Source organism: Lycium barbarum, chromosome 2 (assembly GCF_019175385.1).
Source record: "Lycium barbarum isolate Lr01 chromosome 2, ASM1917538v2, whole genome shotgun sequence".
In the NCBI taxonomy this organism is placed as follows: domain Eukaryota; kingdom Viridiplantae; phylum Streptophyta; class Magnoliopsida; order Solanales; family Solanaceae; genus Lycium; species Lycium barbarum.
Window position 1 is genome coordinate 149,531,510 of NC_083338.1, and position 60,948 is coordinate 149,592,457.

The 60,948-nt window shown below is 34.3% G+C and overlaps 5 protein-coding genes and 1 long non-coding RNA gene across 10 annotated transcripts in view; 3 read left to right on the forward strand and 3 right to left on the reverse strand.

Moving 5' to 3' along the window:
• The window catches only part of LOC132623686 (uncharacterized), a 1,285-nt gene extending 876 nt beyond the window's left edge, over nucleotides 1–409 (forward strand). The window contains exon 2 of the long non-coding RNA XR_009576332.1: nucleotides 52–409. This is a non-coding gene — a long non-coding RNA (uncharacterized LOC132623686). The remainder of the gene's footprint in view (nucleotides 1–51) is intronic.
• A 5,530-nt stretch (nucleotides 410–5,939) lies between these two features.
• Nucleotides 5,940–8,409, forward strand: LOC132628059 (uncharacterized). Of its 2 annotated transcripts, XR_009578027.1 has the most exons (3): nucleotides 5,940–6,114; nucleotides 6,649–6,796; nucleotides 7,858–8,409. XR_009578027.1 is itself a non-coding variant. In XM_060343759.1 (2 exons), exons 1-2 carry the CDS (start codon nucleotides 6,698–6,700, stop codon nucleotides 8,125–8,127), a joined length of 369 nt encoding a protein of 122 aa, XP_060199742.1. In that variant the 5' UTR covers nucleotides 6,123–6,697; the 3' UTR covers nucleotides 8,128–8,409. The 2 variants fall into 2 exon arrangements, 1 of the variants encoding a protein (XP_060199742.1); XM_060343759.1 differs by lacking the exon at nucleotides 5,940–6,114 and having other exon boundaries at nucleotides 6,123–6,796.
• A 23,394-nt stretch (nucleotides 8,410–31,803) lies between these two features.
• On the forward strand, nucleotides 31,804–34,678 carry LOC132623692 (peroxidase 9). Its single transcript, XM_060338484.1, has 4 exons — nucleotides 31,804–32,113; nucleotides 32,724–32,915; nucleotides 33,259–33,424; nucleotides 34,115–34,678. The coding sequence occupies exons 1-4, from the start codon at nucleotides 31,889–31,891 to the stop codon at nucleotides 34,525–34,527; spliced, it is 996 nt and encodes a 331-aa protein (XP_060194467.1). The 5' UTR covers nucleotides 31,804–31,888; the 3' UTR covers nucleotides 34,528–34,678.
• A 5,128-nt stretch (nucleotides 34,679–39,806) lies between these two features.
• LOC132628060 (uncharacterized) lies at nucleotides 39,807–45,852 on the reverse strand. Its single transcript, XM_060343760.1, has 13 exons — nucleotides 45,485–45,852; nucleotides 44,586–44,728; nucleotides 44,344–44,460; nucleotides 43,707–43,821; nucleotides 43,495–43,632; nucleotides 42,586–42,681; nucleotides 42,396–42,509; nucleotides 42,124–42,192; nucleotides 41,919–41,989; nucleotides 41,741–41,834; nucleotides 41,106–41,234; nucleotides 40,905–40,994; nucleotides 39,807–40,381 (listed from the first exon to the last, which is right to left on the reverse strand). Exons 1-13 carry the CDS (start codon nucleotides 45,821–45,823, stop codon nucleotides 40,289–40,291), a joined length of 1,608 nt encoding a protein of 535 aa, XP_060199743.1. The 5' UTR covers nucleotides 45,824–45,852; the 3' UTR covers nucleotides 39,807–40,288.
• A 2,417-nt stretch (nucleotides 45,853–48,269) lies between these two features.
• On the reverse strand, nucleotides 48,270–51,254 carry LOC132623702 (BEL1-like homeodomain protein 11). 2 transcript variants are annotated; one of them, XM_060338499.1, is made up of 5 exons: nucleotides 50,081–51,254; nucleotides 49,356–49,735; nucleotides 49,161–49,221; nucleotides 48,912–49,056; nucleotides 48,270–48,577 (listed from the first exon to the last, which is right to left on the reverse strand). In XM_060338499.1, the coding sequence occupies exons 1-4, from the start codon at nucleotides 50,759–50,761 to the stop codon at nucleotides 48,913–48,915; spliced, it is 1,266 nt and encodes a 421-aa protein (XP_060194482.1). In that variant the 5' UTR covers nucleotides 50,762–51,254; the 3' UTR covers nucleotides 48,270–48,577; nucleotide 48,912. The 2 variants fall into 2 exon arrangements, with proteins under 2 accessions (XP_060194482.1, XP_060194475.1); XM_060338492.1 differs by having other exon boundaries at nucleotides 48,270–48,635; nucleotides 50,081–51,251.
• Nucleotides 51,255–53,139: 1,885 nt separating this feature from the next.
• On the reverse strand, nucleotides 53,140–57,819 carry LOC132628061 (BEL1-like homeodomain protein 3). 3 transcript variants are annotated; one of them, XM_060343762.1, is made up of 5 exons: nucleotides 57,430–57,819; nucleotides 55,754–56,712; nucleotides 54,714–55,081; nucleotides 54,561–54,621; nucleotides 53,140–53,983 (listed from the first exon to the last, which is right to left on the reverse strand). In XM_060343762.1, exons 2-5 carry the CDS (start codon nucleotides 56,600–56,602, stop codon nucleotides 53,372–53,374), a joined length of 1,890 nt encoding a protein of 629 aa, XP_060199745.1. In that variant the 5' UTR covers nucleotides 56,603–56,712; nucleotides 57,430–57,819; the 3' UTR covers nucleotides 53,140–53,371. The 3 variants fall into 3 exon arrangements, with proteins under 3 accessions (XP_060199745.1, XP_060199744.1, XP_060199746.1); XM_060343761.1 differs by having other exon boundaries at nucleotides 57,086–57,819; XM_060343763.1 differs by lacking the exon at nucleotides 57,430–57,819 and adding an exon at nucleotides 56,898–57,045.
• Nucleotides 57,820–60,948: the final 3,129 nt, after the last annotated feature.

A 60,948-nucleotide genomic window follows, 5' to 3' on the forward strand; every position in this document is an offset into this window, starting at 1 on the left:
CATATTTCGTACTGACCCCCTTTCTTCGGGGGCTGCGTTTCATGCCCGCAGGTACAGATGCACAGTTTGGTGATCTACCCATTTAGGACACCCTCTTCTGCTGTTTGGAGTGCTCTTCTCATTTCAGAGCACACATTTTGGTATATATTCGTTCGCTATGTATATATGTATTTGTTCAGGGGCACGGCGGGGCCCTGTCCCGCCATATGATTCGGTTTGTCTGTTTAGAGGTCTGTAGACGTATTTGTGGGTGTGTGTGCCTACTTCTGTACGGATGTGTTTGCATGACTCTATTCGTTATGGCAGCCTCGTCGGCGTGCATTTTGTATATGTTTGTGGCAGCCTTGTCGGCGTGCATTTGTATATGCGTTTTGGGCCGTTGTGCCATTTGACAGCCTTGTCGGCTTTTGACATATTTGATAGCCTTGCCGGCTTTTTGATATATGTGCATATGTTCGGCGATGTATATTCCGCTGCCTCTTCTGATTCTGATATAATGTTTTGTACGCGCAATCGCGCAAGATAATATTCGTTCTCAACTCTATTTAAAAATGATGATTTAGTTTATATGTCCGTTTGGGTGCCCAAGTAGGGCACCAGTCGCGGCCCACGGGGCTGGGTCGTGACACATGCCATGCAAAAAAAAAAAAAAAAGTTGTTCATCATTAAACATCCTTCTGAACTGAAGGAATGAAACTCGAGTTGCGTACATTTCCTAATAAATATCAAATGGGTTAACATTTAGAGACCAATTTTCAGAGAAAAATGAATAACTAAAGGAAAGAATAACTGGATTCAGAGGACCCAAATACTAAGAAATGAAATCATTATATTTGAAAAATGCAAAGTTACTTCTCCTTTGTTAACTAACCGACCCAGTTAGGGTTAGTTCACTGGTATAACACAAGTAACCAAAATGGCAAATAGGGGGAAAAGCAATTCAAATGCATACAGAATGATACCGCTGAAGAAGGCGTGAAATTGCCAGAACATGAATGTGTAACGACCGTTGGCTTGTGAGCATAATCACATAATTCCAGTCACTCATATTTGCTGCTCTAACCACGCAAAACTACTATTTGAAAACCCTAGTCTCGAAACCCTAACCACAAAACCCTAATGGAGGATCCCAAGTTTTATCGTCCTATGTGGCAGGATCCCAAGTTTTAGTCCTTAATTTGTTAATATTATGCCTGCTTTTGTTAAAAATGACCAAGTGTAAGTGAGTTCCAAGTAAACCCCCCCAAAAAAAAAATAAAAAAAATCCATCAATGGTAAAAGTCTTTGGAAACATACTTTATTTGAAATTGTACTAGTTATAATTAGTATACGAGAATTTATGTGTTTCTGAAGTATTTATCTCATCCCCTAATATAACATTTTTGATGCACCTTACTTTACGTCTTTTTTTAAAAAGAAAAATCAAAACCTACTCTTTTTATGGGTTTAATAGAAAGAATAGTTGGCACAAAATATTTGGATTCACTTAATTAAAATCTTTTGTCATGGATAATAAAAAGTAGTTGGCACTAATCAATTCTCATGTAATTAGTTTATTTTCCTAATTTATTTTTCCATAACTGAATAATTTTTTTATGGGCCTTAAAAATATCTGATGCATTCATTACGAATACTAAAAGAAGAATTTGTTGAATAGTGCCATATACTGATGAAAATTAAGGTTTGAAGTCTCTTGTTTGGTTAACTAAGAATTAATTTTTTTAAGCATAAAGTATATATGAAGAACTAAGTTGATCTTTAGGTCTCAACACTTCAAAAACATAGTTAAGGAGGCAGATAAGGATAAGGCAACTCTATAGTTGGCCCAACCGTAGTTGCTGACGTAACCATTGAATCGGGAATTTCAGAATTATGAAAAGGAGAGCTACTTAAGTTTCAAATAGTCTTTCTATCTAGCTGAAATGTATCTCCAACAACAAAGTAAGGTGACTGGTTGAGACTGGGCGATGACAATGCTAAATACTTTTTCTTAGTGATTAAGCATAGAAGATTGAGGCAAGCAACAACACAGATCAAGGATGGGCAAGGTAATTGGACTGATCCAAAAGAGAGCTATTGTTTTTTCAATTATTACAAGGAACTACTTGCTATGAAAGCTAGTTCGAGAGTGAAAGCAAAAGAGTTTTCCCTGGTGAATGGTCCAGTGCTTGACATAGACCAGCAGCTAAAGTTGTTATTGTTGACACAGACCAGCAGCTGAAGTTGTTATTATCTTTTACTCATGGAGATGTTAAGACAACCATGTTTAAGATTGACAAAACTATAAGCCCAGGGCCTGATGGGTATGGGAGTGGATTCTTCAGGGATACATGAGAGATAATTGGTAGTGATATAACTGTTGCAATACTGGATTGTTTTCAAAATAGGAAGTTGCTCAGACAGTTGAATGCCACAAACATTGCCCTTATTCCTAAGGTAGATGTTCCAGAACTAGCCAGTCAATATAGACCAATTGCATGTTGTAATGTGATATACAAATGCATACAAAAATGATCTGTAGTAGATTGAAGGATGTTGTGAGTCATACCGTTGTTGATGGTCAAGCTGCCTTTGTTCATGGCAATCAATGGTGCATAACATTCTAATTTGCGATGAAAGGACCTATAATAGGAAGACAACTTCAAGGTGCTCAATAAAAATAGATCTTAGAAATGCTTATGACATGGTGAGTTAGGAGTTTTTGGAAGAAGCATTGGTGAGACTCGGTTTTTCAGACAAGTTTATAAATTTCATCTGGGCATGTGTCTCATCTCCTAAATTCATTGTTAAACTAAATAGAGAAGGTTATGGCTATTCTGAAGGGGAAGAGGGACTTGAGACAGGGGGATCCAACATTCCCACTACTCTTTTTCTTGTAATGGAATATCTTTCATGAGTGTTGAAGACTACGAGTTGCTTGTCACAAGTTTCATCCTATGTGCAAGTCTCTTAGACTGAATCATATCGTTTTTGCTGATGATTTAATGATCTTCTGTAAAGGAGATGTCAATTTTGCATCAAAAGTGAAGGAGGCTCTAGCTCATTTTGGTGCTAATACTGGAATTGTTGCCAATATGGACAAGTCAAGCATTTTCCTAGCTGGAGTGGATGATAATATTCATACTAATCTCATCTTATATCATTCCCATTTTTTGGCCTGTTGCGTCTTTGTTTCCACTCATTCGCTTGATACATATAGGACCGAAAACTCAAATGACAAGCCTTATACGAATGAGAAGTGTTTCCATTCAAATTTTGTAATCCAAATATTCGTTCCATCCATCCGTCCAAATAAATAGAGACAAATTGGTTTATTCTCAATTTTCAATTGAAACGGATTTTACAATTGTTTTCGTTCAAATAAATAATACTTTTTGTTCAATTATTAGAACAAATGAAACAAATATCTTAATACATATAAACTGGTTCCACCCATCTACGGAAATAGATAAATCAAAAGTGATAAATGCATATAAATTGGTTTAGCCTTAATGTTCAATTGATTAGAATACCAACTGTTAAGAGCCCCTTGGATGGACTTATGGCTTTTGACTTATAACCCAAAAGTCATAAGTTAGGAATTTTAGCTTATGATTTTTGATTTATTTTTGTTATTTTGGCTTAAAAACAAATGCTTAAAAATACTTTTTTATTATATTCAAACACTACAAAAGTTCTTAAAAGCACCTAAAATGAGCCAATCCAAACAGGCTCTAAGTCAGTTGACTTTTCAAGTATGTTTCCTTACATTTGCATAACACATATCCGGAATATCAACAGACACGTTTCTGAAATTTCTAATATATATAAGTGCCAAGAGGGTACGAACACTGCAATTTATAGTTGTACCGGGAGCAGTGTCACTTGTACCATAAACTTGGCCAAATTTCATTGGTCATTGAATTTCTGTGGCTTTTTGATAAACACGTATAGTGTACTTGTGTTTCACCAAAGCGCCTCTACGCACACACAAAACTCACAGTTTCCACACTCACAAATTTCCCTCATTTGCCATGTAAAGTATACACTTTAACCAACTATTTTTTATCCCACGTGGACATATGTTATGGTATTGAATATTTATTCTCTTTTCATGTTCACGTATACACTTCAATTTTAATTCTCTGACACATTTATTTCCTCCGTGCTATTTTACTTGTTCACTTTTTACTTTTCAAGTTCTTTAACAATTAATAAATGAAGTACTACATCCGTCCCATATTACTTCGCCACATTACTATTACTTTTTTATCCCTCGTAGACATATGTCATAGTACTGAATATTTATTCTATTCTCATGTATACAAGTATGCACCTCAATTTTAATTCTCCAACAGATATTTATTTTCCTCAGTGTACTTTTACTTGTTCTCTTTTGACTTTTCACGTTCTTTAAGAATTAATAAATGAAGTACTCCATTCGTCCCATATTACTTGGTCACATTATTGAAAATATATGTCCAAATTACTTGTTCATTTATAAAATCAAGATAAAATTAATTAAATCTTTCCCATCTTACCTTTTCTGTCCCATATTACTTAGCCACATTACTAAAAATATATGTCCAATTTACTTGTTCATTTACAAAACTAAGATAAAATTAATTAAATCTTTCCCATCTTACCCTTGGTAATAAATGTTCTTGAAAATAGCCAATTTTGATTAGAATGTATTTATTGAAGAGAGATGGGGTAAGATAGTAAAATACATCTTTTATTTATAATTTCTTGAGGGGCGTGCAAAAGGGAAAGTGACAAGTAATATGGGATGGAGGGAGTATATATTTTACTATAATATTCATATTTATTGGTGTAAGTCTCAATAGCCCTGGAAAATGATTTGAAAATAAGTAATTAATGTGAAAGGTAAAATTAATTTAAGAACAAAAATTTCTTTCTCTTGATATGTTAACATGGACAAGTAAAAGTGAACGGAGGGAGTGACTTTTATCCCCGTTTTCCTTCTTTGTCAATACTTTAAATGTGAAGACAGGGCGAACAATAGCAATATAAATTTGTACCAAAAGTTATATAAATTGTACACTCTAACCAACTATTTTTTAATCGCAGTTGGACATATGTCATGGTACTGAGTATTTATCTCTTCTCATGTATACACGTATGCACTTCAATTTTAATTCTCCTACACATATTTATTCCCTCCGTGCACTTTTACTTGTCCACTTTTGACTTTTCACGTTCTCTAAGAATTAATAAATGAAGTATATTTATTTAATCATAATATCTATATTTATTGTTGTATAGTCTCAATAGCCTTAGAAAATGATTTGAAAATGAGTAATTAATGTGAAGGGTAAAATAAGAAGAAAAAAAATTCTTTCTCTTGATATGTTAGTGCAGACAAGTAAAAGTGAAGGGAGGGAGTGACTTTTATCCCCGTTTTTCTTCTTTGTCAATATTTTACTTATTTTACTCTTATTTGCATTCTCTAATTATTGTTTCTTTACATTTATAAAATGTATTAATTTATATTTTCATAATTAAAATTTGGTTATTTACGATATTACATATATCTCACTACTAAAAAAAGGGGATTTTTCGACCAAATAATTTCGACCTCACTTTTTGGTGGAAAAAAAATCGACCACACGAGGTCGAAATTTCCAAATTAATTTTTTTTTTTAATTTTCTTTAGGATTTTGACCACATGGGGTCGTTTTTTTACGGGAAAATATGATTTCAACCTCATGAGGTCGATTTTTTTTTTGTACAAATAATAAATGAAAAAATCATTTTGGACAAAAGTAAATTATATAAATATAAAATAATTAATTAAAAAATTAAAAAATTTAAAAAATCAAATTTCGACCGCATGAGGTCGAAAAAATTAATTCAAATCTGGTCAAATCTGGCTTAATTTTTTCGACCACATGCGGTCGAAAAAGTTCAATAAATAATACACCCAGGCCGATGAAAATATTTCATCTCCCCCCAAAACTTTCTCTTCTCTTTCAAAAACATTTACCCTCTCTAAACTCATCTTCCCCAAAATTCCCACCACCCCACCAACACCGACGTTCTCCAAGTAGGCGACGCCGTCCAGTTAAACCACCGGAGTAGCCACCAGCCGTCGCCGACTGAACAGTGAGCTGGGTTAGTCCTTTTTTTTTTTTTTTGGTTTTTGTTTTTCAATCTCATTTTATCATTATTAGTTGCATTACTTTGTATAGTTGTAGTTTAATTAGAAGATTTTTTAACTTTATTGATTGTTCAATGTTTGTTTTAGGTATTAGATGATTTAGATAATATTTCTTTGTTTGCTTTTTGGTAAAAGATTCAATCTGGTATATGAAATTGACCCATTTACTTGTTTGGAAATGAAATGGGTTCAAATAGAGATACACAGTTAGATGATTCAAATCACCTCTCACAGGTAGATGTAGTTGATTGAATGTGCATTTTGTTTTTACTCTATGAGCTATTTACATTACCCAACAAGGAAAGCAACCAGGCAAATTATTAGTAGCGTAGGAAATGGGACATTTTAAGACTTCTTTATCTTGAATTTATCTTGCTTTATCTACTATTGAAGTGAGTGACTCAATTTTTTGGTCTGTGTCCCTGCATTGCTGGACTATTGTTTCTTGAATCTTGCCTCAAACTTGGATATTCTTAATTATATCGAAGATCACCGTCGGTGTTATTAAGCGAGGAGAAGCGACCATCTGGCTCTTCAATGAAGCGAGCGTATCGCTTCTTGCTTCAAACTTTAAGCGAAGTGGGACCTTGTCGCTTTTTCTTGATTCGCATTTCCGGAAACACTGATCATATAAAGGTATGTCTTCTTAGTTTTAGGTATCTGATTGATGTTGGATATGGATTCGAAAATGTTAATCAGCAGCGAATTTTGAAAACAAATGAGCCATTTGTATTAGCCAACGAAGCATCAAAAGTATTTTATGCTAATGATCATTCTAATGAACGCTGGCATGTTGTTTGAAAGTTTTGACCTCGTGATTCTTTTGACGTGCAAAAAAGGATGTTGAGTTAAAGGAGTTAGATAATTCTACACAAATGAAAAAGAAAAGAATTCTTGATGTTTTGTAAAACTCCACTATTCTGTTTCCTATTTTGAGTCCTGAAGGTTTGTAAAACTACAATGTTCTGCTTTCTATTTTGAACCATGTGTCAATGCATAACAGTCGTTTAATGGATTAAGCTGCTTCATGTCCTTATGTTTCTTTGTATCCATTTGAAAATACTAATAGACTGTCTGTGATAATCCAGGCTTTAAGTATGAATTCAGGCAATAGAACAGCTGATAAAAAATGACCCTTCACAGATGAGATTATATTTTATATCAAATTGTTTGTACTGCAGTATGTTTTTTGTTCGACTGTCAGGCCTTGAAGAATATCTTGATTATTGGGGATGACGCTCGTCTTATAAAGAACATCTTCAACCGTTTTTCTGCTCTTTTTTGCTGCTGTTTTTCTGCTCTTTTTTGCTGTTTTTCTGCTCATTTTTGCTGCTGTTTTTCTGATGTTTTTTGCTGCTGTTTTTTTCTGCTGTTTTTCAAACAGTGCTGTTTTTTTTGGGTTGTTGTTTTTCTGAAGCTTTAAGAGATTCCAACAAGGGAAAGAAAGTGCCAGGGCTACTACTTGATCTTAGAGCTGCTTTAGCTTGTATTTGGATGGAAATAATGATGTGAAGCATGCACTGTAATATTAGTACTTAGCTTTTTTTAAAAAAAAGTTTTTGTAAGTGTTGTGTTTGTAATGTGTTGTAAGGTTTCCTTCGTAATGGTTGTTTTGTTTGTCTGTTGTTTGGTTATTCTTAATTTAATAATCTTCTTAAGCCTGACTTCTGTTTTCCTTTCGTTTGCATACCACAAAGTTCCCATCCCATATCTTTCCCAAACAAGTAATCTTTACAACAGATAATGGTGCAGTTATTGTCTTCAAGATGATGTTAATGCTCGAGAGGGGTCAAGAAGTACCTCAAGATGAAGTCTTCAAGATTACTCACACGAGGAAGGCGAAGAACGCCGATGGTACAGACCAATGGATTGAGAGACGACGTAGGTCACAAGACAACGTAGTTCATGCTCTTGTTGATAAGGATAGTGAGGAGGAATCGGATCATGTCTTTAACACCCAACGTTGACTTTTTTGATTCGTATACTTTTGGATTGTAATATTGCTATGTTTTCTTGGATATGTATATTTTGTTTTATGATAGTTTTAATTCGAATTAGATGTACTTTTGAATGTGAATTAGATTTAAGGAAGTAGTTTATGGATGTTTAACTTTACGATGTTTAAGTGTTTGAATGTAGAAAGTAGTTTATGGTTGTTTAACTTTACGATGTTTAAGTGTTTGAATGTAGTTTTAAGGATATTTAGAAGTACTTTAAATTGAAACTTGAGGTTGAATTTGATTTTAGAATGTGAAGTTTATGATTGTAGAAGTACTTTGATGAATTGGACATGTTGATGAATTGCATTGTTGATTTGGTTGATGAGTGTGATTGGCAGGTGGGTTGCTGTAAAAGCAGCTGAATTTTGGAATTTTTTTTCCAGATTTTTGACCTCATGAGGTCGAATAGTCACCCAGATATTGATAATTTTCGACCTCATGAGGTCGAAATTGTACTCAGCAATCATAATTTCGACCGCACGAGGTCGAAAATCTGGGCACAATTTTGAATTTCGACCTCATGCGGTCGAAATTATGAATTTTTTTTATTTTTTTTATTTCTATCATATTTCGACCACAGGAGGTCGAAAATTTTAAATAATATTTGCGTAAAAATAATATTTAAATAAAAATAACTTTTTCGACCTCATGTGGTCGATTTTTTTTTTTTTAATTTAGGTAGAAAACTTATTTCGACCGCGTGTGGTCGAAAATTTTCGACCACGTGAGGTCGAAAAAAATTTCACCCTAGCTGTTAGCGACCATGCCCTGCGGTCGAAATTTTGGTCGAAAATTGGTCTTTTTCGACCGCGTGTGGTCAAAAATTTTGGTCGAATTTCACTGTTTTTTTAGTAGTGTCTTTCTAATTTTGATTTCTTTGTAACAATTCTTTTTATCTATAATTGTTAATATAAAAAATTACAATATATTTTTTAATTAATTTAATAAAAATATTTTATTAGTTTTGCTTTTTAAAAAATCCAATATATACAACAATGGTTCTTATGTTTGGATCTGAACAGTTAGTTAATAGAGATGGATATCAACCTGTCGGTATACATATAAGATATTAAAGAATTTAAAAGGAAAAATCTAGAATAAAAATAATTTTTTTCCCTCATATTCTTACTAATTTTCTTTTTCACATCGATGAATAACTTTCATTTTCATGACAATGAGAAAAAAGTCCAACTCTTTCCATCTCAAGGACTTAATTCCATCATATGTTTTTAACTTTTAAACTCCATTTTTTAATTATAACTAAAGTGATGGTACATAAAATATATTTTGTACATGTTGCTATATATAATAACAATTAGAATGTTTTTAAAAGTTATTTTCAAAATATAAACCTTAAAGACTGACTAATTAAAGTGGATAAATATGTTCGGCCCGTGAGATATTGCTAGTAGTATATCTAAACATGGTTAAAAAATTTAAATATCCACTAATATGCTTTCTAAGTTAGTTTAATATTCAATTGAGTATTTCATATTCTTATATTTAAAAGTCGTTGTCACTATTTCATCTTGGAGATCTAATCATGGGGAGCAAGATATCCCTACGTCTCCAAGGAATAATTGAGTTCCCGCCCTGTTTGTTAGTAATGATGACGCAATATGTTAGTGATGACGACGAATCAAATTTTTACGTCTCTTTCAATTCACTAGTGTGAGTATTATCCGATGAAGTTATATTTGTTTATATTAATCAAACTTCAATTTTGTCTGCATTTGTTTATATTACATAGCAGTTTTCAAACTTATATTACCTTGCAGATGTAGGAAATTTAGAGACGTACTTTATACTATGAAACTAGTGAATTTAAGGAAAACAAAAAATGATAATGTTAGAGAGAATGATAGCTTTGATTTAGTATAAATGTTTTATACATTTCTACAAACAAACATTTACAAATGTGATTCACTATCCATGAACTAATATCATGATTAAAAATATATAAGGAAAAAAGGAAATTACAACTGATAAATAAAAGTGTCATTCATTTGATGAAAATAAAAAGTACTGTCAATTTTTTTTTAAGCTAATTTTATGTTTTTACTAATTTATTAAAGAATATACAATAAAAGAGAAAAATAAATTTACGTGGTCATGCACGTAATTTGAATCACAACTTTTTCTTCCTTACTTATTTCTTCCTTTCTTATTTCTTGCTTCCTTTTTCTTGCTTCTCTTTTTCTTTTTACCTTTCTTCTCACTTGTTACATTTCTAAAATATATTTTGCAATTTGCAGCCGTGTTTTACAACTTACTGGATCCTATCCAAATTAACCAAACAAATTCCCTAATTTACTCCAATTTATGGTTAAATTGATTCTGTCAACATCTCATCATTCTCATTTCTCTCCTATAAATTTAGAACAACAAATTAATACTTTAATAACTATTTGTATCTATATTATATAAAATAGCTATCTATATATTTATATAAAATAACTGTTTATACTATATTTTGGCCGGCATTCTTAAAGGATTTTAATGTAGAGTTAATTTTAAACGCATAGAAATAGCTTCAAGTTTAATTAGCTACTTGTTAAAAATAATGTATAACTCCGTTTTCTCATATTTGCTAAAATCTTCATAAGAAAATTCATAAAATGAAAGCCAATTCAATTTCTACATATTTTAGAAAAAACAAATATCACGGAAATCACCATCATGACAAAAACACACGCAGAAAGTTAGTATCATCTATTCAAATTCCTATGCCAGAGGAAAAAGGTTACTATTAAATAGTTATCAAAAACACACCATAACAAAAAATAAAGAATAAATAAGAAAATGCAACTCAACAACAAAAGAATATCTTTCAATTTCCTCCTTTTGCATATTCAAATTAAGAATCACAGCAGAGAAAAACAATAACTAAATGATTATCACTCGAGGTACATCATCATAATCCTAAAGAAGTGAACATTTCAACATTTCCACTATTATAAACTTGTTTATACAAGTAAATTTAGCCAGAACTAAAAAGTATCAAATAGGTATATCAATCAAATTCTCCATCATAAATCCACCATCCCCATACCGGGAAAAATAGATAAAAGAGGACAAAGAAAATTACCTATATAAGTCAGCCTCTCTTTCTATGTTACTTCTAGTTGTTTTTGTATCACCAAAGCATGCACTGTTGTACATAGAAAAGGAATGAAGAGCATACATATATGCACAAAAAAAAAAAAAAATGGAAAGATCATTGCTCCCAAAATTTAATGCAAAAAATAAATGCAAGAGTAAGTGTTATTTTGAAATCGTTACCAGACAATCCCAAGTCTTACTATATGGGGATAATAGGGAGGGGAAAGAAGAAGAAACATAGACATTCAATATGCACCAATTATTCATTTTAATTAGAGAATTAAAATTTAACATTAAAGTCATGTTATTGCTGCTAATGTTATTACCGCTACCTGGGCTCTATATTTATTATTTCGTGGGCTGTTTTCCATATTTATTGCTACGTGAGCTGATTTCTACTCCTATTTATTTTGCAAAATTACCAAGCGTAGCTACTTTACTTTAAAAATGCGTGTATTTCCGTTTTTTTGAAATATAGAGAAATACAGTGAACAGTAAACACGCTCCAGTGAAATCAGGAGCTATTTATGGAACAGATTTTTTGAAATACAGTGAAATACACGGAAATACAAAATCGGGTTGAATAAAAATATGCTATATTTTTGGAACAGATTCTTCTTTTTCTTTTTAAATGGTAAGTTAAATTAAATCAACCATATTTCAAGCATTCCATAACAGCTCACGAATCTCTCTCAACTTTATCTGAAAACTTCCGAATATAAAAAAATTATACGCTGGAATACAATGAAATATGGTTGATTGTTTAAGAAATATAAAGTTGTAGTATGCGTATATATAATGGAATACAATGAAATATATCAGAAACTATTTCATAAATTAGAAATACAAAATGCAGAATTGCATTGACATACAGTGAAATGCAAAAATCGTGAAAACAAAGTGGAGCAAAAATAGACTCTACACAAAAAATAATAATTTAAATACATTTAAATACAGTGAAATAATATACTGAAATATACTGAAACATTTTATCAAACACTTGGTGGGCGTGAAGCTCCACAACTCTCATCAATGGTGTTTTTACAACAACAACCTATTCTCTTACTCCTAGATGATGCTAGGAGCAATCAACTACATCATCTGCAGTGCCCTGGATACTCCAAAAAAAAAAAATGCAAATCAGAACATTGCTGTATTGTGCAATATTGATTGCTTCAAGCCTGTTGGACCAAACGGCTGAATGTCTGATGAAGGTTAGTCTAAAAGGGCAGACTTTTCCACTTTCGGCATTTGAGCATTTTGGTTATTTGTTTGGTTTTAATGGTGCCATCTTCGATTTTTAATGGAAGGAAAAGCTTGGAATTTTGGTACTGCTTGGAATCAGCAAACTGTGATGGGGGCAGGAGAGGGAACGGGGAGAGAGAAAGAGAAGGGTGAGGGAGAAATAGATTTGAGAGGTGAGAGAAAACCAATTTAAAAGAGAAACTTGTGAAATACAAGACACTAGTTATGATGTGTAATTTAAGAAAATATTTTAGTTATGAACAATAAATAAAATAAAAGGTAGTTACTATTCATAAATAGGTCTTAGAAGTAGCTATGACAAGTAAATTTTCCTTTATTTTGTGAGCCTTTTATTAATCTATTTTGTTAGTACATTATAGGTACATAAAAAGAAAAAAAATGCAAAAAAAGGAGAAAAAAGATAAATAGGAATGGAGGTCATAGAGAGACACTACATCACTTTGTCTATGCCTAACTTTATATTATATATAGATTAATTTTGCAACGACTTTCTCTTCACAATGTCGGTACGCAGCTTTCAAACGTTAATGAGTATAGTAGATTTTTTTGGAAAAATTTAAGCATCTGTCCGCTAGTAATGATATGGGCATGTTCTATCTCGGATTGAACAAGTTTTTAATCCTGAATGATGAAGACGGGTATAGTGCTTTTACGTGAGTTTCTTTTCGAGTCCATTAGAAGGTCACTTAACTATCCGAAATTATTTAGAAGTCTTTTTTTTCTTTTCTTTTTTTTGTATAGAAAATCACCAACTATGTCTTTATCACTTAAAAAGTCACTTAACTGTTCAAATACGTGACCATTCAGTTTTAGATGAGAAGTTGTAACCAACTCTAATTAAATTTTTAAAAATGTTGATTTGCAGATTAGATTTGCAATTGTACTCATTCTAATTCAACTTTTACAAACAGTTATATATGGACACCTCCACGTTTTCACTCCCTCACACATAACACGCACGATCAGATATTCCAGCGAATTTACTCACATTGCACACAGGGGCGGAATACACTATAGCAAGGTGGTCAGCTGAACGCCCTTCGTCAAAGCAAGGTGGTCAGCTGAACACACTTTGTCAAAAAATCGCATTGTGTAAATAGATAAAATTTTGTAATATTCGGTCATATACTACGTAATGAACATCCTTGGAACCAGGGGCGGACCCACTAGCAAATTTTGGGTGCTCCAGCACCCATTGATCTCAGTCACGAAGTGTATAGCTGTATAGAAAATATAAATGAAACAGATATAAATAGTTAATAGAGCACCCATGAAGTGATAAGTCTGATAGGAAATTTTGTTAGAGGAGGGTGCTGGAAGTTTTGTTACTAAAGGGTCAAGAGTTCAAATCTCACTAGGAACTTTATTTTTTCAAATGCTAGATTATTTTTTCTTCTCTATTATTATCAAGCACCCCCAAACTCAAAATCCTGGGTTCGTCACTACTTGGAACAATTGTGAGCTGTAGCTCAGCGGTAAGGGATTTGCAAAGTGAGGCTTGCGCCGCAGTTTTGATTCCGCGCTAAAACATATAGCTTTTTTAAACTTAAAAGCAAAGCTTGTCCGACTCGAAAGGCAAATCTACGTTGCCAATTCCCTTTTTTACGTTCTATAATCTTTCTAAATGTTACTCCCTCCGTCTCAAATTATGTGATATTTTTCAATTTTTAAGAGTCAATTTGACTAAATTTTAAAGCTAAATTGAATTAAATTAACTCAATATTTTATAATTAAAATTCTTATAGGAGTACTGATATGGTATCTTCATTATTTTAACTTTTTCATTGTGTTTTTCTTGGAATAAGCATCAAATATTACAGAATCCCAAAACACAATAGTTAGATTTGAAATTAATTCCTATGCCTTGTATTCGAAATAACTTAGTTTCGGAAATGGATAACCCAATGTATTTCGAAACCCAAAATACTTTTAAGTTTGTGACGGGAATCCTTTTTTAGCGGCATACGGCCAAAGTTTTCCAACAAAATGATGTGTCAAAATTTACATGAAGCTCCTCTGTAATTATATTTGATACTGGCGTTATTGGAACATAGTTAATGCGAATTATACCTGGCAGTCTTCTAATGATTTGCTTATACTATCCCTTCGAATTAGAAGAATTGCCAGTAAAAGAAGCAAATCACACATTCATACCTTCAAAACCATACAGGAAATCACAAAGTTTCCACCAAACTAAGTTGACACTTACGCAAAATTAAAAAGAAATAGTATAACGGGAAAACTCTAAAATAAATGGTTGGTTGATGAGCATGGATCTTTCTCCCTTCTACACCGATAGTGTCATTTTCAGTGTAATAATAATAATAATAATAATAATAATGGCTTGGACAGTTCCCACAATAAGAATAAAAAAATCTTTGTTCTTATTATATAGTGAGTAGTATAGTGAACTAGTAAATATGTCCGCGTTTCGTGCGGCTGAGAAAAAAAATAAAAATATTATTTAATAATCTATATGGTGAGTGGCTGACTTATTTGTCGTAAGACTTCCGATTACATAAAGTAGTGAGTAATACTTTTTTTTTCTCTTGACGATATTAATTGAATAGTAACCAATTAAGAAAATACAATTCTTAAATTCATGGTCTTAAAATAGCACATACTATAAATATGCAATATATATAAATTTAGAATTCATGTCTGATATAATCTTAATTGATAATAGCTCTCTGACAATATTTCCGAATAGTATCTCAAAGATTAATGCAAAAGTACAATTTTCTAACAATTGAAAAAACAAAAAAACGTAAATTCTCCTTAATTTCTATAAAGAAGACGGAAGATATATCTAACATTCTAACTCTCTACTTCCATAGACAAACAACGTAACAAAGAATTCTAAGAAAAAACGAAAAATAAAGACTCAAAAAGGTTCATACTTAGCAGGTACGCAAGTGCATCCCATATGAAATTGAAGATATCTATATTTACATAAGTCAATTGAAGTACACCTACAATTTTTTAAATATATAAATGTAAAATTTTACGTAAACAAAAATGAAAAATTAGATAATTAAAAATATAACTTTTATAGAATTCTAAAAAAATTATCTAATTAGATAATGCAAAATATAACCCTATACAAATAGGGGGTCTATAGTGCAAAGAAAAAGCCATTATTGTGAAAAGTATATTTAACTCAAACTTCTGAAAAGATTGTTAGTTTAGCAAGATACGTTTTATGTAAAATGAAGTGGAAATTTGAGCAATTAAGTGAAATTGGTTTAGGTCATTGATAATATAAAACAAACTTTAACTTTAATCTCTTTTTTGTTACCTTATCTTCTCAAAAAAAAAAAAAAAAAAAAAAAAATATATATATATATATATATATATATATATATATATATATATATAATTATCATATAATAATCAAAGATGAAATTGATCAATTTGTTTTTTTTTTTGGATAATATAGAATAAAACATTAAAAAGGTATAATAGGTTGGAACACTATAAAAGATGGATTCGAGTTAAGCATCAACTGGCTTTTTGATCAATAAAGGTTATAATGGTCTTCATCTAGACTTCATACTTCCCGTGCCTAAAAATATATTTGGTACCATGAAATTCACCAAATTCATGTGCAGAATGTTTTGAATCATATGAAAATTTGTCATTGATTTTATTTGTTTCGAGAAAGAAAAAGATGAAGAGATAAAAATAAAAATCACCTCAACCCATAGTCAAAATCACCAAGAAATGAAGCTCTGCCTTCGTAGAGATGGATAGTCAAAACTTGTAGAGCGAATCCATCTCTCTTATAAATAATCCTTCATATAAACGGTTGGCTCAGTGTTGTTACAGAGTGTTGGTATACAATTCAACACTATCTTCGCAAACAAAATAATTCATCAAATTCAATACAACTACCAACTGAGAAATAACAACAAACCAAAAACATAAAAAGGGAAGAAAGAGACGCAAAAGCTCTAAGCATCTTTGGGGCCTCTTTGGAAAGCCACCCAGGTAATTGGAATTGGGTGTAATTACACAATTTAGCTTATTTGTTTGACCAATTAATTACACAGTTAGGTGGGAATTTGGTGTAATTGAGAGGGTGTAATTACACTCTCCAATTCTCAAGGGAGGGCTGAGAATTGGGTGTAATTATACCCTGTAATTACATGATTATATTTTTTTTTGTTATTTTTTTATTTTTTTTTAATTTCTTTTATTTTTAATTTATTTTTTATTTCTATTATTTTAATTTCTTTTTTATTTTACTTTTTAATTATTTTTATGTTTAAAAATATACTTTTCTTTTTATATTAATTATTTTTCTTTTCCTTTCTTTTCATTCCCAACCTTTACTTCTTGTGGTTCATGTAATTGTTCGTATTTTTTTTATTTTATTCGTTTAGCTGCCCTAGTGCGGAGGTGTGAGATGTTGGCCATGGATGGTTTCCAAAGAGGTAGGCCGAAGAAGTATTGGGGAGAGGTGATTAGACAAGACATGGCGCAGTTACAGCTTACCGAGGACATGACCTTAGATAGGAGGGTTTGAAGGACCCAGATTAGGATAGAAAGCTAGTAGATAGTCTCGTTATCCTTCTTTATTAGTAGTCGCATTATCGCAGTATAATTTCTTGTGCTCTGATTTATGCTATTATCTGTTATTTCCTGTACTTTGATTATCCTATTTTATGTGTGTCGCTTTCGTTATTTGCATTTCCATATGGCTTTGAATTTCTTAGCCTTATCTGACTTATTTTTATGCTTTTTATTGAGCCGAGGGTCTTTCGGAAACGGCCGTCCTACCTTGGTAGGAGTAAGGTCTGCGTACACTCTACCTTCCCCAGATCCCACGTTGTGGGATTTTACTGGGTTGTTGTTGTTGTTGTATTTTATTCGTTTAGCATAACCGTGTTATTATTCTAATTTTTGAAATTACACCTCTTAATATTGGAAAGAATGAGTCATTAACAAATTTGGTATATAACAAGAACGTCAATAAAGTAGAATTTCGTTATGAATGAGGTTATAGACTTATATTTTCCCTTTCTTTTGAATTATTTACTTAAGTTACGTTGGAACTTACTTATGTAATGTTGGAATTTGACATAAGAGAATTATGTTAAACTTTTTCATTTGGATTTTGAATTTAAGTTATATTTTCAATTTTAAGCCATTTGCTCTAGTACTATTGACTTGTCATTTCACATTGCATGTTGTTTATTTTTCACTTAGAGTTGATGGATTTTTTTTGTCAAACATTTGAATAATGTTATGGCATTGTATATATAAATATATTTTTTTTCGTCAAACATCCAATCCATGATGTTCTCACAAAAAAAGTCTTCTTTTAAGTTTTATAATTAATTAAAATTAAATATTCTTAGTTTTAAAAATATATATCAATTATTTTTTACAATATTAGTTACAAATATATGATTATTAATTAATATATTTTCAAGAAACAATGTGTTATTAAATAACTAGTTTAATATCATTTATAAAGGCAAATATTTTTTAAATATTAATTTTAATTTTTTTTTATGATTAAGTTTTATTTTTAAATTAAACTAACTGTGTAATTACACTTGTGCAACCAAACAACACGCTTGTAATTATACTGTAATTACGTTATGACAAACAAACAGATCGTTGTAATTACACTACTGTGTAATTACTAGACTGTGTAATTACTTCCCTAATAATTACACCAATTCCAATTACCGGGTGGCTTTCCAAATAGGCCCTTGATGTTCCAATTTTCAGTAATTCAAACATAAAAAGCCTCCAACAAAAATCAAAGCTTAACATTTCCAACTTATATCAATTATAATAGGAAACAAAAACAGAAAAGAGCAATAATTGTATAGTCTTAGCATGTTTTGTTGGAAAAGGCCTCAAATATAAAGAATACATTGGAAAAGGCCTCAAATACATATCAAAATACAAAATCTACCCAAAACTAAGAAAGTAAGAAAAGGAGAAAAGAGAAAACCAATAACATATGGAATCACAATTTAGAAAAACTGAAATGTATTAAGAAAACGGAGGTGAAGCTATCTGTACTATTATGGAAGAGAGAAAGGCCATAACTCATAAGAGTTAATAGGATGCATTTAGAGTGATTGTAATAAAATTAGTATTGAATATATGTATTGATCGTAATAAAAGTAGTATTACGTGCACTAATATTGAATGCATTAACGGATCATTATAATAAAATTAGTATTAAGTGCACTAATTTTCATAAAAATAATCTGGGAAGAATGTTCTTTTTTTCAACGGAAAGAATGGCTAAGTCAAACAAAAATAAGAGAAAGTTTTTTTTTTTTAATTTTTAAAAAAAAAAGAGCCAAAAAAGAGAAATAACTGAAAAAGTAATATAATTAAGAAAAAAGGATCATTAACACCCTGTCGGGTGAAAAAATGCAGCTCTTTGCTGTGACTCTTCATTGTCTTCCATTTACTACAATTCTTAATTCCCTTCACAATTTTTCATTTTCCTTCTTTATTAGAACAAAAATAACGAATAGAAGAGGAAGAGAGTATGAGAATTAAGAGTTATAATTAAGATAATTGAGTAATGTTTTGGTTTTTTAATATAGAACATTAATTTTTAAATGAGGAAAAATTCAAAAAAGAGAAAAAAAAAGATAAACGTGATTCTAGGCCATAGAGAGATGTCACGTCATCTTTTCTATGCCTAGATTTATATTACAAAGAGAAGAGTGACCATTGTAGCAGCAAGGCAAAGGGGCTTAAATAGGCAGTGTGACAGAGATATGAACCGGCACATAACTAATGGGAGTATCCAGACAGTTGCTATTAGTTTTATATTGTGACTCTTTATTTAATGGAATTTGTACACTGGTATTGAAAGGTAAGATGACCCTATTTTGAATTTAATTGGATTTTGGTTAATCTTCTGATCATAAAAGCAATTCATTACACTTGGAAAGGTTACAATTTTAAATGGTAGAAAAAATAAATGGTCATACATGCATCATCTGTCAAGAAAGAAACTAGCGGCGGATCCAAGATTTTCACTTAAAAAAAAATAACAAAAGCTAATATTGTTGATAGGAATTGAATCTAGGATGCTAGAGATAATTTTGAACACTCTGGACCACTTGAGCTAACATTTTGCATATGCTCAGGGTGTTCAAAAGTTAATATATGTACATAAACATAGAAAATCTATTTTATATATACACTATAATTTTTTGCCGAGGGTGTTCGAGTGCCCTTAAACCCTCACCTCCACTCAAATCCACCCCTGCAAAGGACTTAATAAACATTTTTTTGTGCGGAGTGCCCTTCAAATGCACTAGTCTTCAATTTTTGCCCCTCAAATTGTTGGTCTTTAATTTTTGTCCTTCGCCTAAAACTTCTAGGTTCCGGGTTCGAACCTCCGCTCAGTAAAAATTTTTTTTTAAAAAATTGTCAAGTAAAACTTGAATTCGCAAGAAACTCTGCCTTAAGGCAGAGTTTCAAACTCCACCTTAAAAACTCCGCCTTATCAAAACTCTGCCTGAAGCAAGCAAAATTCTGCCTACAGACCTAACTTTGGCCTGAATAGGTCTAAGTTAGCTATAAAACTCTGTCTTGCGGTTTTTTTTTTATTGAGCCGGAGTTCGAACCCCAAGTCTCATCGTATCAGGCGAAAGGTAAAAATTAAAGATCACCAATTTAAGGGAGAAAAATTAAAGAACATCCCAAAATAAGGGCATTCATGCGAATTGCCCCTTAATAAAAGCTGAGCATCCCAATGGGTCCACAATTATGTTTTTCTAATTTAGTCTTTTTAATCTTATACAATTTTCTAGTTTAGCCAGGTAATGCAGCATTCTTCCTGGAATCCTAGCCTCCCGTTTGGATGGTGGTTATTCATGGTTCATTAATGTATGATTTTGTACAAAATTATGTTTGTTTTCATTGTTCTTAAAATTATGTGGTATGATATTGTAAACCCATGGTTCATCCCATGGTTATATAACCATGAAAAGTCTCAATTTTTGTAACCACGGATTTGGTGGTTTTTCTATGGTTACATATTTCATTTCCCCTTAATACCCCACCCTCCACCATCCACCCCACCAACCCCCACCCTACCACTCACCCCCACTCCCAGCCTCCACCATCCACCCCACCCCCACCCTACCACCCACCCCCACCCATATCCCACAACTATCCATGCACCCCACCCACCCCTCCAAAACCCATTACCCCTCACCACCACCCAACCCCACCCTACCACCCACTACCCCATCCTCATCCCACAACCACCCACTACCCCTCACCACCACTACCCTGTCACACCCTAATTCCGCTAGGGTGTGATGGGCACCCGACCCTTACCTAGGGCCGAGCGAACCCTCAGACTCTTGCTGCACATAAAATCATGTCAAACTTTTCAAATCAAATGAGATGAAATACATCGTAAATTTTTTTTTCCAGAAATATTCTTTCACGTAGCTTCCAAGCATAACGAATCAATAATCATACAAAATTCAGTACATAACACAGACCGACATTTTGGCTGATGGAGCCGCTTACAGACTGACAACCAATACCCACGACGCTGTCTGCAAAGTCTCTAACGTAATCCAGAAAGCATAACATACCAACTCTGACTCGGCAACACTCCGGGAACAAATGGAGCTTGCCATCTGCACTGGAACATCTTCTATACTGTCTTCAACTCACCTGGGAGTACCTGCGCGGCATGAAACGCAGCCCCCCGAAAAGAGGGGGTCAGTACGAAATATGTACTGAGTATGTAAAGCATACAACACAGAAAGCAAAGTCACAACTGAAATTCGATATATAGAAAGCGAGCACAATAGCCAGCATACTAAGGAGTCGTATCCGGCGTACAACAGGCAAAAGAAGTTCCGGAGAAATCAACACGGCAATCGGGATGACAAAATGTTTGCTTTCTTTTGGAAAACATCTTTGTTTCACACACATAGAAGAATCAACGCACAATTTCCGCGGCCATAAGTCCAGCGGTCACAATCACACATACCGCGGTCAAGTATCCAGCGATTTTCTATCACAAGTTCGACATACCGCGGTCAAGGGTCCAGCGGTCTATGTCGGCATAATCACAAGTGCGGCAGACGCGGTCAAGGGTCCAGCAGTCAATGCCACACGTCCGGCATGACGCGGTCAAGGGTCCAGTAGTCAATGTCGGGCACGCCGCGGTCGAGGGTCCAGCGGCCAATATCACATATGCGCATATTCACATAACCGGCCCGGGACTCGGTAACACAGAAGATAACCAGACAAAATGCCAAATTATCACTTTCCAAACATAATCACACATGCCAGGATCATGCATCACACAGGACTCAGGTATACCAAAATCGTATATCGGAAAATAAAGAAAATAAGTAGTTTGTCCAGAATCTCAGGGTAAGATTTTTAAAAAGGCTTTAGATGTCAAAAACATTTTATAATGCTCATGAAGGTGGTCATAACACCTATCATATAGTGAACAGCATAATTGTTACACCTCAAAAAAAAAAATTGAGTCCATGAAATAATTTTGCGGGTGAACAGTAGACGCGGAGGAACAGTACCGATGAACAGTAAAAATCAGAAACTAAAAAAACGAAAAAAAATCAGATTTTTTTTCATTTTCTACCCCTCTCTCTCACTCTAAACTCTCTCTAAACCCTCCCAAAACCCTCCTAAAAGCTCTCTAAATCTTTCAAGTTGAACTCCTCCAAATCAAAGCAAGATTTCATCTTAGGAAATTGGAAACTAGTTAGGAAAGGATTATAGTATTTGGTGCTTGATGTGTGGCTGATTATTGAAGCTTGGAGCTAGGATTTTAGTTGAGTTTTCTGGGCAATAAGGTATGTAATATACTCTATTCTTGTTAATTAAGTTATTCATGGGAGAATTCCCTAGTTTAAAGTGAAGGGAATTATGTTATGAAGTCATAGATTAGTTGGTTCATATGATTGCCTTGAGGGTTGTTTTTTTAGTTTCTGATTTTTACTGTTCATCGGTACTGTTCATCCGCGTCTACTGTTCACCGCAGAGAAAAAAAAATTGAGTCCATGAAATAATTCTGCGGGTGAACAGTAGACGCGGATGAACAGTAGACGCGGAGGAACAGTACCGATGAACAGTAAAATCAGAAACTAAAAAACCGAAAAAAATCTGATTTTTTTCATTTTCTACCCCTCTCTCTCACTCTAAACTCTCTCTAAACCCTCCCAAAACCCTCCTAAAAGCTCTCTAAATCTTTCAAGTTGAACTCCTCCAAATCAAAGCAAGATTTCATCTTAGGAAATTGGAAACTAGTTAGGAAAGGATTATAGTATTTGGTGCTTGATGTGTGGCTGATTATTGAAGCTTGGAGATAGGATTTTAGTTGAGTTTTCTGGGCAATAAGGTATGTAATATACTCTATTCTTGTTAATTAAGTTATTCATGGGAGAATTCCTTAGTTTAAAGTGAAGGGAATTATGTTATGAAGTCATAGATTAGTTGGTTCATATGATTGCCTTGAGGGTTGTTTTTTTATTGGAACTTTGAGAGATTTCTAGGTGCTTATATTGCTATATGAGGTTGTTGGTATTGTTGTTGTTGGTATTTTGATTGATGTTTGGCTAAGTTGGAATTTCGAGGATTGTTAAGTTTACAGGGGAAATGCTGCCCAATTTTCTCTAGAATTTATGAACGCGTTCTTATAGTCGATTAACTAATGTTAATACAAATTCTCCCGTGAAGGTAACGACGTGACATTGGGGGAGGGCAAGTGAACGATAACATAGCTAAACGACAAAGGTATGTGAGGCTAGTCCTTTATTTCTAATGGCATGAATCCTATAGCATAAGTTATTTTCCTCTTCATGAGTTCCTATTTTCCGGAAAGCTAGAAGCCTAAGTCCATAAATGTCTATATAAGATAAGAGATAAGAGATATGATATGATGATGCCATATTGATAATGATGCTATTTATTTCTTACACTCACCTTATGTACTAATTCCTTCAAGGTGAGGCAGAATGTCAATAATTGCTCCATAATGAAATCGGGGGATCACGACCTTACGCCACCCCGACAGAGTACAGTTGATCTTGAGTCTTATTCATGTACTATGATAAGCATATTATTACAAGTATTTTTTTTATGAACATATCATGATCATATTACACCGCGCCTAGTTGGCCGGGCAGTTACCGCCAAGGCGGGCAGCTATACGGATACACCATGACCTTTTGGCATGGGCAGACACCACTAGTGGGCGGCATGAGATGGTACCCCGGACGCGGGAGGCCTGGACGCGGGAGGCCTGGACGCGGGCTAATGTTATTGATTATCACACCGTTCCGATATGGACGGGCAGCTTGCATATTATGCATATATGAGATTATGATGAGTATGAGTAAGACAGCATGCATTACTTCTTTTATGATTGTCATTCAGATTTAGATGTTTCATATTGATGTTCACATTATATTAACACTGTCTTTCTTTATTATTTATGCCTCTCATACTCAGTACAATGTTCGTACTGACGTCCGTTTTCTTTGGACGCTGTGTTCATGCCCACAGGTAGACAGGGAGGTGAGCTTGGTCCAGACCCTTAGTAGCTGTCAGCTGACTGAGAGCACTTCATTGTCCGGAGGTGCTTATGATTCTTCTTTTGGTATATATGCATATTTTGGGCACGACGGAGTCTTGTGCCGTCTATATGTTTAGTATGTCAGTAGAGGCTCGTAGATACGCAGTGTGGGTCAGATGGTCTCACAAGATGTTATTATTATGTATATATTATTTTGATGACCGAGAGGCAAATGTATGTAAGTATTTATGTTTCTATATAAAATATGATTTTCCTACAATTCGTGTATAAAATTGGTAAAAGGGCATTAAATGAGTAAGATGAGTATTAGAATGAGTGGTGCTCGGTGGCTAGCCCCGGGTACCCGTCACAGCCCCTAGCTGGGTCGTGACAAAAGTGGTATCAGAGCAGTTTAGTCCTAGGAAGTGTCTACGAGCCGTGTCTAGTAGAGTCTTATTTATGGTGTGTTGCGCGCCACATTTATAAACAGGAAGCTACAGGACATTTAGGATGTTACCTCTCCTTCTTACTCTAGATCGTGCGATAGAGCTAAAAGATAGGAAATGATATCCCTTATATGCTGATCTTTGATTTCAGCAGGAGAGTGGTGTCGACATGAGAGGGTAAATAATGCTACTGGAAGTTACAGAGTCTAATATTTCATTGAGGTTATGTATCAGAATTTGTATATACAGAATGGAAAACTAGTTATCATCAAGGTAAGTTACTGTAAGTATAGTAAGAAAAAAAAATGGATTGAATATATATATATGTATTGTTGATAAGTTCAGTTATAAGGTGCCCACAGAAGAAGCTAAAGGAATCAGTAACGGTAAGCAGAATATATGTTAGATATGGTATGAATGTTGCAGGTATGATTGAAATACAGCCAAAGATTAAAAGGAAAAAAAAAACAGAAAAGTATAACAGGTACAGTTTGAGTTGGACATACGAGGTAAGTTCATTATTTCCATACAGTTGTTGATATTGGGAGCCCTGTGTGGCTATGATATGCTATATATACATATATATATATTGGCCCTGTGAGGCATTGTTGGTATTTGCTGCGTGCAGGTTTTGGGATACTAAGAAATACAGAGGAAACTCTGCCGAAATTTTCCTAGAATCCAAAGGAGATAAGATATAAGCTTGTAATATGTCCTAACAAGAAAAGATGATGTGCAAAAGAGTAATGGCAGAATGAGATTAAGCTAGGAGTATCGTTAATGACTACAAGAGTTGAGTTAGATACTATTGAATTGATAGTAATGGCAGTTATAAGAGTGGCATTGATACGGTAAAGAGAAATGATAGAGTGAACAAAGGAGATTAGTAGCACTAAAACATGACATGGAGGAGAAAGTGTAACTCTAAAAGAGTACGATACTGGAGTAGCGATTGGATGTATAAGCACGAGTAAAAATACGATAAGTTTATTAGCAAAATAAAATAACAGCATCATGGAGATAGAGATACGAATATGAAGGGCTATAATGAATGTGAACACATTGCTGAAATGACTTATGTGGTAAGTGAAATAGGGATATATGAAGTAAAGATTTGAAGGTGAGACGAGGGATTTGAGAATGGTACGAGTAGAACCCTAAAAGGGGGGAAACGAGTAAAGATAATATAAGTATAGAGATTGAAATGATGGACTCCAAGATGTGACAGATATAGACTCTAAAACAAAGAGTGAGAGTTGTGCAGAAATAAGTCTAATGATGGGTAAATGAGTACGATTAGGAATATGAATACGAATGTAGATACTTGTATATGTATAGAAATGTATGTACACGAATCATGCAAGAATGATTGTGTAACTTGCAAGTATTTATGCGTCGCCGATGAAACCAAGTGGGTACTCAAAAAGAGGAGTAAGAGGTAAGCACGAATAGTGTGGTCATGGTACTCCGAGTCAGTTAAAGGAAAATATATGGCGAAATTTCGTAGAAACCCGAATAGTTTAACATTCGAGGACGAATGTTCCCAAGGGGGGAAGAATGTTACACCTCAGAAAAAAAATTGAGTCCATGAAATAATTCTGCGGGTGAACAGTAGACGCGGATGAACAGTAGACGCGGAGGAACAGTACCGATGAACAGTAAAAATCAGAAACTAAAAAAACGAAAAAAATTTGATTTTTTTTCATTTTCTACCCCTCTCTCTCACTCTAAACTCTCTCTAAACCCTCCCAAAACCCTCCTAAAAGCTCTCTAAATCTTTCAAGTTGAACTCCTCCAAATCAAAGCAAGATTTCATCTTAGGAAATTGGAAACTAGTTAGGAAAGGATTATAGTATTTGGTGCTTGATGTGTGGCTGATTATTGAAGCTTGGAGCTAGGATTTTAGTTGAGTTTTCTGGGCAATAAGGTATGTAATATACTCTATTCTTGTTAATTAAGTTATTCATGGGAGAATTCCTTAGTTTAAAGTGAAGGGAATTATGTTATGAAGTCATAGATTAGTTGGTTCATATGATTGCCTTGAGGGTTGTTTTTTTATTGGAACTTTGAGAGATTTCTAGGTGCTTATATTGCTATATGAGGTTGTTGGTATTGTTGTTGTTGGTATTTTGATTGATGTTTGGCTAAGTTGGAATTTCGAGGATTGTTAAGTTTACAGGGGAAATGCTGCCCAATTTTCTCTAGAATTTACGACGCGTTCTTATAGTCGATTAACTAATGTTAATACAAATTCTCCCGTGAAGGTAACGACGTGACATTAGGGGAGGGCAAGTGAACGATAACATAGCTAAACGACAAAGGTATGTGAGGCTAGTCCTTTATTTCTAATGGCATGAATCCTATAGCATAAGTTCTTTTCCTCTTCATGAGTTCCTATTTTCCGGAAAGCTAGAAGCCTAAGTCCATAAATGTCTATATAAGATAAGAGATAAGAGATATGATATGATGATGCCATATTGATAATGATGCTATTTATTTCTTACACTCACCTTATGTACTAATTCCTTCAAGGTGAGGCAGAATGTCAATAATTGCTCCATAATGAAATCGGGGGATCACGACCTTACGCCACCCCGACAGAGTACAGTTGATCTTGAGTCTTATTCATGTACTATGATAAGCATATTATTACAAGTATTTTTTTTTATGAACATATCATGATCATATTACACCGCGCCTAGTTGGCCGGGCAGTTACCGCCAAGGCGGGCAGCTATACGGATACACCATGACCTTTTGGCATGGGCAGACACCACTAGTGGGCGGCATGAGATGGTACCCCGGACGCGGGAGGCCTGGACGCGGGCTAATGTTATTGATTATCACACCGTTCCGATATGGACGGGCAGCTTGCATATTATGCATATATGAGATTATGATGAGTATGAGTAAGACAGCATGCATTACTTCTTTTATGATTGTCATTCAGATTTAGATGTTTCATATTAATGTTCACATTATATTAACACTGTCTTTCTTTATTATTTATGCCTCTCATACTCAGTACAATGTTCGTACTGACGTCCGTTTTCTTTGGAGGCTGTGTTCATGCCCACAGGTAGACAGGGAGGTGAGCTTGGTCCAGACCCTTAGTAGCTGTCAGCTGACTGAGAGCACTCCATTGTCCGGAGGTGCTTATGATTCTTCTTTTGGTATATATGCATATTTTGGGCACGACGGAGTCTTGTGTCGTCTATATGTTTAGTATGTCAGTAGAGGCTCGTAGATACGCAGTGTGGGTCAGATGGTCTCACAAGATGTTATTATTATGTATATATTATTTTGATGACCGAGAGGCAAATGTATATAAGTATTTATGTTTCTATATAAAATATGATTTTCCTACAATTCGTGTATAAAATTGGTAAAAGGGCATTAAATGAGTAAGATGAGTATTAGAATGAGTGGTGCTCGGTGGCTAGCCCCGGGTACCCGTCACGGCCCCTAGGTGGGTCGTGACAATAATAACCAGGAGTTACCTGCGAACTCCGGACAAGAGTACATTGGCTAAAGCCGTACATCACATGTCAGGGTTTCGGTCCCCACAATTGGGTCAATAATCATTAAAATCTGTCTCGGGATAGATAAAATATCTCCCGTTTAGTAGTCGGAACAATAACCATGAGTTCCCTTGACTTACCGTACGGGAATAAGACAAACAGAACAATAAGAGAGGCATCGGGGATAGCGGGCCCACCTCGGGCCAAGTCGAGGCGGCGGACAAGAATCACGCCCATTTGACTCTACGGAGTCATCCAGGAAAGTTTTAGAACGATCGGGTTACATTTGTAAACGTTTTGGAAGTCCAACCACTTTTCTAGTAAACTGCACCTTTTATAATTCAATTCTATTGAATGAATAGTAACGAAAACTAATCTCGGGTTACGATGAGCAGGATGGTCCCCGAGGCCGAAATCTCAACCTAGTAGACCTAGGGCATGCCAAAGAAGGAAAGGATAAGCTTTACATACCTTTCGCGCTACTCACGCTTGTCCAAACTCAATCTCCGTTTCGCCCAAAACCTACAAATGGTCATTTTTACCAATTGTTAACTATAAGGCTTTTGGTATTCAATCTTTAACTCATCACTTGTCTACAAAAATTTGGGCAGCATTTCCCCTATAAACTCGTCTATCCGAATTTCCAATTACTCTCCTGTTGACACAGAAATACCAACAATAACATATGGACACAACCATATCTTCAATTCTTTTATTTCAACAAGAACAACAACATATCAAAACAGCCCCCAACTGTAACATAACGATGCCCGAAATTCTAACGAACACTTGCAATACACCAAGCAGCCCATATGCACTTCTTATACCTTATTTCATGCAATATTTTCAGAAAATTTCAGGGAAATACAACAGCAGCCACTCGACACCACATCATCTACTCATGTGCAATAAAACCACATTATTATCTCTATAATCCTTACAACAACCCACAACAATTTAACTCCAACTCTAACCATTAAATTCCTTCACTCTCCTCACATATCCATGATTACAACAACCAAAATATTAATTCAAATCAGTCCATCAATTTCAATTAAAACAGCCCCTCACCCATAAATTTCAACAAAACAACAAACGAGTTTATAATGTTGTTTTCTCCGTTCTAATTCGTTAAAACTCTAAATAAACACTTTAATAACATAAAAGGAATTTTATAAATACCTTATCAGAAGCTCCACCACGAAAATTTCATCCCCCAAGACCAATATTTATCTCAAATTGAAGGCAACGCAACGTACAACGTTTTTCTCTTCATGAGCTTCGGGATTCGGAGCTCGAATTTTGATCAAAATGACTTCCTTAGCCTAGGATCTCTCTCTCTCTCTCTCTCTCTCTCTAATGTTTTTGGAGGATATTAGCTGAAAATGATCAGCCCTCAAGTGAATTTGCCATATATATTATCGTTAATGGGCCTCATGGGCCGAAACATTAGTGTTTGGGTCGGGTCCAAACTTGCTGCCCTGCCAGCCCAAATTGCATCGTCCATATTTCCTTATCCAAATATCATTTTGACGAGCGGTTTGTTGCGTTGGAAACTAGACTCGATGAACTTCATTTTAGGCTTTTGAAACACCTTAAAACTCCTCATATACTAGGAGATATGCCCCCAACAATATGGGCTAAAAATCTGGTCCGAGATTTTACTGAAGTTGTTCCGATTCATTTTGTTTAGATTCGTTTATCTTCTAATCCTCTTCCAACTCTCATGTAACCTCTTATACATACATATACATACCCATATACATACATAACAATCCATACACGTCTCGAAGGGTTCGGAGAATCACCATAACCTTAAACGTAACTGGAGAACTTACGAAGCTTCGACGAAACTCCAATCGCAAAAATATATTCATATCTTTTATCCATCTTCTATATCATTACTAATAATCTGAAATACTTTAAAAGGGCACTCACATTACCTCATATACGCTCATAACGCGATTTCAAATCCTTTAGGTTACGATGTCACCTCGGGATACTTAAGGCAACCATATATATAACGATATTCTTACTAACTCGATTAACTTTCCTTGAACTTTCTTAACTCATTCTTTCTTGTCTTAATTAAAATAGCACAGACTCTTACGGGGTGTAACATACCCCCACCCTTATCCCACCTACCCCTCAACCACCCCCACTCACTACCTACTTATTTTTTAAAGTTCCTATTTTATTATTTACCTGAGTTTTATTAATACATATATAAACTAATTTCTAATTAAGAGTTAAGGGTATTTTAGTAAACTTACAAATTATTATACTGTACCACACAGTCAAACCAAACAGTACAAATGTTATTAAACCACAACAAATGATACAGTCTATCCAAACATTATGTTCATTAATGCAGTATAATACAATACAATATCATACTGTACATTAATGAACCACGGGAAACAACCATCCAAACAGAGGGTAAGGGGTCGTTTGGTAGTGAGTTATGCAGGTATTAAATTCTGGATAAGTAATACTACGTTTGGTAGCTGGTTATGAGGTAAGTTATTTATGTATAAAATTAATATGGTGTTTGGTTTGCAATTTAGAAACTCACATAACTAATACATGAGTGAATATATACATTATTTTATGCTGGACAAAAGGTGAAATAGCTAGGGCAATTTGTAGGATTGCCCTTCGCAGGGGGTGGTCTTTAATTTTTACCTCTCAAAATGGTGATCTTTAACTTTTGGCCTTCGGGCAGAATTTGGGCCTTACAAGCAGAATTTGCACATGGGAAGAATTTGCAAGTTTCTGCCTTAAGACAGAATTTTGCCCTTGTAAATTCTGCCTTGCATGGACAGATTAGCAGAATTTTGCAACTTCTGCCTTGCGATTTTTTTTTTATTGAGCTGGAGTTCGAATCCACAACCTCGGGATATTAGGCGAAGGACAAAACTTAAAGACCATCAATTTGAAGAGCAAAAATCAAAGACCACCCCAAATGAAGGCCAATCTGCGCAAAAAAAAAAATAGCTAATACATGTTTGGGAAAATTCTAATAAGAATACTTTTTTTGGCGCGGATTGGCCTTCATTTGGGGTGGTCTTTAATTTTTGACCTTCAAATTGACGTTCTTTAAGTTTTGCCCTTCACCTAATACCCCGAGGTTGTGAATTCGAACCCAGCTCAGTAAAAAAAAAAAATCGCAAGGCAGAATTCTGCCCCAAATACTGCCTGAAGGGCAAAAGTTGAAGACCATAAATTTAGGGGTAAAAATTAATTACCACCCCAGCGGAGGGCAATCCTGCAAATTGCCTGTAGTGATTTGGAGTTGGGATTTCCAAATAGACCAACGCATTAGTAACTAATTACTTATTCATGAAGAATCAAGCGATGTGAGTGGATTTACAATATCCTATAAATTTATCCAAATTCGTTTACTCTTAATTTCTTCAATTACAAGCTCGAACTAATCTTCAATTTAACAAGACAGTTTATTTAAGCATCAATTGCAATTGCAACTTTTTAAAGTAACAGCCAGGACAAGAAATGTTCAAAAGTTGTTCAAACTCTTAACGTGGTTGACGTATTATTATTCCTTATTTTGTTCATTGGAGCAGGTAGAACTAGAACTGAAACCAGAAACACTTAATAAAAGAGACATTAATTTCCTATAAGGTATATATAAAAATGAGTTGACCACATTGCAATTTACTATTGAAAAGCATACTACTTACTATCATTAGAGGATTTGGTAATAGAGGCCTAGTTAGTTGATTTGGTCACATAAACTCCCTATAAATATTTGCATGCAGTTGTAAATTAAATTCATCATACAAGAATTTGATTTTTAATTTCTCAGTAACCATTATGGCTTCTCTTTTTGGACTAGTAATGTTCTTTTTATCTTGTGCCATATTCCAAGCCTTTCCAGTTTCCAGTTTTACTAGTAATGGTCTATTTCCAGAGTTGTACCAGATCTCATGTCCTCAAGCAAATGAAATTGTAATGTCTGTTTTAGAAGAGGCCATTGCTAAAGATCCAAGAATGGCTGCTTCTTTGCTGAGACTTCACTTCCATGACTGCTTTGTCCAGGTATAAAATTAACCTTTATACACAGTTTAAAGGAAGGCTCAAACATACTCTCTACTGACTACTATGTGAAAGCTTCTAAGTTTATACTCCATTATACTTCGGTGTCATTCATATCCTTGCCATTAGTAATTTGTCTCATAGTCCCCCCTGATGCGAACCACTACTAAAAAACTTGAATTTTCGATGAAAGTTCCCGTTAGAATGCCGTGGACTCTGTCAGAAATATGGCATTTCTGTCATGTTTCTAACGAGCCAATTTCCAACGGATTCCATCGGTAATTCACGTATTCTAGTAGTGTAACAGAGCTCCAATCTGAAGTATACAAAGTGATTTTAAACCATAGTCTAAAGTAGAGAAGTCGAAAATTTTGACCTTTTTTCGTGAAGTATCCTGATCCCATCTAATCTACATTGGAGCTCTGTTAAAGTCAAATTGCAAATACGAGATAAATTGCTAATGACAAGGATATGAATAACTCCAAAATTAACGACCTACAAAATTGAGACGTTTCATATAGTAAGACGGTAAATTTGGACCTTTTCTCTCTATAGAATAATCAGGTGCTAAATTTGGCAAAATTTTCAATAATTTCTTTTACTTGTGTTGTAGGGATGTGATGCATCCATATTATTGGATAAGAGTAGTGCATTCAAAAGTGAAAAGGATAGTGGACCAAACAAGAATTCTTTGAGGGGATTTGAAGTGATCGATGAGATCAAAGCTAAATTAGAACAAGTTTGTCCTCACACCGTCTCTTGTGCTGACATTCTAGCCCTTGCTGCTCGTGACTCTGTCGTCCTAGTAAGCACCTAAACTCCAAAATTTCTTTCTCAATTAATCTTAAAATAGATGCATGAAAACGATTGTAACCTATGGTGCTTGGACTCTTCAAAATTGTCGACGGATGTGTGGCAGATCCTCCAAAACTAATGTATTTTGGAGGTTCTTACACTGGTACGACAACATTTTTGGAAAGCTAGAGCAACATAGACTGCAACCATTTCTAGTCTTGGAGCAAAATTTCTACAAAGATTTATCTAGATAGTACTAGAATGTTACTTGTTATAGAGATAAAATTTAGTTTAGATAAGTACTAGTCAGCTGATGATTTCTGCTAAGAGTGTTGCTTAATGTGGTGGAGCAGAGTGGTGGACCATATTGGGAAGTGCCACTAGGAAGAAGGGACTCAAAAACTGCAAATTTCAAGAAAGCAAATGTAAACATCCCTCCACCAAATTCAACAATCCAAAACCTCATAACACTCTTTGACAAACAAGACCTTAATGTAGAAGACCTTGTTGCACTTTCTGGTAAGCTATTTTAATTTGTCCTGCAAAAAACACTTCTTTAATCAGCAAATAACTTGTGTTTGATGCGACGAAGTGATTTTCCAAAAAATAATCTTTCATAAGAAAGTCATTTGATTTTTTGGTGCTTAGTAGATAGTCAAAAAAAGACTTCCCTCACTTATGAAGGGAAGTCATTTTTCTTACAACTATCTCAAATATTAACTTCATACTACTTGCTCAAACTTAGACATTACTCTTTCTGGTCGGTGATGAGTACTTACATTTTTAGGTTTTGACACATACATCAAGAAAACTACTCGATAACATTAATTAAGAGGGTTATTTGACTAAACTATCCTAATCTACTCATAGGAAAATGTAAAGAAATATTGAAAGACTATTAGAAATTTGTTCAGACCATTTATCATACACGGTTAATTTGAAAGGAAAATTTAATGCCTTTTTGATTTTTTAAAATAGACCAAATTTTAAAGGCTAGAAAATTACTTATTGTGGATCCGATGGAGTATTATGCAATTTGTAGTACTCAATAATTTCAACAAAACACTCATCAATTTGGAAATATTATTATCAATCTTTAATATATATTTTTCTGAAATATTTTCCACTCATCAACAAACACCGATATGACTTTCGTCGTACCAAACATACTCACATTTGGTAGTTTTTTTTAACCCGATATGTTAACAGGAGGGCACACCATAGGGATGGCAAGATGTGTGTCATTTAGGCAAAGGCTATACAATCAAAATGGTGACAATTTGCCAGATGCAACTCTAGAAAAAACTTACTACAATGGTTTAAAATCAATTTGTCCAACAAGTGGTGGAGACAATAATATTTCTCCTCTAGATGTTGCATCACCAGTCAGATTTGATAACACATACTTCAAATTATTGCTATGGGGCAAAGGTCTTTTGAACTCAGATGAAGTGCTTCTTACTGGGAATGTAAAAACGACTAAGGAATTGGTGAAGAGCTATGCTGAGAATGATGCACTTTTTTTCCAACAATTCGCTAAGTCTATGGTGAAAATGGGGAATATTAATCCTTTAACTGAGCTGAAGGGTGAAATTAGGAAGAATTGTCGCAGAGTTAACTGAATTTTCTAGTAATTAACTATGTATTAATAAATTGAATGATCATGTTTGATTCCTGAATTTTTCTTATGCATAAAGCTTTGATTAGTATTGATTATGGATTTGTAAGCTGTTTATTGTTGTAAAATATCAGAGTCCGAAGCCTAAAGGGTATAAAAATACACGGTATTTACCAAAATGGAATGACCAAAAATTTATATACCAAAAGGGGTATATCGTGGGCTGATCCACGATATACCCCAAAAAAAAAATTCATCTGACAACCAAGTCAACGAAAAATTAAAATAAAAATAAAAATTTAATTGTATAATGTGGACTGATCCACGTTATACAATATAAATTGTATAACGTGGATCAGTCCACGTTATACAATTTAAAAAAAATTCCAGCGTTTTACAAAATAGGAGTCCGGAACCAAAATGCCCGAAGTGTTTTTTCCATACTTAATTTGACTAACGATTAGTCGTTTGTCAAGACTCCGAAACATCAATATTTTATCTAGAACCTGATATAATTTTCTGCGTACAATAATGTAGGCCCAATACATCAAGGATACGTAGACGTTCGGATAATCATTTTAGGGGTTGAAAAGGTGCCCGAAGTAAGTTTTGTTTGAAAAAACTTAGTGATTTTTCCATACTTTGACCAACGATTAGTCGTGTGTCAAGACTCCGAAATGTCAATATTTTATATAGAACCTGATATTTTTTTCTGCGTACAATAATGTAGGCTCAATACATCAAGGATACGTAGACATTCGGATCGTCATTTTAGGGGTTGAAAAGGTGTCCGAAGTAAGTTTTGTTTGAAAACTAGTTGTAAAGTGGTCAAACTTTAGATGGTCATAACTTTGCGCTCGGACGTCCTTTTTACGCGTTTTTTTTTTTGAACTTGCATATTTTTTCGAGATCTACGCGGCCGAGCCTATTTTTGAAAAAACACCTTTTATCCCATTCAATTTCAATTTTCCCCCAAATTGGCATGAAATTTTCAGATTTATGTACTTATAAGATGATGATACGCAATAGATTTCAACGTAAAAATCCCGGGGTAATGTAGCTGTGAATGTCAATTTCACTTCTTTGGTTTCAATTTTTGAAAATAAAGCTGACTAATTTTCTCGACATATAAAGTTGACTAAAATAACCTTATAGTCAAACACTAAGTTTTTTCAAACAAAACTTACTTCGGCTTCTGGAGCGCGGACTACAACTAGAAGGAGGAATGAAGTGTAGTACGTACAAGCAAACAGGTCATAAAAGAATCGCTGCCCCGACAGAAATCAGTAGTTGTTGTTGCTTGTTGGTTTTTATGTTTTTTCTTAAGTTGTACGATCGTTGTTTCCTTATGTAATCTTCCAAGAATATATAACATGTCTTGTACCGTTTAAGAGTTAGTATGTAATTTAACATTTACTACTCAGTTAATGTGTGACGTTTATTTAACTTATATTTTATTTTTTATTTCTGTTCGCATATATAACACATTTAATTATTGCATGTGTTAAAATATTTATTTGAGTTAATCATGCTTTAAAAAATAAAAAAATCAATAAATTTTTTTTATTAAAAACATAACCGAATATGATTTAAATTTAGGCAACGTCTTACCAATTATTTGTTAAACGGGATAAAAATTTTAATTGTATAACGTGGACTGATCCACGTTATACAATTTATATTGTATAATGTGGATCAGTCCACGTTATACAATTTTTTTTTTTTTTTTTTCGTTGACTTGGTTGTCAGATGAAATTTTTTTTTGGGGTATATCGTGGATCAGCCCACGATATACCCCTTTTGGTATATAAATTTTTGGTCATTCCGTTTTGATAAATACCGTGTATTTTTATACTCTTTAGGCTCCGGACTCTAAAATATCATATGTTAAGAAGTTCGTATGTTTTTTAATTTTGTACTCTTATAAATGAAAAAGACTTACTCCCTCCGAGGAAACCTTTTTTCATAAGATATGAAAGGGGAAATTGATTTTTCATCATCAAAAGACCCCTAATAACTTAATGTGGCTTAAGCGGGGCGGATACTATCCAGTAAGGCTCGAATCACTTACTATAAACAAATATCCCCTTCAGCGGCTTGATTAGGAAGCAATTTTGCATGTCAAGTTATTTTCACTATATATTATTTTAAATAGGCTTAATGCATATGCGGCCCCCTAAACTTGCTCTTTTTTTTTATTTTGGCACCTCAACTAAGTGTTGTTTCTATTGAACTCCTGAACTCGTTCTCAAGTGTGTCTATCAAACACAATTCGACTTACATAGCATATATGGTGAGTTTGCATTATCCAATGCATCAAAAGACATCTCAACTTCTTGAAGAAAATCGCTACCAACTTCTTATTTAGTTTAGGGCTTGTTAATTTTAGATGTGTAATTGCAGCAACAAAAACTTGTATAATTGACTGCTTTGAATATGTTTTTGGTGTTATTGAAGTACGCTAACTAGTGGTGTAATGTGGATGACTTATATTTGTTTGGAGCTCAATTAGACCAATCTAATATAGTTCACTTAGTATTATCACGTTGCTTTATGGTATAGACGGATTGATTTTGCTGTTGCATTTTTGAAATTTTCATATGATTTTGCTGGTGCATTTTTGATATTGACACACTATTTATGCTATGTAAGTCGGATTGTGTTTGATAGACACACTTGAGGACGAATTCAATGGTTCAATAGGAACAACACTTAGTTGAGGTATCAAAATGGATAAAAAGGGCAAGTGTAGGGGCTCGCATATGCATTAAGCCATTTAAATACTAATCATCAAACGATCTTTTCCGGTTAAAAAAATGATCTATCGATACCATCATCATATATTGTGCTACCATCATCAATTACTTTCATCATTGGCCACTTATACAACTTGTCACCACTAGTAACCAGCTCTATCGCCAGCCTCCAGAGTATAATCACATCCAACGTAATTCTATCGGTTACCTCCATCCTCAATTTCCACAGTCAACTAACTCTACCACCAAATCACAGTCGTCAACAATCATTGCACTACCGCCAACAACCACCACGAGCACTAGTCACTGGACTCACTACTATTAGCCATCATTGTACATCTATTACTTTTGGCGACTACGGCAAAACCACCACTAACCGCCATTGCACAAGCATTATCGCCTTCTTTCTCCACCAACTACGACCACAACTAGCCTCTATCCTTTTTTTAATTTTTTTTTTTTTTGTTAATTACATAGGGGCTAGGGGAAGGGAAAATGGCAGAGGGAATTACGACGTGGAGATTCGAACCCTCACCAATAAAGTGAAAGTTCAGGTAGTCAACCAACTGAGCTAATAAATTCCCTACCTCATAACCTCGGGGACTAACTTTTTGAGCATAGTTCATCGAAGAAACAACTTATATCACACCATGTAAATTAATAATTTCTTTCATATTTTTTGGATATAATATTTATTATTGTTAATTTATTCGAATTTCTATATTTATTAGTTTTAGAATAAAGATAAATAATACGTGTCTAGATGCTAATACAAACAAACAATACTTGTTATACAATTTCCAAATTCAAATTTAATATTTTAATATTCAGACGTGTATTCAAATTCATAAAATCTTAATCTTAACAAAAATAATCGAGCCCTTATTATCATTTCTGGAAACAGGGAATTAACTTGTGGTCACGCTCTAGGCATAGTTAATGATAAACTGAAAATGCACACATAAAGTTGCTCCATTCGTTGGGACGTTTCTTTCTAGTTAATTAAATCAATTCATGTAGTCATCTTCTTTAACCTAATTTTAAAAGGAATAAGAAACGACGATGCTTTTGGTAAAGCATAAAAGGTTAGCATTTGTTTTGACATAAATTCTTATGGGCAATTTGCAGGATTGTCCTTCACTGGGGTGGTCTATTTGGAAATCCCAACTCCAAATCACTACGGGCAATTTACAGGATTGCCCTTCACTAGGGGTGGTCTTTAATTTTTGTCCCTCAAATCAGTGGTCCTTAATTTTTGTCCTTCGCTACAAGCCTCTTGGTTTCAAGTTTGAACCCCCGCTCAATCAAAAAATTTTAAAAAAAAAAACGCAAGGCATAAGTAGGATTCGCAGGGCATAAGTTGGGTTTCAAACTCTGCCTTAAGGCAAAAAAAATATATATATATATTTTGCTGAAATTTTACAAACATCTGCCTTAAGTCCTAACTTTGGGCAAAAGTTAGGCCTTTAGTCTAACTTTGGGTAAAAGTTTGCCTTAAGGCATAAGTTGGATCCAACTTATGGCTTGCATTTTTTTATTTTTTTTACTGAGCCTGGGTTCGAACCCAGAATCTCTGGGTGTTAAGCGAAAGACAAATATTAAAGACCACCAATTTGAGGGATAAAAATTAAAGACCACCCCAAAAGAAGGTCAATCCGCGCAAAAAAATGAATCTCTACTACATAAGTCTTATTTCAAAATAGGGTTATCACATAAAGTAACAGTTTGTTTACTGATTTGAATGGTGCTCCTCCTCAACCATATTGGACATAGTTGACATTGCTCCACGTCAACCAAAAAGAAAGCAACTTAGATCAATTTCTTAACATTTTCTAGATTCTAAAATACAAAAAAAAATTGCAAACACTAATAACGGTAAGAATAATATAATGGGAAGTCTAAAAAGAATGTTATTACTCTCTAACTAGCAAATATGTCATCTCGTAGGGAGCCGGAAAGTATCATCTTTATCGAATGCCAATAGATACCTTTGGTAGCTGAGAATGCAAGTCGGATTTTCGAAAGGCAACATCAAGTACAAGGAAAAAAGAAAACTATGAATTGTGTTCCTCACAATCTCTCTCTACCCACCGCTCTTTGCCTTATACAATTAAGTCAGTTGAGCTCTTTCAGCTCCTAGATGCTCTTGCTATCTAAAAGCTAGGAGCAGCTACAAGCCTGGACTGATCAAGAAGAAAATCATCCAGATCTATGTCGTATATTAACAACTTATGATTTCGGGAGTCATCCATTACAAAAAGGCCTTTCTAAGTGAATATGTGGACTACACTGATGATCTAGAGAAATGTGTGGTTTCTGAATCACAAGATAAGACGTCATAATTTCAAGAAAGTTAGGATCAACAATATCATTTCTGATTATGTTGCTTCATTTAAGTTCCATCACATACAAAATAGAAATAGCGAGTAAACTTACCAACATATAAATCTATGACATGACTAAAAAACTCCTAAAAGATTAGGAGCTAAAGTAAATGTACTAACATGACTTAGACACAAAAGAAAGCTACTGCAAGTTAAATCCTCTTACTGATAAAAAATGCAAACATTCTCATACAGCTCACAAGGCAAACCAGGTCAAACTGCACATGTCCCGCAATCAACTTTTTAGGAATATTAGGTCAATTTGTACAATGGGAAGAAGGAAAAGTCTTACAAAGTAGTTACATGTGACGAGATATTTCTATGTACAGAAGCAGCAGTTAGTGAGAACAGAAGTACAGAGAATGTACACCAAGTCCAGCACAAATTCCTTTGAACAAGCATGTAGCTTTTTCTTCAGTCAAAGGGCTGCTGATGTGAGGAGATAGATGACTTCTAATGATTCTTGTTTACTGCTGTTATGAATATTTGTGAGAAGCCACAATCTGGAGATTCTTGTGTGTTTCACATGCAATCTACAGAAGCTTCAATTTATGCTGGCCATAAATCATAAATCATGTGCTTGTGTCACCCTTTCAAGAATATGTATTTTGGTGAGTTGAAGCAATTATGATACACACATTTGCCTCATCGGAGTTAGAAGCCTTGCAAATCGGAGGGGAACATGTGCTCTCACCAGAGTTCCTTTCTCGGTGTATTCCTATAAAATCAAAAAGAAAAAAATGATGAAAAATCTGTCTCTATAATCTGGGATAGTAGGTAATGTTAGTATCATTTTGTCAAAACTATCTCCATAATCCATATTGCTTAAATCAATGCAGGAAATAAAAGCAGAAAATAGATCTGTCACTATCGGTATGCCTGTCTTTCTCATGTAGTACATGGCTATTGGCACACAAATCCTCCAATTCTTAACTAGAATTCTAGAGCTCATATTCTAGAACGCTATGGAGTGAGTTCATGGTGATACAACAGCCATGCCTCAATCCCAAGCTAGTTTCGTGGTGATATTATCGAAAAAATACCAACTACTTCATGAACAAGGATACTTTCAAATTTCAGCATAAGTGAGTAGAAATCCACTTAGAGAACAGCTTTGGGATGGGGTAGCGACTCGTCACTTTCACTTCCCTTAAAGTTTATAGAAGTGAAAGAAAGAGATAAAGAGTGTGTGGGGAACAAAATGACTAATACTTTTGAATTACTAAGAATATGCCGCTTACAGTTTTCTCAACCATTCCAACTTGATGTATCGTACTGAGGAGCTCCCCTTTATCAAATGGAATCAAAGCTTCCACCCATACCATTGCATCCTGCCAAAAAAAGAAAAGCTCTATCCATCAGAATGAAACCCTTAATATGATTACCCCTGGCAGCAATGTCTCTACCTTTTTCTTTTTGAGAAAATAAAGCGTCTCATATACCTTTAGTCTATTCTGGATTTCATTGCAGAAATCATCCAACCCTTCACCAGTTACAGCTGAAATGCAAACCACATCGTTTCTCGTCTTGGCTTCCAACTTGATTTTCTCAGGATCTCCAGCTTTATCAACCTGTCAAAAGATAGTTATCTGATTACAAAGTAATTTCAGTTTCACAAAGTCAGAATGATCACATACCAACAATCTTTATCAGCAAGCGGATATCTATTCTGGTAAATGGGAAAGAAATGGAAGATAATACCAGTTTCAGTTTATGCACACAAGACGCTCACCTGCGTTCAAAATCTAGACAATCTAGTTTAGCTAGGAAAAGCTTTATTTTTTCAATGTGCACTGAGGTCAGTGAGGAAAGGATAAAGAAAGCACATGCTAAAGGAAGGAAAAAGTTCAAAAAAATAAAACAACAAATCTTGTACATTAAGCATCACTAAACAGCAGCCGACAGACGATAAACCATCAACATTACCAGGGAAGGGTACAAAAAGGAAGGCTTGGAAAGATCATGATCAGCTGGAGGAAGAATAAGTCAATCAACAACAAGGTGGCTTAGGACAAAGGAAGTAGAGTGCTCACTGAAAATTACAGTATTCAAACTAAATGACATGCAACACTAATACCTTGTTCCACAGCATCAACCTTGGAATTGATGATGTATCAAGTTCTGAAAGAACTTTCTCCACAGCTTCTATTTGTTGCTCTGCTAGTGGGTGACTAAACAAGATGGCAAAAGAAGATAAGGACCTTATGTTGATCATTGTATTAAAAATTCACTCTTATCAAATGGATCAACTTTACCTGATGTCCACCACATGCACTAAAATTGAAGATTCAGCAATTTCTTCGAGTGTTGCCCTAAAGGCTGCAACCTATTGCAAGAAGATCATATAAAAAACCAATTCCATTATATCTTAACTTATTTAATGAGCCTATATTAAAATTTGTCTTTAGCAGGAAGATGTAAAAGATAAGCTAATCTGTTCAAAGTTGCAAAGGTGTTTACCAAAGTTGTCGGTAATTTTTGGATGAAGCCAACAGTATCTGTAAGCAGAAACTCCTTCCCATTCTTCATCTGGCTCCGAAGAGATTACAACAAGCACATGTTACAACCATATAGATAACTAGTTATACTGATAACGCAGATATAATCCAGATGTGCATAATTTTCAGCCAACGAGGAATCTATGTGTTTGCAAAGGGCCTCAATTATAGAAAACATGTCCAAGCAATGAGTTGAACTGTCATCAGGATTAATCCTCAGAAAATTATCCTGACCTGCACCCTTCTTGTAGTAGGATCAAGTGTAGCGAATAACCGGTCCTCCGCAAGAACATCAGCCCCAGTCAACCGGTTAAGAAGTGTACTTTTTCCGGCATTTGTGTATCCAACCTAAAGCAATAAGCACTTATATATCCATTCTCTTCAGCATGGTGTTCAAATATTCTACAGAAGACAAATTCCATACCAAAGATACAACAGGGACAGGTACAGAGACGCGACGGGTCCTGTACTGTTTTCTATGCTTCCGAACAGATTCTAGCTCTTTTTTAAGTACACCAATCTGCAAAAGATAAAAGCAAAATCTGAAGTTAGTCATAGAAAGGTGAAAAGGGGACCAAAAAAATGTCTCCCACATTTACACATTACTAACACGAAAGAAAGAGTAGAGAACACCAAAAACAAATGGAATAGAAAACTATGACAAAAGAGGGTTATAAATAAAAGGAAAAAAAGCAGGTTCATCCACTTTTACAGATGATTACCAATACGAGTTAGGAGCTCTGACAGAGTAGAAAGGCAATCATGACTGATTGTTTAATCTTAAAAGCAGGGTCATCACCAAGACACCCGATGCAACTAAGCCAAGGAATTTCACTAGTCATACGGGTCTCATTAAATTTTGGCGTGGTCAGATAAGCAACAAGAGGAAGAAAAGCAATACGAAGAGCTCAGTTCAGCATTAACACCTAGGTTTGCAACGGAAGGACTGGAGGACTAGATCTGTTCTCAATTAAAGTTTCGGCAGTGCATCAGCGAACTTTTAGTATCTCATCTCTATGAAATTTGGTGCGGTAGTGCTCGTGGGAACAATTTTGCTGTTGAAATTTTGGAAAATGCCAAAAGCATGCCATAGAAAGGCCACTAGAATATCACTAAAACCAGTAACGTTTGAAAGCTATCACAAGCAAAAATTCAGAGAACCAATGATCAAAATATTACTCTCACTACAATCCAACCTCTACAATTGTCCAGAAAATTAACAAATATAGAGGGTTAATATCTAGCTCTATTTCAATATGAACTGGACAAATAGCTGCTTACCAATACAGACATACATGATTTAATTTATGATGAATAAGTGAAAATCGCTTACTTGAGTACGCAAAATTCTCTTGTCTACTTCAATTTGTTTTTCACCCATCCCCTTGACCTGTCCTCCAGATTGACGCTCAAGGTGAGTCCACATACGGGTTAGCCGTGGTAATTGGTATTCCATTTGTGCCAATGATACCTGAAAAATTCAACTGGTTATGCAGAAGTGCAAAAACTTTCAGGATGCAATACCAATAATAAAAGTGGACTCGCCTGCAAAGATGCTTCACGGGTTGCTGCTCGCTGGTTGAAAATATCCAGTATGAGAGCAGTGCGATCACACACTCTAACAGCTCCACCAAAAGCCTTCTCCAAATTACGCAATTGTCTAAAAGAGCACCATTAAACAATCAGCCTATGGATTACCGCAGGTTGAATTTGCCCTTCTTTCAAGTTTCAAGTATAAAATTAGATGAAGCACTAACATTTAAAACAAAAGAAATCCAACACAAGTAGCCAGGGTGGATAAAAATCTGCATAAGACCGGACACATTGCAGTTGTTCTTCTTTTTTTTTTTTTTTTTTTTTTTTTTTTTGATAACCGTGGTGCCAGAACAGCTTGCGCGCACCTCAATTAATTCCACGGATACCTACTACCTCCCACAAGCAACAGGCACCAGGTAACTCTATCCACCAAGGCTAGGACAGATGGAAAGATATCACCTAGTATTTTGTCTCTACTGGGAATTGAACCTGAGACCTCATGGTTCTCAACCTCCTTCATTGACCACTAGGCCACACCCTTGGGTACTTTAAAGTAAATTAAAGATCAGAAAATTCTAGAATATAACAGCAATGTCCTTAGCAAGAATAGTACTCATGTAATGGGCAAAAATTTGCAGAGAAATACCCTGGTGAAAGTTCATCATCAAATATCACAGTCTCAACATCAAATGCACGAATCGCAGTTTTGATTTCTGCAACCTTTCCAGATCCGATGTAAGTCCTCGGATTAGGAGAAGATAGCCTAGAAGAAAAGAAAGAGTAAGCTGCATATAAATAAAACTTAAAATTCGAAAGAAATTTACCAGGAACTAAGGTTATACAAAACATCACCGGTATATTAGAAATGACTATAGTACCAATACTTACTTCTGATATGTAGAATCAACAACCAGTAGTCCAGCAGTATCAGCCAGCTGAGCCAATTCCTTGAGCGATTCCTCTATACCAAATGAATCTTCTGTATCACCCTTGCACGCAACACCCACTAGGTAGGCTTTCTCTTCAAAAACCTAAAGCAGCAGAAATTTGAGTTGAAGAATAGAAAAGTCGAATACAAGAAAAATTGGTTGGCATTGCTAAAATTGCTTTTTCTTATGGAAAATCAACAGAAGGAAGAATAAAAAGCAGATGCCGTATCAGAAAACCTACCCACGCCAATAAATACATGACATGCATCATTCTTTTCACTTAAACTTTTATGATATACCATGGTTAATTCTGCACATAATGTAACAATTAAAATTTAAAAAATAAAATCCGTTAATGCTTATTCACTTACTTTCATACTCCACATAAATCAGGTAGCATCACCTATGTTCTAAAAGTTATAATACTAACAAACTTCAAATGTTAGAATAAAGCACTTTAAAACTCATTTATAGGAAAGATATTTAAAAAAAAAACTCACTTTGGTTTGTGATTAATGTTCTTCCCCAAGTTAATTTAACTAAACTTGGTGTATCCAGCTGGTGGTGATAAGAAAATATTCTAAGTGAACTCAACATCTAAATACTAAAGCAGTAGATAATAGCAAAAGTAATACTATGCCTCAACCTGCTGATCATTACAACAACAACATACCTAGGATCTGGGGAGGAGGACAGGATGTACGCAGACCTTACCCCTATAGCTACCTACCCTACCTTAGATAAATAAAGCAATCGAAGTAACAGGTAGTAGTAAAATGAAGAGCCTGCTGATTATATGTAATTCCCTTTACTCAGAAAGCGGAAAGCAAAACGCAAAAAACAAAAGAATAAAGTCACCTCTCTTCCATTACGTAGGTTGAACCTACTATCATTATCATCTTGCTCATCCACTTTATCCTTGTTATCACTCTTACTTATCCAACTTTGAGCTTTTTCCTCATCCACAACACTAGTAACTCCATTGTCCACGTCACCAACCTCGTCAATTACCGGATTACGCACAAACGAACTGTCGTCCGGCGATAAAACTCCGATTCCTTCTCCCACGGCGCATCGTCCATTGAAACTGTACTTTGTCAAGGAAACGGGTCGGGTCCGGGTCTGAATCCATCGGAAATCGGGTTCGGGGAATAGAATGGATGGCTTCAAATTGGAACAGAAGAAGCATAAACTCATGATTAGACCGGTTTCCGTTTCGAAAATGGGTGTTTGTGGATATCATTATGCCAAGAGAATGACCAAAATGGTCCCTTATCTTTGGTTTAGGTTCAAACTAGTCACTTAAGTATCATCTGAGCAGCTTTTCGTCCTTCAAGTTTTTCAGAAGTAAGCACCTTTGATTTCCATAAGATAACTCCCTCCGTTTCAATTTATATGAACTCATTTGACTGGGCACGACATTTAAGAAAGATGGAAGACTTTTGAAACTTGTGGTTTAAAATAAGCCTTGAAAATTTGTGTGGCTGTAAATTATTCATAAAGTGAATTTGTTTCCAAATTAGGAAAGAGGTCATTCATTTTGGCACGGACTAAAAAGGAAATAGGTTCAAACAAATTGAAACAGAGGAAGTATTTACCAAACTCTATTAGTATTAATTTAAGCAAAACTGTGCAAAAAAGAAGAAGATATAACCAGAAACACCAGAATTTCATTAAAATCCCAGAAGCTGCAGTAAATAAAGTTACAGCCTACACAAAAATAGATAAAAGTAATAGAAATTACACCTCAAAAAATTATACTTCCAAATGTATGTTTTCATTGAATATTTTTTATTTTTATAGTATTGTTTAAATTTAATAATCAGAGTTTGGTAAACATCTTATGGATATCAAAATTACTCACTTTTAGCAAAGTTAAAGGATCAAAATTGCTCAGGTGATACTTAAGGGATTACTTTGAACCTACTGTAGATAAGGGACCATTTTTGTCATTTTCTCAGATTATGCGTATTTTAGTTTCACCTTTAATATCTTTTATCTTTCTAGAACTTTAATATCTTGAGTCGTATTTTTGTTCAAGTGAAAACGGATATTTTATTCTATTTTTGGTATTATTAATAATGACAAAAAATGGTTATCAGATCTTTAACCAATAATGTCGTGTTATCTATAGAGCCATTAAACTAATATTAGCATATTATAGAGAAGAAAAATGGACGATTACAAGATTTATGAGGTGTAATTGATATGCTATATTCTCCAATTAATATTACTACTAACTTGTAAAGAACAAAAGTTTAACCCCATTTTTAATCTTAGAGATGGCGCGAAAAGCAGTGTCGCAATGTGGCTGTTATTTCAGGCACAATTCACAAATAGTTGCTCCCTCGTCTATTTTTACTTATTTATGTTTGACTTAATACATTCAATAAATAAAATAACAATTTTACTATTTTCTCCTTCCCAAAATAAGTGACATCTTAGCAAAAAACATTTGTCCCAAAATAAGTGTCATCTTAGGAATTCATGATAAAAATTGGCAAGTGTTTCCAACTATGTCTTTAGCATTAAAGAAGTAGTCATCTTTAATATTGCTTAATGCTCAAAAAACATCTAATAAATAGGGGTAGTTTAGTAAACTCTACATTGTGTATTTATTGAATTCTTAATAGACATGGTTTTTGCTAAGGTCACTTATTTTGGAATGGGGGAGTATATCACTCCTAATTATTATAGATGATCTAAATAATTGAAATCAATCAAACATATTTTAAAGTTGTGCAATCACTAACAATTCTTTGAAGTCTCCAACCCAATGATTAACAGTAATGGTAAAATAGGTACGAAAAGGTAAATTATCTTTGTTTTTCAAACTGGATAAGTGAAAGTGTCCATTTTTAGTATATTGGACAAGTAAATATGGACGAGAAAGTACTTTTCAGTTCACGTAATTGAAAAATAATCACTATTTTGGAGTTTCGAAATCTACAAAGAAATCTCTAGAATAATGGTTGGAGTTTTACGGATTGAGTTTGAAACTCTAAGACAATAGCTATTTTACTAAAGACGGAATAAAAAATTGTTCAGCGAACACTATTTTTATTATTATTCCTACTAGTTAGGTAGGATTTTCCTTTCTTTTTTTTTTTTCTAGTTTTTCCAATCTTAATCTGATTCTCTCCATGATGCAAAACATTTTACTTCCGGGAAAGGTATTGGATCATAGAGTTCTAGTTTAATTAAGTACAAATTTGCACGTCTTTCAACGGTTCTCCGCTCATGTTTCGTTCTCTCTATGATAATTTTGGTTGGTATATACGATTAAATTTTCAAATTTATGAAAATAAGAAAAGAGGCTATGTTACACAAATTGCAAAAAGAAATTTAGTTAATGCATTATTTGCATATTCGGTCGTAGTTGTATATTGTAGCGGGACTACTTCACATCACACAGACTTAGGTTTCGCCACGAGAGCATGCTCATTCTTGTTTTCTTCTTTTGGACGGGGTGGGATGGAGTTAGGGGCGCAAGGGTTTAATTTAAATTCCGTCGAGAAACTACACCATATATACAAAGTTAAAGTCAGATTTTATGTGCATACGAATTTCCTTGATTTCGTATATTTATTTTTTTATATTTTGAATCCTCTTAGTGAATGTTGGCTAGATATGGGGGTTAAAAAATCCTCTTTAACTAGCATTTTTCATAGCAACGTTTGTGAATTTGTTAACAATGCATGCAAAGCTTTAACTTTTAACGTGGGATAAGGTTAACCCCATAAAGGCTATGCTAAACATAAAATTTCAGACAACTTCCTAAAAGCATTACAAGTTTCACACTATACTATACTATTTCGTCACATTAAGTACTCAAGTACAAGAATGCCTTCCATTTCAGGCTAACATTTTGTTTTTTCTAATATGTCTCCGACTGCCACCTTGTACTTCTTCAACTTTTCTCCCACAGTCCAATCCTTCAATGCATTCCAACTGTAAAAGCATAGTATTATTACATAAAATATATTCCTCATTTTACTCACTTCAACACCTAAGATCACAAGAGAAAAAGATTCCAATCAGTTAAAGGAACAACGTGGTTGACTATGATAACAATCATGACTACAAACATACTCATAAATATGGCAAGGCTGACCCTTATTCTAATCAAAAGACTAAAGGCCCCTACTGAAACATAAGTCACCAGATTACGATCGAAAATTTCGCCTTTTGAAGCGCCAATTGCATACACAATTAGAAAAAAGATGACACTGAAGTTTAACTTAAAAATATAAATTTATTTTTGAGCTTGAGTTTGCTTGCTTACTTCATTCTTCTGCAGAATCTGTAACAATATCTCTGTTCAACAATGAATCTGATTCAACTGAAGACTCTGCAAATTCTTCCTTATACATTTCCTCAATCATGGGCTTCCACAGCCTAACTCGAGCATTAATAAACCAGTTGGAAACCTTGAAAACAGATCATCACAAAACCAAGTTAAGTTACAAATATTTGACTATTCAAAATGTTATGCTAACTTACATGTTCACAAAGTGGGAAAGAGAGAGATTACTTGATTCTTCGATAAGCCCGTCTGAGATGACAACATAAGCTTTTCAGAGTCATTTGGATAACTGCTAGAAAGACAAACTTTCAGTAATCTTTTAACAGAATAGAAGTTATAAATATTGCAAACATAATTAAGTAAATAGATATACGGTCTTTGTAACAGATTAAGCTTTTAGAAGAGATGGTCCAAGTTACATACGGGTGGAGGAAGTGTTCAAATAGCCAAGAACGAAGAATTGTCACCGATGTCTCTGGCAATCCTCTAATTGGTCGCCAAGCTTGTCGATTACTTTGGATGATTCCAAGTTGCTGAAGAGACATTCTGTTCTGCAAAGTCTCTTTCTCAAAAAGGCTCAAGTGTGACAGGCCACTACTAATTTTCGGCATGTCTCGTGGCATTTTTTGCCTAATCACATTAATTTGAGATATGATCGAATCTCTTAAACAGCAAAAATGTCTAGACATGGCTTGAAGTGCAAGTGCTGTGTAAGGTTTCCCTGCTCCAAATCCCGTTATCACCTCAAATGTTGAAGTAACTTCCTCCATGTGTTGATAATATTGCTCATATCTTCTTTCCACCTGAATATTTTAGCAGTAATCTTATAAACAAAAAGTTTGAATTAAAACAAAAAAAAGGAAGGGATAGTTACATTTTTGGAACTCTCAAAAGAATAATAGCAGCACATGTATAGGTTATGTAAATCAAGTATAAATATACATATAATATACGTATTGTATACACAAAATGTGCATATAATATACATAATCAGTGTAAAGGTTTTGCATATTTTGGCTAGCGCCGTAATTAATTTCGGTAGACGGCCCAAAATGAAAAAAAACCTAAATAAAAAATGTTGTCTTTAACAACTTAAACTTTTAGACGAGATGGAATAATCAAAGAATACAAGCATTATTCTTGCTTACCTCCTCCAACAAGGCTATGAGCTTCATGATTTTAACATAAAGTTCATGCCTTTCACTGAACAATTCATTGGTTGGGATCTCGGCTTTCAACATAGCACGAAGGCTTAAAGATCCTTTCTTGCTATTGCGCGATAATCGCCTGATAAATTTCTCATTACTCAAGTCAATGGACTTGCCACCGATACAAACCAATTCTTCCAGGAGGGACTGAGCTGGTTTCAAGTATTTTGAGTTACCAATGGCAGAAACAAAAGATAAGGATTGGTTCATTGCAGATGCAGAGAAAGAAAACTCATTGTTCCTTTGATCAAGTTCTTGGCTTATATAACTAGGATTAGTAAAACTTGAACTTAAGGATCTTTCTCTACAGGCTAATGAAGAAACAAGTGAATGAGAACCTAAAGAAAGTGAGAGTCTTTGTACTTGTTGTTGATTAGCATCATGTGAAGCTCCAAGAAGATCCATCAAATGTCTACTGTGGTTAACATCAGAATCAGTTGTAAAATGATTAGGAGGATTAACAAATACACCATGAGGCTGATAGGTAGAAGGATTACTACTTAGACCAGATTGATAAATGTCAAAATGTTGGCTTCCAATTTGACCAGTGATGGAGTCTGAGTTTATGAATTGGTGTAAAATGCTTGAATGTGAAGGTGGGGGTGAATCTTTCGAAACCATTTTTGCTAAACAGTTCACAAAAACACTTATCAAGAAATATTGAACACTAGGAACCTATGCATTGTAACACAAAGATTCATGAAGAAATGACTGAACAACAAAACAAGATCCAAAAGGGAGAACAATTAACATGAGAAGGTCCTTTAAGTACTTATATATAACTTGTAATCTTCAGCTAGCCCCTGATAGTAATAAGCATAAAACTAAAGAAGTTATTGGTCTAGAAAGAAAAAAGACACTAGTTTATGAATAATACAAACATGACATGCTTAGGATTTAGGAGACTTCATTGAATGAAGAAAGCAAAGATTCCCCTGCATGCACTCTTTTTTTCTGTTTCTGAAGTTTAGCATACCCTATACGGTACTAGCTTCTGAAAGCTATGGAACCTAAAGTACTATAGACTCATAAAAAAACAAGCAAAAGTATTTAACTAGCCAAGCAGAAAATGCTGAAAAGGACATGAAATTATGGTCCCCCACTTCTTCTTTTTTTCCCTTGGCTAGTAAAAAAACAAGGAAAAGTTATTTAACTCTTCAGCTTTGGTATACACTGTTGCATTTCTTTGGGACACTCAAAAAGCACCTTCAGAGGGGTAGATAGTAAAGAAACACAGCAAAAATGGATGATAGCAGTTTTGTGCTGAATAGATTTCTGTCATATAAGAGAAAAAAGAAGGAAAAAGTAAGGTGTCTTTTGCACACTCCCAGTCTTAAGATTGTCTGCTTGTGAATCTGTGAAATTATATATTGGAATATCTAACCTCCTTTTCCTGTTTTGCTATTGTTTATCTTACAAACGATGTTGAAAGGACACTGCATGCAGAATCCTTCCAATGGAAAGTGTGTCACCTTTCTCTTTATTTTCTTTTATGTTTATTATTTTTCTAATTTTGTTGAGATGGTATAATAAGTTAGTAAACTAGTACTAGTAAATTTTATTCTCTCTACTAATAAATTTGAAGATCTGATTGAGGTTTTGTTTTTCTCCTCCTCTTACATTCATTCCTTTTCCTATTTTTGACGATTTCACTTTTCAATTTGCAACTCAATTTTCGCAAGTCCATTATTTTTCTTTTGTCCCATTTGATTGATCTATATTAGAAAATATATCCTTTGTCTCAATAATAATGTACAAATCTTATTATATATGTATAAGACCTCTTAATAGTTCTTTCAAGATTTGTTTGAGATTGTACGGATAAGTGAGTAAATTAATTTTTGGTATGGTGTGCATCAAGGAAGGGGTTCAATGTAATTCTCTTTCTTGAATCATATATATAGTGCAAACAGGCTGATTTGAATCCCCTTAGAGAGACTAAGGTAATTAAAAAATGACTTAAGTCACATGTTGGATTTTTTTTTAATCGCATTACTAAAAATTCTGACTCAACTACTGATTTTGAGAGAGTTTGGTTGTTGTGATGGTGGTGTAATGATTACTATCTTTGTTCCATTGGTTTTTCCAGTTGTCACTCTCCCATCCCGTAATTGCGTTTGGTTGCTACCTATCAAAGGCCCACTCACTGATTAAACTGCCTGGCACAAATCTGAACAGCTGAATGAATTTATCAGCAGAAAGTTCTGCTTTCCTTGTATCTTCTTTGGTGAATATTAACATCATCAAAAAGATTCACTTTTTACCCTTTGAATCATAATTGCAAGTTACACCATTAAAGATAGAGTGACAAAAATAAACACCACCAAAATATGAGTGCTGGAGAGTAGTAGTGTACAGGCACAAATCTAGTGTTACAGGAAGCCAAGGGCATTAAATATTGTCAATCTTAAAACTCAAAGCTCAGGCCTCCACAATCTACAAATCATCAAAATCTAGACAAACTCTGAATGTAGAAAACAAACAACTGAAATAAGTGCAATCACAAAATAAATACTCCCTCCGTCCCAATTTTTGTAAAGGTATTTGACTGGGCAAAGAGTTTTAGAATAAAAGAAAGACTATTGAAACTTGTGGTCTAAAATAAGCCATAGAATTTTTGTGGGCAGAAATCATCTCATTAAGGGTAAAACGGAAAGTTAAAAGTTAAATTGTTACTAAATATAATATCAATTCTTCTTGGGACAGTAAAAAAGAAAGTGTCACATAAATTGAGACACAGGGAGTATTAGATAAATATCAGTCGTTGATAAATGCTCAAGTGCAATTCCAAGTATCTCGACTCTTGCGTCCAAGTTGCTCGACTTGATTCGAGGGGGTTGAAGCAGCATGCTTCTTGAATGAAGGATGATGTCAACCTCCTTGTGGTGTATTTGATTTCCGAGAAAATCGCGAAGCACTTCGGATTGATCATGAGGAAGAACATTTCTTGATCACTCCACCCTTACTAGAGAACTTATAAAAAAATGAGGAACAGAAACTTACAATTTCAAATTCTCTGCAAGCTTTATTCTCATATTCAAACACAAAATTACAATATGTGTATATCAATTGAGGATTCTAACTCTATGCTAAAATTCACAATCGCCCCACTATTATACAAATGGATTATCCAGTACTAGTATATTTACATATTTGGTAACCCACTTCTCATCGACACGATAAGTGGCAAAAAGGTCTTATATAACAAATATATGCAAGAAACCAAGTTTTTTACACTACAAAATCGGATAGCAGATGAGTGCCTGAAAACCTTTCTTGCTGGTTTACTGGATCAATATAGTAATACTCTCCTTTGCTAATGTCCAATGTAGAATCCGCCTTCTCGTCCTCTCTTAACTGTGGCCTACCAGACATTGCCTGCTGGTCCATTTGACTATTTTGCAGACGTAGAGCGAGTGATACTTGATTTCCCATCATATCACCTAACATGGAAGGATGGTATGAATTGACATCACCGATGATGCTTCCATCACTAGTCGGTTTTGGACCAAAGCCGTGAGTAATGGGAATTTGTTCGCTCTGCAATTTACTTGAGCCACAATCAATCTTCTCATGTTCATAAGCACCGTCTTGAAAGCTAAATTTGGTTGTAAATGAATTATTTTGTACATTAGTAACAACATTACTCGACTCTTCTCCAAAGCTTTCCGGAATATCTTCTCCTGTGTTTTCAGCTATTGACTTTTCTTTGGAGTCAACCGGAACTCGTTCTGGCGAAGCACCAGATCCTGCTTCTGCCACAACACCAAACTCCTCCTTGTACATATCCTCAATCATGGGCTTCCAAAGGCGCACACGAGCATTTATGAACCAATTCGCCACCTGACTCAAGCACAAGTTTGATTAGTTAGATAGCTGGCTATGACTTGAGCACTAAGGAAGGAAAAAAAAAAAACAAAACAAAAACCTAGTGTGATCCCACAGGTGGGGTCTGGGGACTTGAGCACTAAGATGTCTACCAAAATTAATGCAAGTTTAATACTGAAGTAACTGAACTAAGAATTAAGAGATACAGCTAGAAGGTTATATGAAAATACATGGAGATAGGTAACTTTTACAGTGTAATTGGAGCAATTCTTTATTCCAAAATCAATACTCTCTCTGTCCCAATTTATGTGATAGTCAGTCCGAAAAAGAATTGACACCTTTCTATATATAGTAACAATTTAACGTTAAACTTCCCATTTTATCCTTAATGAGATGATTTATAGCCACGCAACATCTATGACTTATAGACCACAAGTTTCAAAAGTCTTCCTTTCATTCTTAAACTCCGTGCCCAATCAAACACCTTCACATAAACGGGACGAAGGGAGTAATAGATTTGTCAGTGCCATACAAAAGAAGAATGCTAAGTTTCTTTTATGCTTCAAAGTGGAATAGCCATGGATTAACATACCTGACTCCTCGTTAAACCTGTCTGCCTCGCCAGCATGATTTTCTCAGAATCTTTTGGGTAGCTGAAGAAACACCAAGACTAAAATGAATCAGAATGCATGTTAACAGATGAAAAAGTCACCCTAAAAAGAAAAAAAAAAAAAGAGAGACATACGGATGGAGGAAATGTTCAAAAAGCCAAGCACGAAGGACTGAAACAGCAGTCTCTGGCAGGCCCCTCTGTGGCCTCCAAGGCTGGCGCATCATACCAAATTGCTGAAGGGACCTTTGCTGCCTCAATTGCTGGTCAACATAACGGAGACGATATAATCTTTCCCCTTGACTATCACCTTGCTCTCCCAAGCTTCGACGAGTAACTTGAATCTGCTTCTTGATTGCATCCCTCAAGCAGCGGAACTGGCGGGATATGGTCTTAAGGGCAAGTGATGTGTATGGTTTAGCGGCACCAAGTCCAGCAACCATCTCAAATGAAGATACCACTACTTGCATCTGCTGATAATATTCTTTGTATCTCCTATCCACCTACAACAAAATATAATCACAATCTGTTAATAGAATATAAAAGATAGAGGTCTGGTGGAAACTGAATTAGTCAAAGGATGTGCTAAGAATTCACATAACAAGCACTGAAGTAGCACAACAAAGGGAAATCTTGAAACAAAACCTGTGTATTATTTCAAGATTGGGATAGAAGTATATCAAGTTCTCAAAATTTCTTCTCCCAGTTTTTCAAGTAAAAACTCAGAACCCAAATCCTACTAACAAAAGAAACATTAGTTTGGAGTAAAGTTATTTCACGATTGTCACTCAGAGAGGGCACCAGCTAATGTTAAAAAAGGACTTGCAAAGCACAAAAGCAATGGCTGGCTTTGGACATGCTATGTGTTCAACATCTGTGAAAGAACAATAAATTTCAGAGAAGTCCTCTATCAATATATGATAGAGACAACTATAGTTTTCTGCAAATTTACAGACAATGCAAATGCTTTATGAAATTAGGAGGAGCACACAGAAGATTAAAGGAACATCCTAACTTTGCAATTCAACCAGATGTTAAAGTGGCAACATAAGAGGGCCGAACCTGGCTGACAGATCTATTGCTACAACATGTACCTAAAGACATTACAAGCAAGAAATTTATCCTGCCTTAGCAAAAGTATCCATTAAGATGAGTCAGCAGAAATCCAGCTTTACCTCGTCTAACATCGAAAAGAGCTTTGTCATCTTGCTCTCAAGATCTTGTCGCTCCGTAGGTGAAAGTTCAGCTTTAGTTGAATTATTCTGGTCACCAGATACACCAGTAGCAGAACAACTAGATTTCAGATCAGCTTCTTCAGAGCGATCTTGACTAAGCAAATTGAAGTTACGTAGTTTATCTGATTGTTTTAGAGCTTCATGAACATTAACTACTTCATCAAGCAAATCTTGACCAGCCTTTAGATATTTGGAATTGTAAATAGCTGCTGCAGCTCCTGATCCTACATGCGGACGTGCACCAGAATTCATTTCTCTGAGGCTCATGGAGCTTTGGGGATTATTTGCAGCTCTAGTTCCTCCAGCTAAATCAAATGACAAGTACTCGGAAACTTTAGATTCCTTGTTTTGAGATCCCTGCTCTGAGTGCAGAACATGAGTGCCCACCAGAGAAGATAGACTGGAATTCGTATAGTCATCTTGATATGAATACACATGAAGCGAAGGAGGAACTTGTGTACCCAAACTAAGAGATAATCCTTGATTTTGAAGGCTTTGTTCACCGTTAGGCACAAGAAGTTGTTTTATTGGAAAAGAACGGGGATCCATCATAACTGAATTCTCCAAAAAGTTACTAATTGGTTGCATACCTCCCGATTCACTGGTTGGTGGAATGAATAACATTTCATCTTTACCTCTCATTGTTTGAACTTCACCATAGCTCTGAGCAGGCAACTCCGAGTATGAGACTTGACCAGTTGACTGATAAGAAGCAAATTTCTGGTCTGGCAAAAAAGACATTGGCAAGACATCTCTTTGATTGGACAAATTTGAATAGTAAGCAGACATTATTATATATATCCTCTATTATGTCTCAAGAATCACAGGTTCCTGCTCAAGTGACTGACTCGCTTGAACTACAAATCATTAGCAGACTTTACGAAGAAATTCTTTGGGACCTGTCAATGAAGAAGAAAACAGGATTCAGCCAACATGTTTGAACAACTACTTAATATCAGAAACAATATCAAACATGTTTTAGACAGAGAAGCATGAAAAAGTCTTTCTTTTCCATCAGATTATCATAAAGAAGAAAATGAAATGATCAACACCACTACAGAAACAGTAACTATAGGAATTCTACCATGTTAAAAACCAATAAAATCAGAATACATCAACATCATCATCATCAGAGACTTGAGGCAATAAAATTGAAGCCAACATAACCAAGAAAAGAACTTGATGAATGAAAACATTACTTAATTGCACAAGGACTAATAAATTATAGAAATGAAAATGACAGGGCAAAGAAAACAGGAGAATAGAATTTACCTGGAAAGAAAAAAGAACTAATCTTTGTGCTTTCAACTGAGGGAGCACACCGCAAAGAAAGAAAGAGAAGGGCAAAGAGAGTGATTGAAAACAAAAACTCCCAATTGGCTCAAAACCAAAGCTTCCCAATATGGAGACAAAACTGATCCTAAAAGATCCTAAGCACAACAACCCCTCCTTATCATTGAACAATGACACCAACCATAAAAATATTCAAAAACAAACAACAATCATGAAAAACAAGAAAAAAGCAAAGAATAATCAACTCCAACCTTCCATTTCTTGAAATTACATCAAAACAAAAAGCACAACAATAATAATAATATATTCGTTTTCAATTATACCAAACTTTTTCTCAAGTGGGGTCTCAAAGTACCAGCTCAAAATTCAAAAAAAACCAGAAGCTTCTTTTTTTCTTTTTGTTTAATAAAATTTGTTGGGGTTTTTCCTAAGAACAAAATATTGGTATTGTGATGGTAGTTGTTTTTATCTTGGTAAGGAGAATATTGGTTTTTGATGGTTAAGGGTCTGAATCGGTAACCACCAGTTGGTAGACCTAAAACCAAGAAAATAAAAATTTGATCTTTAGTCTTAAGGGATTCCTTAGAACTAAACTATAAACAAAGTTTGTTCTTTGTTCCTAATAGTAGTTACAATGTGTTGTTTAAACAGTTTGATGATACAGCTTGCTTTCGTTAGGTAGTTGGTTCTTTTGTACATACATGTATGTTATTTTTTTTATATTATATGTATAGGTGTGATACACACCATACACTTTGTATATTTATATTTATATATCTATAAATTCCTACATGTGGGGCCCTCAGAACCCACCTGTTGTTCAGTGTTTGGAGGAGAGATTTTAGAGAGGGATATAATCAAAATAATTGTGGTATAAAACTCGATATTATTTTATACTTCGTTTTATTGTATTTTTATTTCGACATAAAAAATAATAATTTGATATTGGATCTTGATGTACTTTTATACCAAATTAAGTGAGGGACAATCCAAGAATTATCTATACCAAATAAAATAAGTGAAACAAATATTTTCTCCAATTTATGTGATGCATTTTTCATTCTAATCTATCTAAGTAAAGATATTTTTTTATATTTAGAAATAATTTAAGTTTAATTTTTTATTTTACTCTTAAGTAGATGATTTACCTTTCAACGTAGAGGTAAGGTCTACGTACACTATTCCCTCCCCAGACCCCACCTGGTGGGATTATATTGGGTATGTTGTTGTCGTCGTCTTAAGTAGATGATTTAATTGCTCAGTTGGTTGGCTAATTGAACTTTCAACTTGGTGGTGAGGGTTCGAATCCCCAGGTTGTAATCTCCCCTCCCCCCATTTCCCCTTTCTCTACACCCCTACCCCTATGTAATTAAAAAAAAAAAGATGATTTATAGTACACTAAGGGGTCGTTTGGTTTAAGGTATAAGGTGAGTTATCCCAGCACTAATTTTTATACCATGTTTGGTATAAAGTATAAATTAGTGTTGGGATAAATTTATACCTTGTACCAAACACGGTATAAAAATTAGTGTTGGGATAACCCAGCTTATACCTTCTTAACCCACTTATACTGGGATTATTTTATACCATATTTTAGATGGTATAAAATAATCCCAATAGATGGGATAAATTAGTCCCGGGATTATAATCCCGGGACTAATGAGTCCTTAAACCAAACGACCCCTAAGTATATTGCTTGATTTAGACCACAATTTCAAGAAAATCTTTCATGCTTTTTAATTTCTAAATCCAATCAAAGAGTAACACATAAATGGAATAAAGAACATAAAACTGTCCTGCTGCTAAAGTCACAAGGCTAAAATTAGAAATTTATCCGGTTCAAAACTAAACACATATATTAAATTGTACACCACATTTTTCATTTATACGGAAAGAACCAACGCAAATTTTAAGTACTATTCATTTCATAGATTTTTTATTCATGTAGTACTGCCCTTCGATTATAATCTTAGCATCTTTTTTTCTTGCACAAAAAAAAAAAAGCCTATGTGTATTTCTGTAACACAAAATTCCTTAGAGTGGGACCACCGTTATCCACCTGTTGTTCAGTGTTTGGAAGAGAGACGTCTGGAAAAAGTGGAAAGGAAGAAAACAATGACATTAAGGCACAGGTCTACAGAGACGTGTATATAAATGTATGGTTATAGACTCATAGCCGTAGGTTGTAGTCTTATTTTTTAGTTTAATGTTTAAACTTTAAACATGTCCAAATCTTGTAAATTTGGCGGCTTTCAATCAAACGATGCCTTATGCGCATATTTCGGCAAATACAAGGCTGGTTACGTGTCCTTTCCAAATTTTCTATTTAAAATATATTTAGAATTTGAATGGTAAAAACTAGAAAGAATGTTATTCAGACGTTACATTGTTTAATTAGTATATTACATATCAGTTAGTACATTTACACGTAATTGGCTTTTTAATTTGAGATATATATATATATATATATACCCATAACGTGAAAAATAGGTATTTGGACATAATTGCTAAGTAGGTATTTGGACATAATTCATTGATATTTCTAAAAAAAATAAGAATATTGGAAGTTAAAATTGCCTTCAGACATAAATTGATTGATATATCCAAAAAAGAAAAGAATTGCAGTTATGCTGAAAAAGATATTTGGAAATGAAAGTTGTGTTTGGACATAAAAATACAGTTAAAATTTTGTGAATGAAAACTTGACATATTTTCTAAAATTTGTTTTCAAACTTCAAGTTACATATTTTAAGTTTCAAATTGAAATAATTGATTAGTTTAATAAACAAGTACTTATTTGAAACAATCTCTAAATATTATTTCAAATCTTGAAACACTTTTATCTATGGACAAACGGGACCTAAAAATATCCTGTTGTTATTCCGTTTCGGAGATTATTACACAATTTATCACATGTTGTCTGTGTATTAGAAAAAAGTTCAAAAGATAAACCTATAAACGGCAGGGTACACATCATCAATATACATTTATTATATAGGGACCAGCCGACCATTTTGGAGGTTTCCTGGGATCAGTGAATGGAAATATCTTCTTAGTTTTTGTGTGTTTCTTATTATTTTAATAAGAACTTTATGGATTTTTAATGAGTAATAACTTGCGGAGAAAAGTGATTGTAATTGAAGAGCATTGATTTTTGGGGAAAATTCAGAAGTATACAACTTAATCACTTATATTGTTAAAAAACGAAAAATAGTTCAAAATATACAAACATATATAAACATATACAGATACTTATACTAACATATACAAATATATATAAAAAAGCAGAGAGAGTGAGAAAAGTTTGAGTCTTTTTTTTATAAGATTTAAAAAAATGGATCAATTTGATAGCATTATTGTTTTCTTGATTTCCAGTATAAAGAACTATCAAAACATAAAGCAGGGAAATTTTAAAAAAAAAAAACAAAACAAACTAGCAAAGTTCTTTAATTCCTTTATGAAAAAAATATTTCCAAAACCTAGAAAGAAGGAGAACAAATGAATAGCTCCTCGAGATTACCAAAGATTATGGTGTGGTATTCGTTCACCCATAATCAAAGGTATTGAATTTAAGTTATGAGTATGAAATTGTATTTAGTTGGGAATACTCTGTCCCTTAAATTAAAATTTGCCGGCAAGAATTCGTATTTATCATATCCGAAAGTATGTACCGAAAATAGGATGTGACAAATCAAAAAAGAAACACCTTTCTCGAGAGAAGAAATTTATACTTTTTAAAAATAAAAAGTGAATATTCTAAAGGCTACAATAATAGCTTTAACTTTTAAAAACGTTTGCCGACTTATTCATCAAAGGAAGCGTAATAACAAAGTTCTCAGTAG

Excerpts from the sequence above, each read along its gene's own strand:
- LOC132628059 (XM_060343759.1), top strand. The coding sequence starts at position 6,698 with ATGAAGCGAGCGTATCGCTTCTTGCTTCAAACTTTAAGCGAAGTGGGA. Across the intron at positions 6,797-7,857 it reads GAAACACTGATCATATAAAG|TTCCCATCCCATATCTTTCC; the intron begins GTATGTCTTCTT and ends CATACCACAAAG.
- LOC132623692 (XM_060338484.1), top strand. The coding sequence starts at position 31,889 with ATGGCTTCTCTTTTTGGACTAGTAATGTTCTTTTTATCTTGTGCCATA. Across the intron at positions 32,114-32,723 it reads TCCATGACTGCTTTGTCCAG|GGATGTGATGCATCCATATT; the intron begins GTATAAAATTAA and ends CTTGTGTTGTAG. Across the intron at positions 33,425-34,114 it reads AGACCTTGTTGCACTTTCTG|GAGGGCACACCATAGGGATG; the intron begins GTAAGCTATTTT and ends ATATGTTAACAG.
- LOC132628060 (XM_060343760.1), bottom strand. The coding sequence starts at position 45,823 with ATGAGTTTATGCTTCTTCTGTTCCAATTTGAAGCCATCCATTCTATTC. Across the intron at positions 41,235-41,740 it reads GGTTGATGCTGTGGAACAAG|GTTGATAAAGCTGGAGATCC; the intron begins GTATTAGTGTTG and ends ATCTTTTGACAG. Across the intron at positions 40,382-40,904 it reads TTGGAATGGTTGAGAAAACT|GAATACACCGAGAAAGGAAC; the intron begins GTAAGCGGCATA and ends TTGATTTTATAG.
- LOC132623702 (XM_060338499.1), bottom strand. The coding sequence starts at position 50,761 with ATGGTTTCGAAAGATTCACCCCCACCTTCACATTCAAGCATTTTACAC. Across the intron at positions 49,222-49,355 it reads TTTGAACACTTCCTCCACCC|TTATCCAAATGACTCTGAAA; the intron begins GTATGTAACTTG and ends TCTTTCTAGCAG. Across the intron at positions 49,057-49,160 it reads CGGGCTTATCGAAGAATCAA|GTTTCCAACTGGTTTATTAA; the intron begins GTAATCTCTCTC and ends TCTGTTTTCAAG.
- LOC132628061 (XM_060343762.1), bottom strand. The coding sequence starts at position 56,602 with ATGTCTGCTTACTATTCAAATTTGTCCAATCAAAGAGATGTCTTGCCA. Across the intron at positions 55,082-55,753 it reads TCTTTTCGATGTTAGACGAG|GTGGATAGGAGATACAAAGA; the intron begins GTAAAGCTGGAT and ends ATTTTGTTGTAG. Across the intron at positions 54,622-54,713 it reads TTTGAACATTTCCTCCATCC|CTACCCAAAAGATTCTGAGA; the intron begins GTATGTCTCTCT and ends GTGTTTCTTCAG.